The sequence below is a fragment of the Pavona decussata genome, unplaced genomic scaffold (assembly GCF_977016875.1).
Source record: "Pavona decussata unplaced genomic scaffold, jaPavDecu1.1 SCAFFOLD_71, whole genome shotgun sequence".
Taxonomy (NCBI): Eukaryota; Metazoa; Cnidaria; class Anthozoa; order Scleractinia; family Agariciidae; genus Pavona; species Pavona decussata.
In genome coordinates, this window is record NW_028145490.1 from 452,678 (window position 1) to 524,766 (window position 72,089).

Genomic DNA, 72,089 nt, shown 5'->3' on the forward strand with positions numbered 1-72,089 from the left:
TTCAAAGTCGCTTCCAATTCTCCCCTATCCCATCCTTGATCTAGATAGTGTTAAAGGGTCTGCGAAATCTGCGAGCCAGCGAGCCATGCGAGCCACCGTGCAAGCCATGCGAGTCACGCGAGTCATGCGAGCCACAGTGCAAATGTTAAGAATTTGCGCGTGAGAAAATTTTGGACGAATTTTTGTCTTTGTTTTTTTTTTTTTTGTTTGTTTGTTTGTTTGTTTTTTTTTTTTTTTCGTGTTTGTTATAATTTTGGAGAGAATTTTGCCTATTCAAAATCGCCCAAGATAAGCAGAAAAAATAAAAACAATACGCAAAAATTTATTAAGGGTCAAGACTTCAGAAAAAAAATCCGAGAAAAACATACGGCTGCACCGCTACTCGAATAGGTATCTATTGATACATGTCATTCATTGATATCCACGTGGAACTTCATTCAAGAAAAAAAAAACCAAAAGAACAGCACTTCGATCTCCGTGTGTTGGCGTCAAGAATGGTGAGTAAATCGCGCCATTTTAACAGGTTTGGTCTTTAGTCGAGAATCAGAGTTATCAGCACTCTGTCGGTTGGCTGACTGCTGCATGGGGTTGTCCTTTCCCTTAGACAAGTCTTTCTTCAAAACTCGCCACTAGAGTGGCAGAGGCTGGTTTCGAGATAGCATTCGACCCACCAGCAAATGCTTCTGTTACGCTGCTTCTTTTCAAATTTAATTTAGTGCGACAATATTGACTTCGCTCATCTTTGAGTACTCATTTATCATACCTTACAAGTTTGGAATTACACTGACAATCAGCCCTGACGTGTCAATTACAGTCAACCCACGTCACGTGTGAACAGTATTTCCAAGAATGAAATAAACATTAGAATTTCTCTTTCTAATGTCCGACGTGTGAATGTGAATGGAATGTTGGACATTTCTCTGGAAATCGTTCCGAAAAAGACGCATTAACTGAAAAAAACAAAAAAAAAAAAGATTCAAAATACTTGGGAAACAATTGTTATTCTTGAAATATTCAATTTTGCAGTGTAAAGAAAAATTCATATCTTTATACCGTCAATAAGCTAGGGAAATTTATACGGGAACTCTGAAATCTCGTTGGCGACTTTCAAAACTAAGATGTAAATTTCAAAACTCCGTTCAAATTTCAAAAATATCGTTCACGCGTGACCTGGGTTGACTGTAACAAAAAGTATCATGGTTTGCGTTGTCCCACTGTAAGAATTAAATATTGCGATGTTATTCATCTTGTTCCGATGCTCCTGTTCTTGTTCTTATGTGAATGTAAATACAACAAATAAAAATTCTTAACATTTATACTGTGGCTCGCATGACTCGCGTGACTCGCATGGCTCGCACGGCTCGCATGGCTCGCATGCCTCGCATAGCTCACACCTTGGCTCGCATGGCTCGCTGACTCGCAGATTTTTATCACTCAGTGTTAAAGTTATGTGAAAACACAATTTTTCCATTTTTTTTTTTTTTTTTTTTACATTGAACGCCTTTCCCTCGAATTTAGCTCCTGGACAGTCCCCCAATATTGTACAAGTAGCTACGAGTTGGAATCATTGCCAAGAAGCTCAAACGATATCTAATAAGAGTAGATTCTTGCAAATTTCTATCTTCCAACCGTTTTTGCTTAATGTATAAACTCATTGCTGGCCCGCTCAGTTTCCATGGGATAAAAAAAAAAAATTCTTTATAATACAATATAATTTATGAATTTGTATGACACTTTTTTATGGCGAAATGATCAAATGCGCTTCACAATCTAACAGTGTATTACCATCTCCTATATGTCACAGGGGATGGTAGGATGAGTACCAGAAGTTAAAAAAAGCAATCGCACTAGTTTATAAAAAGCTAACATTAAACAAGAGTTAAACCCCGGATCTTAGCAAAGAGAAGTGCCTCAAGTCGTTTTATGATGATCTTGCTTAAACAAGCATGACAATAATCTTTATTTATCTATTTTTTTCACAATTAAAACAGGCAAACGCAATGTCTTCTTGTCCTCTGGTTCATCAGTTCCCTCGGGTTTTACAGTTCCTTCGGGTTCTTCAGTTACTTCGGGTTTATCAGTTCCTTCGGGTTCTTCAGTCTCAGGTTCCCCGCTTCCCTCAGGCTCGTCAGGCTCTTCTGTTCCCTCAACTTCAAATAACGGAAAAGACAAAAGGAATAAAAAGATTGGCGTAATAATTACAAAAAAGTCAGTGTTACCATTATTCACGAATACCCTGGTGTTTGGGTTTGAAGACATAAGTTTATAATGTTTCATGCCCAGTTTTCACATTTTTAGGGAGCGTGATATATACTTTGATTTATTGGTCTACCTCAAAGGACAATTCAAAACACACGTCCGCATGTAAAACGCAGCATGCAGGTCAAAACACTTGAAATTATAATAAGTATCGGAACCCTGATAGAATTTATTTAATATATTAAATTGGGCACAAATTCACATTTCCATTAAGTCGTTAAATTTCTTTGTCAATGTGGATTTGGCAAATGCAACCTCATTTTTTTCCAAAGCTATGAAAAATCAAGAATATAATCCATAGCTTGGAGTTTGATTTGATTACTCTTGTTATTAAATATGGCTACGACTAGTTGAAAACACGAATATAGTTGAAAAACTCTGGATAGCCCTTATGTGCAGCCAAGGATCCGAACCATCATTTTTCGATATATATATATATATAGGTTACCATTTTTTTTAGGTCTTTAAATGAAAGTGAATCGATTCTGTCTCCAACTGTTCCCGATGTTCGATCGATAACTGAAGAGCAAAACTACATATGATTGTGTGAAAGTCATGAGTCTTAAACAAAAGTTCCAGTTGCGTTTGCTTAAGAGGACAGAATATGGCAAAGGGGAGATGTTTGACTGAAAGAAAAAACAACAAAAACAGCAACAGAACAGAACTTGAGTTTTTATATCACCTCGAAATACTTTTTTTAATACAATAGTTAAACAAAATTTGTGTTGGGAATGTTGCGTAGGACAGACTTGAGTAGAATAGTCTACGTTTTAACACCGTTCATAGTATACAAACCACATGCCAAGCTAATTTAAAGTTTTTAAATTCAGCTATGTGCTCTTTTGGTCAAAGAAGAAAAGAAATAAGTAGACTATGATATATACCACTTTAAGGATGATACTTATAAATCGAAATAAAGGTGATAGCAAGTTAAAGTAGTTATTTAGAACTTTTATTTTGTTTTCTAGCTTACCTTTCTGGAGGAGAGGAACACCTGAAATCTGCCCAAATAAGGCCACAAGACCCAAAAGAAGCAGAGCTTTGGAAATCATCCTCTTTAGCAGTCAGACCTTCTAACCAGTTAGAATTCTTTAAGCACAATTTTTTTTTGGGCATTCATTGACCAATTTATAGGCAGAGGTGATTAATTAGGAATGGAAACCAAGATGCAATATTAAAATTACAATATCACTTTAACGATGCCACTTCAGAAAATATAAGTTAAAGCATGTTAATATTAGAATATTACGTTTATAGGGTGTTAATGACGGCAGTATGACAGCAATATGTACTTCTTAGTTCTTGATATAAGTGGTTGATTTAGGTACCTATTTTTAACAAAAATATGACACTTTTCCCAAACAAATGTTTTCCTCTAATTAAATACGTTTTCATTTCATAATTGTGTAAGTGTGCTCTCAATAACTCCATAGATGAGGCTGGGGCCTATTCAGCTGTGGAGTGGCCGGCACCATTGTTCTTTTCTTTCTTTTTTTTTTTTTTTTTTTTTTTTTTTTTCTTGGAGCGAAACTACTGTCACGTAAATCACTAGATTTCGACTTTTTTTATTTGCCTTACTCGACACGATATTTACAATACGGAACACTACTAACAGGTACTTTCCAATACTTACAATATAAGAAAAAAGTTATAATGCACAACGAAAAAACCTATATCAAGCCCCTCCCTTTCAACCACACACACGCACACACACACACGCAGGCCAAACAGCATACTAACATAAAATGAGTGCAAAACTTTCATATTGACGAACAAAAAAGTTTGTGATGGCAGTGTACATTTAGTTCTACGTAACTCTGATTGTTTGATTTCTTGGCCAGCTCGTTGAAAAACAAAAGAAAAAGGTATTTATTAAAAAAGTGAGTCAAAGGTTTCCCATTTACTATAATGCTTTAAAACAAAATTATTTTTTCTAGCAATAAATAACTCTAAAACACGTGACTTTTAATTTCGCCTTGAAAACTTCAAATGACGGAAAGATTTTGTTGACGTTACACCAATAAATAGAGGTTCGTGAGCGTGATAATGGAGAATGGTCACGCTTATAAGAGCTTCTAGAATAGAGCTGGATTATTGGGCTCTCGAACAATGATGTTCCTCAGATCAGACGATACCTTCAAAAATCGGTCAACGCCTTTCCTTTTATGAAGAGAAAGAGAAAGAGAAAAGAGCAGAAAGATCCTTCTCTTATAGCCCACCGTCGACCGAACAAAGAAACCCAAGATGGCGGCAACGCCAACAAGCAAGGAACACGAGGTCGGAAATTAACATAGCATTCCCCTTGATGGTGTCTTGAGAAAAACCATTGCTTCAATCCAATCCTTGGGTGACAGATTGGAGAACAAAATAGAGCAACTCCAGACAGATATGGATTGCTTTCGCTGAGATCTATTATCAACATCATTGAAAAGTCTCTAGAGCAAGCTTGAGAGCATATTGAAGATCATACCGCCGAGCTGAAAACCAGCAAAGACGTCAAAGACTCTCATCAAACGGAAATTGGCGAGCTGAAGTCTGAATTACAGAAAACAGCGCTGCTTCTAAATGTGGAAAGAGAAAACAACATTGCCTTAGAGAACTACACCCTTCGCGAAAACTGGAAATTCATGAATCTACCAGAAGATCGTGGAGAAGATTGCAAAGGAATGATCATTAATCTAATACAAAACGACCTGAAAATAAATTTCACTAATGTCAGATTCCATGCCGTTAACAGCGTGGGAAAGCCTACAGTCGGAAAAACGCGGCCAATTATTGCGAGATTTGCCTGTCTCGAAGACAGGGAGTTGGTCAAGAAAGAAAGATCTAATTAAATTCCACAACCTATCAGGATGCTTACATGACGCAGGACTATGCTGAAGCCATTGAGCAGGAACGTTGCACTTTGATCAAAGCAATGAAAAAAGCCAGAGCACTCGGGTTTCATTCCAAAGTTATTAATCGACATCTTGTTGTAGGCGAAGAAAGATTTACCTGCGGAACCATTCCGGAGCACTTAAAAGAGAGCTCCATGGAGACTGAAATCACAACGCAAGTCAATTTCTGCCTCTTGGAACTATGCTTTTACCCTAAAGCTTTATTCCTCGTTTTTTCTCTTAAAATGTTCAATCTACGAATGTCTTTATCAACAAAAACAGCATTGTACAGTGTCATATATAACTCTAAACAACCTAAACAGAGTTTAGAATTTAATTTAGTCTGCATTTTACCCCTGGTCTGCAGTGTTCAGTCTGCATTTTACCCCGAGTCTCCATTTTACCCCCAGTCTGCATTTTACACTGACCGTTTCCTAATCACAGCTGATTTAGTTTATCAAACAAAAGAGACCAATATTATGCAATTATGCATACTCCTTTCTCAGATCACTCTGCTATTATGCTGAATATACAATCGGTCGACCAGCGACAGTTTTTCCAAAAAAACTCTGAATCAATGAGTCTCTTGCTTGACCTCCTGGAAAAGTTTGAAAGATGCTCGGGATATAAAAAAATAACCACACGAAATCAGAAGAAATGTCGCTGGGAAAATGGAAAAACAGAGAATACACTCCGTTCAATGTTAAGAAATAGTTTAGGAATATACTTCTCAAACTCGGAAAAGGTTAAGTAATAAACATCATTTCTATGAAAAACTGAGAGAGCCGACTAGATTATTTCCTAATCACATCTGATTTAGTTTATCTAACAAAAGAGAGTAATATTATGCATACTCCTTTCTCAGATCACTCTTCTATTATGTTGAATATACAATTGGTCGACCAAATTTAATATGTAGAAAAAATGCGTGTAAACATTCCGGCTCTCACAAAAAAGTACAAGGATGTCAAAGATCTTTGCCTGAAATTGGATTTAAACAATATGGAAATCAGAGGCTTCACAGTGCAGTGCTGAAAGAGAAATGCTAGATCAGAAAAAAAAATTAAGATCACTCTGCTATTATGTTGAATATACAATCGGTCGACCAAATTTAATAGAAATTTAACGCAAGCTTGTCAGAAGATAAAGAATATGTAGAAAAAATGTGTGTAAACATTCCGGTTGTCATAGAAAAGTACAAGGATGTCAAAGATTTTGGCCTGAAACGGGATATAAACAAGATGGAGATCAGAGGCTTCACGGTGCAGTACTCAAAGGGAAGAGCTAGATCAGAAAAAAAAAAAATGAGAAAAGCAACTTCAAAAAAAAAATTAAAGAAAAATAAAAATTAAATTATCTAGAATAAAAACTATGTTCCTCGAGAAATTCCCTTAATGTGCTTAACGAGTGTTATACACTAAAAGCAAATTTAGATAAAAAAAGTATTCAGGAACAGAAAAATTAAAGGAGATTTATTCACCCTACCCGGGAGATAACTAATTTTATGCTGCTTGTTAGTGGCAGTCTCCTGGCAAATGGTTGGGGGTCATCTGGGTATTAGAGAATCCAATACTTAAGCAGATTAGGCCAGGTTACTGTCCTCTTTCTTCCAGAACTCGAGTTCTCCACGCAGTTCGCAATTTTGCAGGAATTGTCCGCTTCACTTCTGGAAAAGAGACTCTCAAAATTACATAATTCTAAATTCTAAACATTGTTTTTCAAGGGGACGAATTTTTATCGCGCAGTAACGCGTTCGAGGTTACTCGATGGCTTGCATGCCGCCGCCATGTGCTTTGTTCGTTGGCCATTCCTTTATACGAAGAATGATCGAATTCATAGAGCATAACCAAGACGGTGGTGTTTAGTCCGCACATTTGGTGTAGATAGCACGTGTACCGTAAAAACGATCGGAATTGGGGGAGAACAGCGGATAAAGTGAAAAAGTTTGATTTGTAAGCCATTCTGGGTACCGCCCTCAATGTTGTAATTCACGATCGCATTGTCTATCCTCGTGTTAGTTGAGGATCTTTTATAGGATTTACAGCGGGAAAAACCAGCCATTTTCGGAATACAACGAAAGGGTTCGGTGCTTAAATGGTTTACTAAAGGAAGCTATTAAAGGCATTCACGGGGCAAAGTTCTGGTTACATCGCGGCTTATGTAATCCTTTGCGTAACATTTTTATACGGGATTTATTAGCTACACCGTAGCAAACAACCTCCCCGGTTTTGCTGTTTTCCTCGAGTTTGAAAAGGCAGTCGATTCTATAGAACGGAATTGTGTCACAAATTATGGTGATTGATTTTACGTCAATAAACAAAGCCCTAAAGTCCATTTTGAGAAAAGCGACTTCACCTAAGCGAAAATTGGACATGGACGGTTATTCCAATTGAAGCCTCTTCACACTTGGGAGGCTTGACATTCCTCTCAACCTGTAACTGTAATAGTAAAGATCTTAACATCAAAGGACTACCACTCTTTTATGAGAGAATGTTGCAATACTGGTTTGAGTTTAAAGATGTACAGAATAATAAAATACCATGCACACAGAAAACAATTACATGTGAATATAAAAAATAAATAAAGAATGAAATAATTTTGCTAATACGATTAAATGGTTAATTACCATGAAATCAATATCTCTATCAAATTTACCAAAAGGACATCAGCAATTGAAAGATCAACGACTTCACCTCTGCAACGAGCCAGCCAAGATAAAATCTCTTTCTAAAATAGCTGTGTTAGCTAGCAGAAAAAAAAGTAAATACTCAAGACATTCCTTATCAACTGTGCAGAAAGTGCACAAAGGGGATTCGCCAATATTGAAACGAAACAATTTATTGTTTGTGAAAACAATTCTTTTTAACAACTTTTATTGAAAATGTCTTAGTTTTGTGTCTAAAGTAACACAAATGGCTAAGGAATAGATTTCGAACTAGATTTTTGACTGATAAAGTGTTAAATTTTGGCACACAAGATGTGCAAAGCTGAAGGTGGGCGTTTAAGATGTGGTTAACCAGTGATTGATTCCCACACAATATTTAACAGTGTTTTCAAACCCGATTGACGTTTTTAACATGATTGCATATTCTGAAGAAGCGTGGTATTTATACTAAGATAAGCCAACATTTTCACCGCAAATGAACTGGAGATAAAAATAGTTGATATATCTGTCTTTGTTTACTTTTTTTTTCTTTCTGGTTGCTCTTGAAACTCTCCTTTCAACTGCTAACCAGATAAAATCAGAACCAATGGCAGTGCTCCTCACAGCAAAGGTATCGTCTTCTTTTTTCCAGTCAGGTGCAGCGAGCTTCCAAAGTGATTGATTATTGGATAGTGTTTTGAAAATAGAACGTTGTAACCTTGTATTGAAGTTCTTGAGAGGAGCGCTATCGTATTAATAAAAGCTTCTATACCTATAAAGACCTTGCTCTTTCCTTACAAGCATATACAAGGTTTTTTTTTTTTTTTTTATAAACGAGATATCGATCTGAACACACTGGAATGTAATAAATATAAATTTCATCTATCTTTCCACTGTGTGTTTTTCGCTTACAATAGCCGACAGCAATCAGAAGAATAACATTTAACATTCAGCGCCTAAAATAATCGCTTAAGAGCTCAGCTGATACGACTGTTAAAACCATGAGCTCTTATTCGAATTTTTCAAAGGCAATAGACGACAATGAAATCCACCTTTTGTATACAATAATATTCGTTTAATTCACCGATTGGTTTAAGTGACCAACCTCTGACTTTAGATGTTTGATTACACCCCCAGTTAATATTAAAGGAGAAAACAATGGGTCACTTGATAGTGACCTAAATTTGTTGCTGGTTTATAGACTTACAAAATTGGTCGTGTATCCTGTTAAAACTAATCAAGTAAACAAACTAAAAATACATTTTAGTCACTGGTAATTAATATTCAGCTGAGCTGCAAATAATTTACGACAGAAAATTATGACTTGAAGTCGGTCAAAAACACTAACCAGGTTAAAGCACGAAAAAGAAATAGCGTCATGAGTACTTTTCTAGTTCTGTTGCCTTAAACTCGAACCTCTCTCAATCTATATTTTTTCTCCATGACGACCCCAGAGGATTTCTTTTAACAGCTATATTGACGATATTTCTGTTGCCTTGCTGCTTTGACAATACAATGGCTATTTGGATTTAACGAAAGCAAACGATGTGGGCGTTAATAATTTGACTAGTTCCCAGAAACTATCAACTATCTAAAACATATAAATGGTGTAAATTCCCAGAGTAATATGCAACAGAAACATTTTGTCAATTACTGCATTACGTACTATTGAGTACACAATACAATGATTCGTTCCTGCTTGGTAATACTAAATAAACAATTTCAGTGGACTTTAAAAAATCATCCACGCTCTCTGCGTTAATCGTACCTTTAAGGTATTATGGCGCGAGAATAATTATATTGAAATTGCCCTAAGGTGAGTTGGCGCTGGATATCCTTTACGATTAAATTTTTTTACCTTATTTTGTAAAACTTCTACCAATACCTTAATTGAAGAAAGTAAAATGGATTCATAGGTTCATACAATTTTCTATACCACTACCAGATCTCATTTCAGATGTGCTTCGAAGAGGTAAATTGCAACTAGATTCAAAGAAACGGAATTTGGGTGCGTTTTAGTGGGACAGCGTTAAAGCGTTAAGACTTCTCCCGATTTTGCATCTAGTCCATTTTGGATATTTTTCGGAACTTGGCAATGGGAAAGCACGCATATGGGCCCAAAGCTGCACCCTTATTACTTGGGCCGCACAGTCAAATATATATATGGCCCGAGTATAAGATGGAAACAACTTCTTGTATTATTATATAAGTCAAGCATCTGCAACAGTCATGCAGATTCATTATAAACCGTATAAAAAAGTGGCTGTCGCTTATGCTTATCACTAAAGAATAATTTTAAAACATTGTTGTTTGGTAACATGGTACAGAGATTAATCAACTGTTATGAAAAAGAGAGTTGGGTGCAGAATCATAAAACTACATTTGTATAAGTCATGCAAATTGTTACGAAGTGGAATTTCATAGTTTAATAACTTTATGAGTTGAGTTATTTCAGTTGCATGACTGAAGAACTTGTGACAGTCATGCTGAAATTATGATTAAAGGTCTAGGTTATCCTACATAAACGTTTGTAGTTTATTCATGTTGTCGTCTTGTCAACAGACTTCCTTGGCAATTCTTGCTCACCTTGGCCACCACCGTCAAATTCCAGTTCTAAGTTTGTTGTCTTTAAACTGTCGTTTTTTCCAAGTTTTCTGTTGGATTCCCGCTGTTATTTGAATGCGTGGTCGTGTGGGTTTATTTGAGTTTTGTTAGTTGAGTAGTAAACGGTATTCCGAAGTTGCCACGTTCAGTTAACCCAAACATGTCTATAAATAAGAATATTTAATTACAAAAATTCGAGCTTGTAGTCACTGAGTCAGTTGTTGGAGGAGTTGTTGGATTTTAGTCGAATTGCTAGTTGAGTATTGATATAGTTTGTTAAGTGATGCAATAGTAGAAGAGCAGTTGTAACTAAGTACAAAGAAGTTTGTCAAGTCAAGTAAAGAAATTTAATTCAGAGTAAGCTAAGCGAGTTTCTAACAAAATATGCTATTTTGTGTGATCCATAACCCCTTAGGTTTAGCCACCAAAATAACCAAACTTCATATAATATAATATTTTGCAGTGTTTCCACTTGATATTCAGTCTCAACTTGAAATTACTTTTTTTTTTAAAGACTGAGGTCGTGTTTTTCGACCAAACAACGGAAGGTGTAAAAGAGGAACCATAAAAATTGTCACAGGAGAAAGAAACCTTTCTCCTCGTTCTTCGTGGGATTTTTATAGCTGCGTAAAGTTGCCTAATTTCGACGATCTCAAGTTTTGCCTCTATTTTGAGAGACTCGTCAAAATGAAACGTTGCCGCATCCTAACTAGCAGACAGATCTAAAACCATCAGAAATAAAGGAAAATACAATTTAAAGGCATCACAGTCCAATTGAAAGTGAATAAATGGTAAGCAAATAATTTACCTTGTATTCATTTCTACCGAACACACGCTTTTTTAGTGTTTGAATCATTTCGATTGATGATTATTTAAGAAGAAACAGTCTCCACAACTAAAGCTTTCGCTCAAAAAAAGCGTACTTGTCAGGTTAAGAAATTTCTGCAATGTTTTACTTTCCAAAATATTGAGGCGTGGATGCTTTTCCACGATGAAAGGATGAACATCAACTGGTAAAGAACCAACCGCTAAGTCATCTTAATTATAATTCAATGATACATCATAATTTTTTTTTTCTTCACTGTACATTACTTTTTACTCTTTTGACAAATAATGTATTCAAAACTGACTTTTTTAACGCCTTCAAATAGTAATTCGTTTATGTATGTCCTTAACACCGCCTGCCTAGCTTAGCCCGCTATTTGCAGGCGGTGTTCATTTGTAAGTAACGTTTGAAAAAACTTAATAAAACTTGAACTTTATTTCTAGAAGGCCACCGCTGAGTAATATTGGTTTAGAGCTGGTTCACGTCAGGAGTCACAGCAATTCCGACTTCCCTTGCTTTCAATTTCTAGTAGTGCAATCAGTCTTCAAGGTATGGACATAAAAGACAATAAAAACTGGAAAGAAAAAATTAATTTGCGTTAAGTAGTCCCCTAGGAAGCCGTTGTTGGGATGTCTCGCAATTCTCGGGGAGCAGCTTTCCGTGACACCCAAAATAACGGCTGAACTGGAGACTATTCTATGCGATCTCGTTTTCTCGGAAAATGGTACGATAAAGCAGGAGACGAATTAGAATAAACTGCCAGTGCCTTTATTTATTTATTTATTTTTGTTGGTTCAAAATTTACACCTATTGATGCCAATAATTGGTTTCATTTTGCTTTTACCACTCAAAAATAAAATTCATATCTTTGCATAGTAATGTCCTCTATATATGTTTGCTTTTTGTTGTTAACTCACTTTCAAAACTTGCTGCCCAATTGCCCACCTCAGTACTGACTATAATATAATTTAGTCAAGCCTGAAATAGACAGGGGAGCTCAAAAATTCATCTCTCAATAGCAATTATATAAGTCTGCTTGTCGTATGAACGTAATAGCCTTAAAAATTCCTCACCATTTCTGGGGTTACATATGTTTTTAGTGCATATGCAGGAAAATGCTTACCAACAATAACAATTGCAATGTTAACTATTTCACAGGGGAGAAAGATATCCTCTTATCTTCTTAAAAAAAATAGCTATGGGTCTAAAAAATATATAGGATTATGTACACTATAGCTAAATATTCAGGACGGGATCAGCTAGTTATCAAGTTACGATAGTTTTCTTCATGCTCAAACATACATTTCCCGGGGTATCCAATCGATGGAATCGATAATCGATGACAATCTATATCAATCGCTACCAATTGATATTTATAATCAATGACCAATCGATGGCGAATATTTGTGTGGCTATCCATTGGTATCGATTATCAATACCAATAGATAGATAAATTGGTATCGATTTGTTGCAGATCGACGGAACCGGAATCGACCAAAAAAAACACAACTTTGTACGCAGTAATTGTAAACACATTTCATTTTAATTTTAACAGGAGAACAATACTCACTACTTTCTCTTTAACGTCCGACCCCGTCCACATTATGAGAACAGTACGCCGAAATAACAATGTATGTGTTTCGAATTATTTCATATTTGTTTGCGCGGATTGCCTGTTACAGTTTTAAATAAAATAATAATGATAATAATAATAATAATAATAATAATAATAATAATAATAATAATAATAATTCACTAACACAGAGGCCAAAGAGGATCCACAAGCTCAGACTGTAGGTAGCCGAGCTGTCCACGATGGTTTGCAACTTTAAACGCGCTTCCGCGTTCTCCCCTCTTCTTGTCTGCAGTGAACAGTTCATCGACATTCACCTCAGAACGGCAAAGATGATAGCCTTTGACGCTGCACCTTATATTCAGTAAAGCCTCTACCCGCACGTCTTGCGTAGACATTATGACACGGAAAGGCAATGACGGGCAAGTGGGTAATTCGGGTACACGTGCAACGGGGTATATTCTCTGCGTTGAGAAGACTAGGTCGGAACTTGTTTTACCAATTGCGTTCACAGCGTTTCTTTAAAATGGCGGATGATCGGACAGGTAGTGTGCGTAACGTCTGTCCGAGGTTGCTGAGCCAATCGATAGCAATCAATGAATGGTTTTTGTGTGGTTATTAATTGGTCATCGATTGGCCGATACCAATCGATACCAATTAACTAATTTTATCGATTGATATCGATTGATCGATTGAATTTACGATCGTCGGTTTCCATCGATTGGATACCCCGGGATATTTGCAATGAATGTTTTTGCTGCTGGATTCCAACTGATCAACCACTGCTTAATCAATGCTATGAGCCTAAAGCTCTTTATTAAAGCGAAATTTTCTTGTGCTCTATCGTTTCGTTTATCCTGCAGGCCCATCACTATAATTTAGTCTTTTTTTTTCGTGCCTTTTTTTTTCCTCTGTTGGTCACTATAATTGAGGCTGTTTTCTCGTGCTCTATCTTGCTTTTCCTTCAGCTGCTCTTCGGTATAGTTTAGTCTCTTTCCCCCTGCTCTGTCTTGCTGTTTCTCCCTTTCTCCCGTTGTTTGTCACTGATATTTCGCCTGTTTGCTTCTTTTGTTTTTTTTGACATTTATCTTTGCTTATTCGGGTAATTTTGTTACAATTCTTTGCTGTCACCAATAGAATAACAACGCCAAACAATAACATTCTCACTATCTAAGCTTTTTTTTTTTGTCTTTTTTTTTTTGTATCCGCCATCTTTGATTTCTGGATTTTCCGAGAACTTCAGGAAAGCAGCGAAATTGAACAAATTAACTAAAGCTCATAAATAAACCTTAAGATGAGCTAAGTGATTTGTCTTCAATTTAAATAGCGATTTTCTATTCTCTCAAAACTGAATGTCAAAAGATTGGTTGCTATGTTAACAACAAAGTCAATCAACGCTAACCAACCTCATCAATTTTTACCCCCAGGTAAATGTTTCATAAGATCCTAACGCTTTTGGGGATTTGATGAAATATTAAAGTTATCCAGGTTCAAAGTCGCTTCCAATTCTCCCCTACCCCATCCTTGATCTAGATAGTGTTAAAGTTATGTGAAAACACAATTTTTCCATTTTCTTTTTTTACATTGAACGCCTTACCCTCGAATTTAGCTCCTGGACAGTCCCCCAATATTGTACAAGTAGCTACGAGTTGGAATCATTGCCAAGAAGCTCAAACGATATCTAATAAGAGTAGATTCTTGCAAATTTCTATCTTCCAACGGTTTTTCCTTAATGTATAAACTCATTGCTGGCCCGCTCAGTTTCCATGGGATAAAAAAATATTCTTTATAATACAATATAATTTATGAATTTGTATGACACTTTTTTATGGCGAAATGATCAAATGCGCTTCACAATCTAACAGTGTATTACAATCTCCTATCTGTCACAGGGGATGGTAGGATGAGTACCAGATGTTAAAAAAAGCAATCGCACTAGTTTATAAAAAGCTAACATTAAACAAGAGTTAAACCCCGGATCTTAGCAAAGAGAAGTGCCTCAAGTCGTTTTATGATGATCTTGCTTAAACAAGCATGACAATAATCTTTATTCATTTATTTTTTTCACAATTAAAACAGGCAAACGCAATGTCTTCTTGTCCTCTGGTTCATCAGTTCCCTCGGGTTTTACAGTTCCTTCGGGTTCTTCAGTTACTTCGGGTTTTTCAGTTCCTTCGGGTTCTTCAGTTTCAGGTTCCCCGCTTCCCTCAGGCTCGTCAGGCTCTTCTGTTCCCTCAACTTCAAATAACGGAAAAGACAAAAGGAATAAAAAGATTGGCGTAATAATTACAAAAAAGTCAGTGTTACCATTATTCACGAATACCCTGGTGTTTGGGTTTGAAGACATAAGTTTATAATGTTTCATGCCCAGTTTTCACATTTTTAGGGAGCGTGATATATACTTTGATTTATTGGTCTACCTCAAAGGACAATTCAAAACACACGTCCGCATGTAAAACGCAGCATGCAGGTCAAAACACTTGAAATTACAATAATTCACGGTATTCACACGAGAAGTATCGGAACCCTGATAGAATTTATTTAATATATTAAATTGGGCACAAATTCACATTTCCATTAAGTCGTTAAATTTCTTTGTCAATGTGGATTTGGCAAATGCAAGCTCATTTTTTTCCAAAGCTATGAAAAATCAAGAATATAATCCATAGCTTGGAGTTTGATTTGATTACTCTTGTTATTAAATATGGCTACGACTAGTTGAAAACACGAATATAGTTGAAAAACTCTGGATAGCCCTTATGTGCAGCCAAGGATCCGAACCATCATTTTTCGATATATATATATAGGTTACCATTTTTTTTAGGTCTTTAAATGAAAGTGAATCGATTCTGTCTCCAACTGTTCCCGATGTTCGATCGATAACTGAAGAGCAAAACTACATATGATTGTGTGAAAGTCATGAGTCTTAAACAAAAGTTCCAGTTGCGTTTGCTTAAGAGGACAGAATATGGCAAAGGGGAGATGTTTGACTGAAAGAAAAAACAACAAAAACAGCAACAGAACAGAACTTGAGTTTTTATATCACCTCGAAATACTTTTTTTAATACAATAGTTAAACAAAATTTGTGTTGGGAATGTTGCGTAGGACAGACTTGAGTAGAATAGTCTACGTTTTAACACCGTTCATAGTATACAAACCACATGCCAAGCTAAATTAAAGTTTTTAAATTCAGGTATGTGCTCTTTTGGTCAAAGAAGAAAAGAAATAAGTAGACTATGATATATACCACTTTAAGGATGATACTTATAAATCGAAATAAAGGTGATAGCAAGTTAAAGTAGTTATTTAGAACTTTTATTTTGTTTTCTAGCTTACCATCCTGGAGGAGAGGAACACCTGAAATCTGCCCAAATAAGGCCACAAGACCCAAAAGAAGCAGAGCTTTGGAAATCATCCTCTTTAGCAGTCAGACCTTCTAACCAGTTAGAATTCTTTAAGCACAATTTTTTTTTGGGCATTCATTGACCAATTTATAGGCAGAGGTGATTAATTAGGAATGGAAACCAAGATGCAATATTAAAATTACAATATCACTTTAACGATGCCACTTCAGAAAATATAAGTTAAAGCATGTTAATATTAGAATATTACGTTTACAGGGTGTTAATGACGGTAGGATGACAGCAATATGTACTTTTTAGTTTTGGATATAAGTGGTTTATTTAGGTACCTATTTTTAACAAAAATATGACACTTTTCCCAAACAAATGTTTTCCTCTAATTAAATACGTTTTCATTTCATAATTGTGTAAGTGTGCTCTCAATAACTCCATAGATGAGGCTGGGGCCTATTCAGCTGTGGAGTGGCCGGCACCATTGTTCTTTTCTTTCTTTCTTTTTTTTTTTTTTTTTTCTTGGAGCGAAACTACTGTCACGTAAATCACTAGATTTCGACTTTTTTTATTTGCCTTACTCGACACGATATTTACAATACGGAACACTACTAACAGGTACTTTCCAATACTTACAATATAAGAAAAAAGTTATAATGCACAACGAAAAAACCTATATCAAGCCCCTCCCTTTCACCCACACACACGCACACACACACACGCAGGCCAAACAGCATACTAACATAAAATGAGTGCAAAACTTTCATATTGACGAACAAAAAAGTTTGTGATGGCAGTTTACATTTAGTTCTACGTAACTCTGATTGTTTGATTTCTTGGCCAGCTCGTTGAAAAACAAAAGAAAAAGGTATTTATTAAAAAAGTGAGTCAAAGGTTTCCCATTTACTATAATGCTTTAAAACAGAATTATTTTTTCTAGCAATCAATAACTCTAAAACACATGTGACTTTTAATTTCGCCTTGAAAACTTCAAATGACGGAAAGATTTTGTTGACGTTACACCAATAAATAAAGGCCTGTGAGCGTGATAATGGGGGATGGTCACGCTTATAAGAGCTTCTAGAATAGAGCTGGATTATTCGGCTCCCAAACAATGATGTTCCTCAGATCAGACGATACCTTCAAAAATCGGTCAACGCCTTTCCTTTTATGAAGAGAAAAAGAAGGAGAAAAGAGTAGAAAGATCCTTCTCTTATTGCCCACCGTCGACCGAACAAAGAAACCCAAGATAGCGGCAACGCCAACAAGCAAGGAACACGAGGTCGGAAATTAACATAGCATTCCCCTTGATGGTGTCTTGAGAAAAACCGTTGCTTCAATCCAATCCTTGGGTGACAGATTGGAGAACAAAATAGGGCAACTCCAGACAGATATGGATTGCTTTCGCTGAGATCTATTATCAACATCATTGAAAAGTCTCTAGAGCAAGCTTGAGAGCATATTGAAGATCATACCGCCGAGCTGAAAACCAGCAAAGACGTCAAAGACTCTCATCAAAAGGAAATTGGCGAGCTGAAGTCTGAATTACAGAAAACAGCGCTGCTTCTAAATGTGGAAAGAGAAAACAACATTGCCTTAGAGAACTACACCCTTCGCGAAAACTGGAAATTCATGAATCTACCAGAAGATTTTTTAGATAGATAGAAGTAAAAAAATCCTTAGTGGGGAAGATTGCAAAGGAATTATTATTAATCTAATACAAAACGACCTGAAAATAAATTTCACTAATGTCAGATTCCATGCCGTTAACAGAGTGGGAAAGCCTACAGTCGGAAAAACGCGGCCAATTATTGCGAGATTTGCCTGTCTCGAAGACAGGGAGTTGGTCAAGAAAGAAAGATCTAATTAAATTCCACAACCTATCAGGATGCTTACATGACGCAGGACTATGCTAAAGCCATTCAGCAGGAACGTTGCACTTTGATCAGAGCAATGAAAAAAGCCAGAGCACTCGGATTTGATTCCAAAGTTATTAATCGACATCTTGTTGTAGGCGAAGAAATATTTATCTGCGGAACCATTCCGGAGCACATAAAAGAGAGCTCCATGGAGACTGAAATCACAACGCAAGTCAATTTCTGCCTCTTGGAACTATGCTTTTACCCTAAAGCTTTATTCCTCGTTTTTTCTCTTAAAATGTTCAATCTACGAATGTCTTTATCAACAAAAACAGCATTGTACAGTGTCATATATAACTCTAAACAACCTAAACAGAGCCGAATTTACATATACCGGTTAACTTCAACACTCTCACATGAGAGTTTTGCATAATAGGTGTCATCTTTTTGTTATTGTTTCGTACGTGCTTTCCTTTTATGTACAGAAGTAAAAAAAAAAAAAAAAACACTTTCTTTGGCAATTGCATATACATTCCGTATTTACATTTTCCGTATTTACTCTTTTTAGATTGGCATATGGTTTACAGCAAGCTACTCAAATACGACAGGCTAGATTTAAGATAAGTCTAAACAAATTCAAGTCAATTCTTAACTGCTTTAATGCATTATTCATGATGGATGACAAAATTTCATCAACTAACTTCAAACTTGTTTCGCTAAAGGTAAGAGATTTAAATAATTCTATCAAACGTAGGTAAATCTTTAACTGGCTTCATAGGCAGACCGCTCACTGCTATTTTCTGCAAGAAACGTTTAGTACCAAACAATCTATAAACATATGGCGATCGGAATGGGGTGGAAATATCTTGCCCTCACTAATGTATATGCTCCGAATGACATTTCACAAAAAAATCAAGTTTTATCAAGATTTCAAGATTTAAATCAAGCTCTGAGTAGATATTCTGATTGCAACTTGATAACCGGAGGGGACTTTAACTGCACGCTAACGCCAAAAGCCAGAAAAAGTGGGAAACAACGTTCGAACAAACATACTGTCATAAACGAAATTGAAAATCTATGCTCTAGCGTCGCTCTCACAGATATTTGGCGTGAATTGAATCTCCAACCTCTGTCGTTTACGTGGCATGAACAAGCATTCAAGTCTCAGAGCCGACTAGATTATTTCGTAATCGGTCAGTGTAAAATGCAGACTGCAGACTGGGGGTAAAATGCAAACTCGGGGTAAAATACAGACTAAACACTACAGACCAGGAGTAAAATGCAGACTAAATTATAAAGATTTTCTTTTTAAAGTTAAAACACTCGAGGACTCTACTCATGTTCAATTCGATCATGGCTTTGTACAATGAACTCCTGAATCCAATTTAACCATTTTTTGCTTTCCCTTTTGTTATAAAACTGTCATAAATATCCTTTCGATCGGCCCCCACGTTCGTTCGCCGTGTTGTTTTTTTACTTCACAAACCGCAATTACCGGCTCCCGGGCGCAACTTCCCAGCCCACAGTAATTTGGCCGGTGGTAAATATTTTGTGTAACGCAATCGTAACGCAATATAAACTCAGCGGTCTACGATCGAATTGAACTTGAATTGAACTCTTCACGAAAGTTTTCTCAAAGGGCTTCTTTTGTTTGGTCCACCGATGTGGCTGGCTCTTCCTTGTCCAACGAATCTGTGGAATCTGCAGGTAAATTGGATACAATTTCCACAAATTTCAACATTGAAGTAAAAGGCTGACCAAAATGAAAACAGTTCTCACGGTTTAAAATGAATGAATACCTTCCGGGATACAACTTGCCCAACCAAACAAAATTTAATTTAATTTAATTTAGTCTGCATTTTACCCCCAGTCTGCAGTCTGCATTTTAAAGTGACCGTTTCCTAATCACAGCTGATTTAGTTTATCTAACAAAAGAGAGCAATATTATGCAATTATGCATACTCCTTTCTCAGATCACTCTGCTATTATGCTGAATATACAATCGGTCGACCAGCGACAGTTTTTCCAAAAAAAACTCTGAATCAATGAGTCTTTTGCTTGACCTCCTGGAAAAGTTTGAAAGATGCTCGGGATATAAAAAAAATAACCACACGAAATCAGAAGAAATGTCGCTGGGAAAGTGGAAAAACAGAGAATACACTCCGTTCAATGTTAAGAAATAGTTTAGGAATATACTTCTCAAACTCGGAAAAGGTTAAGTACTAAACATCATTTCTATGAAAAACTGGATGTTTTGGAAAAGACCTTACACAATTGGAAGAGATGGAAACTAACTCTGTTAGGCACTATCACCACTGTTAAATATTTGGGCCTTTCAAAGCTTATTTACAATTTATCCGAACTGCCAGTCCATAAAGACTATTGTGAGGAAGTAAAAAAATTACCTTTAATTCATCTCGGACAACAAAATAGCCAAAATAAAAAAATAACATAAAAATAAAAAACATTTATTGGCAAACGCAAAAAAGGGGGTATGAATATGATTGATTTTACCTTAATGAACAAAGCCCTATAGTCCATTTGGATAAAGCGACTTCACCTGAGCGAAAATTCGGCATGGACGGTTATTCCAAATGAAGCCACTTCACCTTAAGAGGATTAACCTTCCTCTCAACCTGCAACTGTAACCGTAAAAATTTTAACGTGAAAGAGCTACCACTCTTTTATGGGAGAATGTTATAATACTGGTTTGAATTTAAGGATGTGAAGAATAATAAAATACCACGCACAAAGAAAATGATCATATGGAATAACCAAGATATTAAAATTGATAACAACACGACCTTTTTCCGTACTTGGTTTGATAAAAGAGTTTACACCTTCTCGACCCAACTGTAGATTTCCTTACTTATGAAGAGTTTAAACTCCGTTATCAGTTACATACAATTTTTTTTGGACCTATTTTGGACTAATAAACGCTATTCTACAAGAATATAAAATGGAGATAAAGCAAACGGGGGTACATCAAGAGCATCCTACACAACCGTGGGAAAATTTGAATGCGCTAACAACCAAAGCCACACATAAAAGTTTCGTGAAGCATATATTTGAAGAACCCATCACAAAACAACACCTTATTGCCAATGGTTTAAAACCGGACCAAATAAGCAAATACTTCAACTTAGCTTTCTCCATCACTATAGAAATGAAGTTAACTATGTTCCAGTACAAAACCTTATATGATATAGTTTTTACTAAAAGCAAATTATTGAAAGCTAAACTGGTGAGCATTGGACTCTGCTATTTATGCTCAAAAAGAAAGCTAGATCTAAAACATATGCTTGTTTCATGTCCGGTGGTATCAGAGTTCTGGAAAATCTTTTTGGAATGGTATGAGACTCATGCAACCATAAAACTAGAATTGTCAACCATGGTATCATAGATATAATGACCACCTTTGCAATTCAACTAATCACTTTCTAGTAATTGCGAAATACTATATATATTTGTTGCAGTATTAATGAAGAACCTTTGTGTTTTAGTGATAAGCAAGGCCGAAATCGAAAAACAAATACCAACAAGGACTAGTCAAAGCGAAACTCTGAAGGCTCTAAACATGCGTCGCAACCACAAAACCACAAAAGGGGAGTCAGTGCAGGCCTGTCACATCCTTTTAACCTTAAGCATAAGGCTCGTGAGAAAATCCTACTGTTCGTAACTGCATACCACCCAGCAGTTGCCGAACTTAAAAAGATACTGATGCACGAATGGAGTTTTATTCAAAATCAGCCTTTGCTGAAAACTATATATAAAACGCCTCCTATCATATCCTACAAAAGAGGGAAATCGCTTAACGACATACTAGTCAAAGCGAAACTATGAAGGCTCTAAACATGCGTCGCAACCACAAAACCAGAAAAGGGGAGTCAGTGCAGGCCTGTCACATCATTTTAACCTTTGACATTTTTCAGACAGGCCCCGTCCCCTATATGATATCACACTGAGATATTGTAGACCTTGCACAACTATTATAATGAGAGCACAAAATCACGACATTAGCGCATAAGATCTATACACTATACCATTTTTATACTTTTAAATGGTGCAACACAAAACGCATGTCGGTCTCATTATTCACCATAATGAACGGAGAAAGGAAAGTTCCTTGCAGATGCGTGACACTTGAAAATGTTTTCGGATTGGATTGATATAAAAATAATTATCAAAAAGTGTCAAAAATGGTTTGAAAGAAACACAGACGTTTCGGGTATATAACCCTTCTTCAGTGTGGAGAAAACCGTTGAAATACGCTACTGGAAACACGCGCGCATATGAATAGTAGCGCGCGTTTCCAGTAGCGTATTTCAACGGTTTTCTCCACACTGAAGAAGGGTTATATACCCGAAACGTCTGTGTTTCATTATTCGCCATTGCGATTTGAACGTCCCTCGGACGAAAAATGCTACAAAAAAGCCTTCTCAACAAACACACCGCTGAGCTACGAATTAAAACGGATCGAAAATACCGGCACACAATTGGCTACTTTCGTTTCCAGAAAACGAGCCAATGACAAGAGTGCACAGCCGATCCTAGCTGAAAATATACCGAGTATAAAAGGGTTAAAAAATCACTTTTTCACGGAATCGGAATTGAGAATTTCTCTACCTATCCCTGAAACACTGTACGTTGTCGCTACACAGCAGCTGAAGAGATTCAATAATAATCGAAACCGCCGGTCCTGCTTAGACCATACATCTTCAGATTTATTCTGAAAACCATGTCAGACAACCCTCTAAAGGAGAAATACTTCTCTCCAAGCGAGGAAAATGCCCTTCTTGAAGATACAACAATGGTATCTCCACCAAGGACACCAACATACCGTCGTGAACGCGAGGTAGACGATGATGATCTCAACCATTTTCAGCTGATCCGTTCTCAGATACAGAAAAGGCGAGCCCTCCATCATCGCAACTTGAAGAAAGAAACAAAATTACAGAACGAGTTAACCAAAGGCGAACAGAGCCTCCTAAATACAAGAGAAGCCCTTTTAAACCTCCCCTCGATCCACCACAATCGAGAAAAAGGAACTATAAAAATATGAGCAGCGGAAACCAGACACTGGATTACAAGATCAGCAAGAGTCAAGAATCTATCCAGAAACTGGATAAACACTTTAAACTAAAGACTTGTCCTAAGTCACTGCACTACACCGCGCGGGCGAACATCGCGCCCGACGAAATTTTCACAAAGGAAATTAAAGCTATCAAACAAAGGGCTGAACAAGATCATGTCAGCGCTCTTAAGCGCTTTCACCAGCGTAGACTAGACAGTCACGCCACAAAACTTAAAAAGGCAAAAGCCACAAAAGCTCGTTCCAACAATATTGTATTTTCTCAGAAAGAGTCCAATTCGCCTTCGGCGACCAGTGAAAACATTGTAAACAACAACAATGTAAAGATAGAGCACCTTCAAAAAGAAATCGCAGATCTAAAGGATCTGCTTTGTACACACTTGCTGAAAGACAATAAAAATGTTGAAAGCTATTACAGTGTGTTTACTGAAAAACCAGCCTCAATATCCATCCCTACAAAACGGCAAAGGCTCAACAAAAATATCGGGCGCAAACAACGCAGAAACAGCATGACACAAAGGCGAATAGCCAAACAAAGGGAATCAAATGAGAAATATATCAAAAACCTCTCAGACGCAACTTTAACTGACAATCAAGTTAGCGTCATTTCTAAAGGGCTCAAATTCATACCAACACTCGTGACGAATGAAAACAACATCAGGCGTCAACTCTTGCGCGACTTTGAACACTTTGCATGACGTATGCGCCTCCAGTTCATATTCCACGGTCAAGATAAGGAACCACATCCGTTCCATGTAAAATCGAACTGGATACCCCCGGTTCAATCATCCGTTGCCCTTGAAAGCTACTTAGAAAATGTCAAATTAGCACTTGCAGAGGTCAAAATAACAACGCCAAAATACAATCTGTCATACCATGAACACAAAGCAGTTCAAGAACTAAAAAACAATACTGCTATTAACATTAAGGGTACTTCCTGGGTTCGATAGGGTGAAAAAGTAAAAAAAACATTTTTTTCGACCAAATAGAATTAGGGGATTTTATCTAATATTTGCTGAAAAAAAAAATTGAAAAATATTTAAAAAAGGCGCGAGATATTTAGGAAAACGTATTTCCATGTGGAAGTAAATAAATAAAAAAGGTGTCATAATCTTCTTGGTGCGAGACGCCCCAGAGGAAAACGCTTCATCTGGTAGCTCTTATGTCAGAAATAAGCATATTTTGTTTATACATCTCGCCTGCAGAAAATTTCTCACTTCGAATTTTATATTCTTCGCGTTTCCCACATGGAAAAGTCATCAAACAACGAAAAGAGCCTGTGGATAGAATCTCGGAAGAGGCCAGGGAAGGGAAAGATACGTTTCAGCGAAGATCGAAAACGTGATCTTTCAGAGAGCGACAAAGGCTCTTGGTTCGACCAAGAAACTCTAGTCGACGTTGAAGGTTCTGTCGAAGGTGATCACGAAGAAATGGAGCAGCGGCCTTCAAATTTATCCACTGTTATTGGATCAAGTACACAGAGGTCGATTGCCGTGCAAAAGTCCTGCAGGGGAACTTTGCAAGCGTCCTGTAAAAATATAAAAAAAAAAAAAAAATACAGGAAAGTGTATTATTTTGATACCAGCATAACTCCAACATCAAGATCTATTTTATTTGATAAAAAGACCAGAATAAAGATAAGGAAATTTTGGGTTGTCGTGTTAGACAAACCTCTCTGATCTCCCCCTCACATCTCCAGGAACGACTTTTCTAATAAAATTGAGCACAACCTCCGGAAATGCATATTCTGGATTATCTGGGCCGATTTCTTTCTTCTGCAGCGAGATAAAACCAAATAAAGTTTTACTGCGCGTTTGTAATGAAACATTGGAATAAAATCAGCAAGAATTAGACCGATGAAATAGAACTCACAAGAAGCCCATGAGCCCGTCATAAGCTCCTGCCCACTTGTAATACTGGAGATAGCGCGTTCTGCGTGGCCCTTTCTCTCGCTTTTTGCTCCGCTCCACGCTATCTTGAATATTTCTTACGAAGAAATCACCATCGTACCTAAATAACAATAAAAATGCGATTTTCTTTCATTATACATTTCCCTTGATACGAAATGAATAATCGCTTTAGCTTGAAGCGTAAATTACATTACACGCAATCAAAACCAACAACCTACCCAATAGATTTCATCTCGGATAGCAGTGAACTCCTCAAACTCTCCGCTGACGCGCTTTCGGTTTCGTTAGCCTTGGGTTTTCCCCGTTTTCCTGGTTGATTTTTACGTTTTCCTTTCGCCACTTTCCCCATCTCGCTCGATCAAAACAGCGGAGTCTAAAACGTGTCTGCAACGCGATACTTTTTCCGCGAAATTCTGTGCTATTGTTGTTGACGCCATGGGGTCCTGTTGCTCGATTGGCTCGCCACGTAATGAAGTGTCATAATCTCCTGTGGAGGTTTGTTTTTCTTGCAAACCTTTATCGAGCAAAAACTCGCACTTGAATTTTGGCAGAGTATGTCGACTTTGAACGAATTAATAGGGTATGTAATTTGGACGGATTGTCGTGAAATTTGGCCAGAAGATTTGAAGGATAATGACAAACAAAAAGGTGTCAGGGAATTTTGATTTTCAAAATATTTTTTCCGTGGCGACTGTTTACGCAACACGCCTCAAATATTTTTTGCTACTCAAACTTTAGACCGGGATATCTAAATAACCAATCAGAATTTCGAAAAAGCCTGGCACCTTTTTGTTGATTGATGCCTTGTGAATAACTCTGTGCAGCAATTTCGTTCTTCGCGCGGCGTTCGATAACCGATTAATTCAGTGAAACGACCATCGGTCGATTCGAGGTTCTACTGGCTCCTGGCACTTAAAAAAGGAAAAGATCGCTAAATTATATATTTTTTAGGAAACTACATTTATTAAGCTTTATAATGATATATAGTTTGTTAGAGGTTTATTAAAACTTGCGCGCGTACGAATTTTTTTCCAAAGGACACCCGCGAACCCAGGAAGTATCCTTAAACGAGCGGATAAAGGCAGTACGACAGTACTCGTCAATCTTTTTGAAAAAATACAAGAGGCTCAGGTCCAACTAAACAACCGAGACCATTATAAACCTCTTGCTAAGCCCATGGTTGAGGACACTCTTCTCAGGGTCAATGAGATCGTAACTCAACTACACCAAGGCAAACACATTGATGACATGACGAAAAAATGGCTTTCTCAAACCCCACACCCACCAAGAATACCGATATTCTACACTCTCACAAAAATCCACAAACCGAAACCGGTCGGGAGACCTATAATAAGCGGTTGCAGTGGTCCAACAGAGAGAATCTCATCCTTCGTTGATCGTTTGCTGCAGCCTATTGCCATTAAACAGAAATCGTATCTCAAAGATACAACTGATTTCATAAACTTCATAGAAAAATCTAAAGTATCGCACGATACAATTTTAGTATCAATGAATGTCACAAGCTTGTACACTAATATACCACAAGAGGAGGGTACCAATACAGTATGCAAAGCATACAACCGTTTCTACAATGATAGCCCTCCCATTCCATCACACTATCTCAAAGAAATGCTTGGCCTAATTCTGAAAGAAAACTCGTTCCAGTTTAACGGAGTAAACTATCTCCAAATTCATGGAACAGCCATGGGAACTAAAATGGCAGTTTCAATTTGCCAACATTTTCATGGCGGAAATTGAATCAGAGTTACTAGGCCAGAGCAGAATTAAACCGTTGTCATGGAAACGTTTCATTGATGACATATTCTCTCTATGGGACACCAATAAAAAAGAGATAGAATTATTTATAGAACAAGCCAACAACTTCCATCCTACGATCAAATTCACGGCTGATATTTCAGACAAGGAAATCACATTCCTAGACACAGTGGTGTACAAGGGTGAAAGATTCTCCAAAGAATCTATCCTTGATATCAAAACACATTACAAGCCGACTGAAACCTTTCAATATACCCATTTTACCTCTTGTCACCCACCAGGTGTTAAAAGAGGTTTCATCAAAGGTGAAGCTATCACGTCGCGCAGAATGCCTGGACATCATTAATTATTCATAGTCATCGAAGCGGCAAATTTGAATCAGCAACGAGTATTCTGGCTTCCGCGCTCAATTTTGCTCACCTCGCAGCGAGTTTATTTACGACATAATCGAGATCTCGCATGCGCTAAAATAAATGGAAAATTTCATCTTTCTTTCTGTGGTTTAACTTGTGAACAAAATTCCCGCAAAATAAAGCAAAGTGTTTGTATTCTCTAGATTTGAACGTTCACTGTGAAATATGCGCATATTCGCGATTTTGCGAAACAAAAGAGCTAAAAGGAGAAAACATTAGCGTGCTGCATTCATTGTTTAGTTTGCCAACTACAACATATTAATGAGCTTCGTCTTGCATTCTTGGCAACCAATGGCTGAAGCGCTTTCATAGAGTCACCACGTTTTATGACAGATCTACGAACTTTGTTGAACTGGAAGTAAATGTCCCGAGAACAATAGGCATTCTGCGCGATGAGACTTCTCCGAACTAACTCCTCAGAAACAGCTTTCAAGGAGTCTCTCTCTAAATACAAAACACGTCTTACAGCACGTGGATACCCTACACATCTGATAGAGAGCACACTATCTGAAATCACCTTCGCCGGAAGGCAGTCGGCACTACAACAAAAGCATAAGGCTCGTGAGAAAATCCTACCGTTCGTAACTACATACCACCATAGTTAGTAGAGGGGACTGGTTATGAAACCCGGCAAACTTCAAAGGGCGAAACAATAGAGCGGTCTCTGATGTTGAGTTGGTCCGTCACGTGACCCTGACCGTGCACACTCTCAAACAAAATGGCGGACGATACAAACGATCTCTTCATTTTTGGAGACGATTTTGAGGCAATTCTAGAGATTTTAGAAAGCGATGGAGGCCTGGAGGAACAATTTATGTCAGCAGTGAGTGAAGTAAGTGTGAAGTGTTTTATTTCTTACTTCAGTAAACTGATATCGAGCCCTGAAACGTGCATATAAAGTTGTAAACAAACAGAATACGATCAGTTGCAATTGCTCTGCGCCATATAAAATACAGACTACTGGAAGCCGTGGTTATTCGTATAAGGTCTGAAAAGATCCCCAAAGAATGTAAAGATATTAGACTGATATTCACTTTAAGTGTGGAGTCTTTCTTCACGCAGTCATAATTAATTCCGATTTATAAGCTTAAACAACTTGAAGGTCAGCAATGCAGGTCAACATCAACAGTTCTCATGTCTCTTTACGTTGCATATCATATTTATATAGTATGCCTTACGTTGAACAGGTTCAATCTGATGAGCTTGTTTGCCAACTTTGCGGGAAAAAATACAAGACTAAAGGTGGTCTTCAAAGACATGCTAAAGCCAAGCACGGTCAAAACCAAGATGAAGATCAACAAAGATTACTTTTTCCAAGCATCCTTGCTGAAATAGTCAGCAGTGCCCTACTTAAAGTGACAAACACGAAGGTTTTCTCTGCCAGCATCAGGAACGAGTTAAGTCTGTATACATTTCAACAGCCTGAGGAACAGGACTTTACTAAGCTTAAGAAGATTTATGATGGATTGGTAAAGAACAGTGATGCTGAGAAATTTTATGGCAAATTTTATGGAACGATTCCTTTAGTTTCCACAAGATTTTTTAAGGGTCTGTCACAGACTTCTGCAACATTGCTGTCAACCAAAGTGGCCGACTGCATGCTAGCATTCTGTAAAGAGGAGAAGTCAGCTGCCTACAACAACAAAGAATCTACTGTTGCACTTTCAGAGAGGGAGAAAGCTGGCCTGCAGTATATTGGCGGACATGTGTTGCACAACCTTCACAACAAACACAGTGGGAGGAAAACCACTGAGAGTCAACAGGCGATAGCAATCCTAAAAGCGGGAAAACTTGAGACCGGTACTGAATCACAAAAGCTCGTCTCAACTTTAAATCGTGGTGGGCTGTGGTCCATAACTGAGCCTGCACAGAACATTTTCTTCAAGACTGAACATTATTTTAGACTGTATACTTCTGAATCTGGCTTGCAAAAAATTGACCTTGCCAGATTGTGATGTATTATCCAACTACCATTTACTCCTGTCTGCAGTTGAATTGCCATCAGAGATTCATGTCAGCAAGGACATCTTACAGAGCATTGTTAACATGTATGTAAGGGTGCGTTCATTCTCTTTTGCTAAGGACATCATTCAGCGCCATAAGATAAAAGCGAAACAAACAAAGAGCAAGTCTCTCCAGAAAGAAATCAACAGAAGTTGTCAGGTGGAACAAGTCCAAAGGCAGGAATAAGGACAATAATTCAAATGTTTATGGACCAAAAATAGACTGTTAACTTTTTTATGCACCTGGTAGTTGGTTTTGTTTGGAAACAGTACAAAATGCACTGTGAAATAATTTCAGCGTAGAGTTCTTTGAGGGCTGGTGAAATTTCAATCGAGTCCGGCAATCGAACATAATCAAACTTGCAAAACTATTGGCACTCTAGGTTGTAATTGAACCAAAATAATCAAGTTTGAAAATAGAGCACACATGTTATCCCATACTGTGTGTAAACTCAATCCACCAGAAGGGGTTTGATTGTGTTCACTTCAATTGCCTATACCAAGGGAGGGCCACTGCAGGACACAAAGCATTGTGGATGAATGTTTACATTAGGTCCCAAATTAGTTTAATAATTGTTGTACATGTACCCTCAAGAATGTTATTCAGTCATTAGGTACCAAATTAGTGTGTAAATTAGTGTTACAAATTACTGTGTGTAAACTCAATCCACCAGAAGGGGTTTGATTGTGTTCACTTCAATTGCCTATACCAAGGGAGGGCCACTGCAGGACACAAAGCATTGTGGATGAATGTTTACATTAGGTCCCAAATTAGTTTAATAATTGTTGTGCATGTACCCTCAAGAATGTTATTACAGTCATGTTGTTATAGTTTAAGTTATGATAATTATTAATTTTTTATTAAAACTATAAAAGCTATAATTTGTTTTAAAGGAACTTTTTCTTAATTGACTAGCCATACCATAAAATTCTGATAATAACCCCTGTTATGAGGAGGGGTTTTAATGAATGAGATTTGGGTGGCATAGTTGTCAGAACTTTACAGTATTAATTTTTCTTGACCGAAACTGCCATGCAGATTACCCCTTTGGTCCTTTTCTACACTCAAGACCCCTAAAACAAATTCAGATCAAATGGTCAAATTCCCCTGACTACTACAGTGATAAGAATATGTATGTACAGTACCAGGGGGATACTCGGGTACATAAGTGATGGGGAGGTGCTAGAACCAAAAGAGTCCAATGGCTCAGAACGTAACCCCCAAAAGTCCTAATTTCTATGCGATGAACAATTTCCATCTGAAAAAAGTCCAACAGTAAATTTCAACCTCCAAAATAGTCCAAAATCAAAAAAAGGTCTGCACCTTCCTGATACTAATGACCCTTGGTAGCTCCACTGGATGTACAGGCAAACTGCTCTTTTGGCTATTACACACAGTTCACTTGGACTAAAAGAGACCCAGTCTACATAATATACCTCTAAAATACAGTCACCTATATAATATGGACACTTGTACGAAATTATGGTCTCTTCTGCATTAATGAATGTATTTAAAGATGGCAGGCTTTTAAATTTTCTTGGTAGTTCCCCTTGGAAGAACAATATTCTGAACATTAACTTTACAATAATTATCCATAAATCATATTAATACTGTTCCATTGTCCCTAAATAATTAAGTGAGGCCTCATGTGCCACACGGCATAACGAGGATAAGTGAGCGAGTGTGAGTCCTTAATAGGCCATTTTCATGAAGGCGTTATTTGACTACAAATACCAGAATTCATTTCGTTTTCCTTTTCAAATTCAAATTTTGTAATCCCAGTGGAGAGCAAAGAACAATGGCTCTAATTAGCATGAGAAAACAAAAAACTGAAGGATTCTGGTAGTTGTAGTCAAATGATGCCATAGTGAAAATGTCCTATTAAGTCAGTTTTCGTTTCTTGCGACATTGCAGCGGATCGTCAGTGACTTGTTCCCATGATCTGCATTTATCCTTTCGCCCTCTTGTGTTCCCACTTTGGCATGACACAGTTCTCTGAATTCTAATGGTGTTGCTGTTGTAGCCGAATGAACGAATGTCAGGATTGTCACTTCTCCTACCCAGTTTGCGTTGGTTACCAAAGTACTCCTCGATTGTATCCTGGCAGAAGCGCTCTGTTAGCACAAATTCCATGCCTTCCTGAAGCAGAAATTTGGTTGCTTCTATGGCAGAGTTCACTGTGATCTTGAACCCCTCATAAGTCTGCCATGAAACAAACATGCAGCCCCTGGCATTTTGAGTGAAATTCCCTGGCCGGTTGTCGATACTTTCTTTCCACATCCTTAAATATTCAAGAAACTCCAACATCCACTGAAACCTTTCATCCTCAACAGATGTATAAGGAGCAAGAAATGGCTTTCTTTTTGCCTTGTGCTCTGCTGAACTCCTCACATTTAGGCAATCAAAGAAGTTGTCGACCCTCTCGCAGAACGTCGCGGTCGCTGCTGCTTCTGGTGGACCAAATGACTTGAGCACAGCAGCCACTGATGCACTTAGGACTTGTGCGGCTAGACTAACGCGCATGACTGAATATGAGTTGAGATTGATGTGCTCATAAGTCAGCCTTGGGAGCAATTTGAGGCCATTCTCCATGTCTTGGTAAAACATCTGTGTAATGTGCTGCCATAGAATATACATTCCATCGTTCCACATGTACCTTGTACAGGTTCCTGAGCCTGAATGAAGAAGGCAATTTCTGGTGGTTTTGACTAGGTGAGGAGCATCCGAAAAGAAATACACAAACCGATGTGGTGCGTAGAGGTTCACAGTACGGTAACAGACATCCTTCTCTGCATCTCCATCAAGTGGCTTGTGGATGCGGTAAAATCTCCTATTTGGAGAAGCTCCATCTGATGTGGCAGCAACAATCCACAAGTTGCAACTGCTTTCTAGGATGCAAACGGCTTCTCAAAACAGGGGCAACAACTGGGCAGCAGTAACACCGGTTGTAGCAAGGTGTGCTAGGCAAAACTTCAGCTCGGTGCAAACACCACGTACAAGAAAGGCAAGTGCATGAGTGGCAATTTCATCCACTTTCTCGAGAGCTCCAAAATTCAGTTCCACATCTCCAAGATCAGTAAAACCAATTAGTTCTCCTGTGACTTTGTCCAAAACAAGGTTTGACATCACTTTCATCTCATCGAACAAGAGAACGACATACCTTTGTACATCAAAGTATGGGTCAGTTAGCGCCTTCAACTCTTCCACTACTTCCTCTTGAAATCCCCTTTGAGGTCGAATAGCATTTCGGTAATCCTTTAGGCGGCGCTGACTTGGAAGAACCAGGACTTTGCTATTCCGGAGCTCTTCATAACATGAAGGTGACTTTGCAGCAAGTGAAAGGCAGAACCTGATTATCATGGGGTGATATCTCACGCCGGTGCGACTACTTGAGAATAATTTTTTCTGTTGTTGCCAGACCAGGTTCATGAAGGGAGTAATTTCACTATCAGACTCATCAAGGATGCTGGTGAAGTCATCACTGAGTTGATGGTCCACCTCTATGTTTGTCTTCATGATTTCTGCTCGCATTTCATGAAGCTCTCGTTCAAGTTCAGTACACTTTAATCTTTGTCCTTGCAATGTAAGTTTTATCCTTACTGGATCAGTTTTGGAAACTGGTGCTTTCACATGCGCAGGCTTAGATAGCCGCCTCTCCTTTGCTTTTATGTTTGTTGTGACACAAGACAGGTAATCCATGCATGATAGGCATGTATCGTCCTCCTGTCCTCCATGCAGTAGACAACAATCCTTTGATCTCCAATAGCCTTTGTTTGGAAACAGCCCACTCTGCTCACCTTCCATTAGTGGGTCTTCATCTATTGGGATGACATGATGGAATAGCTGGCTTGTCAGTTCAACAGCGTCCACTCCACAGCAGAGTTTACAGCTCTCCAGTTCTTTCACAAGCCTACATATTGTGATATTCCTAACTGAACGCCGGTGATCAATGTACACAGGATGATCCTCTGGGAGAAAACAACCAAAAGATTTCACTGTGTATCCCAGACTGTCATCAATCATGATTTCTATCTCTGGGAGAAGAAAGGGTTGCACAATCTTTTTCAGAACAAGCCTATCTGAAAATATTTTAAATTTCCACTCCTTCAGACTTTTCAGGCCCGTAACTCTCTGGCACAATTCACCAAAAGACCTGTAACAACTCTCTGGTAGTTGCTCGCAGTCTTTCACCACCGATCGAGCAGGCCTTGGCGTGGGCTTTACAGACTCGTGACGTCTCTTTGGCAGGTTCAACGTGGGCAGGGCACCAAATCGTGGCTTCCTTTTCGTCATTTTTTCGGAGATAACTGTCAATCAAAATAAGAAACAAGGATCAAGAATTAAAGAGAATTTTTGTGAAATAAGAAAGAATGAGAAAGGGTAATCTGAACGAAATAAAGCCAGCTAGGAGACGATAGAAACTATGACATCGTGATCGATCGATCTGTGTTTGTAAACACAACTTTAACTTTGGGTACGACAAAACTACTTACATATTTCGATGTCTTCAGGATCAAAATGTTTTTCACACGTAAAGACCTTGCCGTTTTCGATTCTTCTTGGAAAGTCCTGATCTATCTCTCGTGTCCTTGTAATGACGCTCAACCAAACTTCCCGCCAGTTCTTGCTTGCCTCGTCCTTCGCTACAGGCAACTTCCATATTCCGATTCCTTTTGTCCTTCTACAGCTCCCACAGTCAAACACAGCGCAGTTGTCGCCAGGCATTGTGATTAATAAACACTTTTACGTAAACACTTGTCGAATCGAAGCAGTCGAAGCGCAAAATCTTCAAAATAAACTACAACTTCACTCTCAGTCACGATACTCCGGACGCCATCTTGGATTTTGTGTGCACGGTCTATATCACGTGCCCACGCGAAAATCATAACAAAGAGATGGTCCTTTGAAGTTTGCCGGGTTTCATAACCAGTCCCCTCTACTAACTATGATACCACCCAGCAGTTACCGAACTTAAAAAGATACTGATGCACGAATGGAGTTTTATTCAAAATCAGCCTTTGCTGAAAACTATATATAAAACGCCTCCTATCATATCCTACAAAAGAGGGAAATCGCTTAACGACATACTAGTCAAAGCGAAACTATGAAGGCTCTAAACATGCGTCGCAACCACAAAACCACAAAAGGGGAGTCAGTGCAGGCCTGTCACATCCTTTTAACCTCACATCCTTTTAACCTCAAAACTAATCCTTGCAGTTACCCGAGAGGATTAAAAGGCAGTCTCAACTTGAAATTACGCTTTTGTTTTGTTTTTTTGTTTTTTTGTTTTTTTGTTTTTTTTTTTTTTTTGTTTGTTTTTACGTGAGGCCGTGGTCTTCGACCAAACAACGGAAGCTGTAACAGAGGAATCATGGAAATTGTCACTGGAGAAAGAAACCTTGCTCAGCAGCTTGTTCTTCATGGGTTTTTTATAGCTGCGCCTCATTTTTACGTTCCTCAAGTTTTGCCTCCATTTTGAGAGACTGGTTTATATGAAACGTTGCCGCATTCTAACTTGCAGACAAATCTAAAACCATCAGAGATAAAGGGCAAAACAATTTAAATGCATCATAGTCTAATTGAAAGCGATTGAATGGTAAGCATCTTGTATTTATTTCTACCGAGCACACGCTTTTTTGGGTGTTTGAATTTCGATTGATGATTGTTTAAAAAGAAACAGTCTTTGCAACTAAAGCTTTTGCTCAAGGAGGCGCACCAGCAGGTTTAGAAATGATAAACTCAATGCTGGCCTGCTCATTTTCCATGGGATCAAGGCTTCCATTACAATACAATATAAATTATAAATTTGTGTAACACTTTTTTGTGGCGAAATGATCAAATGCGCTTTACAATCCAACAGTGTATTACTTAGTCTATCAATCTAACAGTTTTATTACAATCTACTATCTATCAAAGGGGATGGTAGGATGAATACCACACGTTAAAAAAAGCAATCGCAATAGTTTATGAAAAGCTAACGAGAAACAAGAGTTAAACCCCGGATATTAACAAAGAGAAGTGCTTCACTGCTAATTGCACAACTGCAGACTCGAAAATAGTGAGGGCATTAACTGAAACGTCCGACTATTGTGCTAGACGATGCACCAAGAGAATAAAACTTATCGAATATCATTTCACATTATTACAGAGACGAGCTACAACTAAATTGGAAACCAGAGATTAGAAATTTGCACCTTTTGCCAAGCCACGTCCGAATCAAAAATTATACAAAGCAAAATTCAATCTCCAGTTTTATGGATTATTTGCATTCATTAAATTCAAAATGCAACCGTAACGGCAAAAAATGTCACTCCACTGTCATTCTAGTTTTTCCACTCCCCGACATTACAAGTTAAGATAATTTCTAATACTAGTGATACTGCTTCCCATTGTTGAAATACTGCTCCAAGCCTCTTTTGTTTGTATTACTGTGATTACTGTTCTTAGGTATATCTACTTAGGTTAATTTTATACGTGTGGACGAGTTAGCAACGTTTTTACTGTGTGATCGGGAAACGTTCTCTTTACGTTCTTCATTTTCTAACGATTTTTTTTTGGTACCTTTTAAATGCAATCGACTCAGTATTTTACAACACAGTAAGCGTCAATATTAACACAACAACTGGTTTTTGCGTCCCACGGTGGATAGGTTTCTAGTATTTATTACTTTTAAAATTTGAAATAATAACGTGTAAAGGAACTGAAATATTAAATACCTGCCTTCGAAATGTGTCGTTGACAACAAAAAAACGTTAATTTAAGATGAGTGGATGGTTTTTGTTATGTGATTTGTGTCACGGTAATCATGACAGCGAGCCATCGAACTAGTCAAAATACCCTGCACACTTTTTATTCTGGATGCTTCGCTTTTAGCGGGCCAAAAAAGGCACTTTGAGAGCGTGAAAAGGAAGAATTAAGGTTAGACTTCACCTATAGTTTTGCTCCAGAAAACATATGTCGTGAAAGATATACACCTCTGAAATTGGACCTAATTTCAATTCGAAATCCAACTCTCTAAGGTCGCTGTCTTCAAATAGTCAATTAGCACATTAAAAATATGACTTGCAACTTCATTTTTAAACTAAACGAGAGATAATAGAAAGATTTACTTGCAGCCGAGATAGAAAAACGGGAGTAGTAACCGTTGCTGTGTGCGAGGCTGCTAAAGATGCACGATTTTCCCGTTTTTCCGGGGGGCTGAATCCGGCGTGAAACCGTAAATTCAACTTTTCTAAGTATTAGAAAAAACGAAAGAGCGGTGGAACTTTTATTTGGGATTTTTAAAAATAGTTCACCAAAGGGGACATTTAGGTGAAATAAAATGAAATCTTAAATTTCCTGGTTGTCGTTGGATTTTTGATATTTGGAGGCAGTAGCTCTTAAACCGCAGATATTTTTTATTTCATCGTCATTTATGGAGAAATTAAGTGGCTCAGACTATTTATTTTCAAAAAGTCATTGAAAAAAATAGCACACACCTGGTATTTGATGAGGATCATTCTAAGAAATGTGAAGGCTTGCTAACCGAACAAGAGCATTAAAACAAAGCTCTAAAACAAATAGACAATGGAAAAATCTCGGGCTCAGACGGCTTCACATGCGAGTTTTAAAAATTCTTGTGGGTCTACGTTACACAAAACGTTATTGCATGTTTAAATTATGCAATGGCTTCGAAAAACGCCAATTATCAATATGTCAAAGAAGAGGTATCATAACACTAGTACCGGAAAACCGACTAAACCCATTGGCAATCTAAGGCCTATCTCACTTTCAAACACAGGTTACAAAATTGCCATAAAAAGCAATCGCAAAAAGACTGGAAGCCGTCCTGCGGCTTGTAATAAGCGCTGATCAAACTGACTATATCAAATATTTTAGAGGAACTTAGAAAAATGCGAATGAAGAAATTGAAGTTCAGTTTAAAGAGCATCTGTTCATGCTTAAAAAAACCCCTTCCCGACTAACCCCACATCCCTTAAAATTCTGTAAATTGGCGTTCTTATATTTCATACACACGTCTTTTTATTTGTTTTATTTTTTTTTTCTTTTCTTTCAGATGATACTGCGAGATGCACTGCAGTTTGCAAAATCAAAGTAATATCGCAGATCTTCCTTCTCTCAAGAGGTTTTCCAAACTAATGCGCTACCTACATGAAATGGAAATTTTAAAATTGAGATTTTCATACCAATCCATTGCAACAATTCAGCGCCAAAACGGTGCGTAACAAAATAAAAGGCCTGAAAAATCCTTCAGGAACAACTCTTAATCTGTGGTTGTGTGAGCTCTCTTAAAATAAAGTTAACAAAAAACTAAAGTAAGACGATTAGCGAGATTTCTGACTCGTCACTAAACACTAATGATTAAAAAAATCTCACTCATCGTCTTACTTTAGTTGTTTTAGTAACTTTATTTTTCCATCCTGATTATATCGAAAGACTAACATAATTCGCAGGTAATATAAGCTATATGGCTGTGTTTTATTGGGACCATCTGGGTAACTCTTATGTTGTCATGGATACAGTTCCAGTCATTCCACAAGTCGTTTTATGATAATCTTGCTTAAAAAAATGACAATTATCTTTATTTATTTATTATATTTCGCTATTAATTATAATTATATTATTTATTTATTTGTTTATTTATTTATTTATTTTGTTTCACAATTTTATAACTCAATTAAAATGTCTCCTGGTGTTTTAGTTTTTTTCAGCACATCAGTTCCCTCGGGTGCTTCAGTTCCTTTGGTGTCTCCAGATCCCTCGGGTTCTCCAGATCCCTCGGGTGCTTCAATTTCTTTGGGTTGTTCAGTTCCCGTGGGTTCTTCAGTCCTTTCAGGTTCTTAAGTTCCCTCTGGTTCTTTAGTTTTAGGTTCCTCGGCTCCATCAGGCTCGTCAGTTGTCTCCGTTTCTTCTGTTTCGTCAACTTAAAATAACGCAAAAGACAAAAGGAATAAATAGATTTGAGTTATAATTACAAACGTCAGTGTTACCATTATTAACAAATTTCCCGGAGTTTGGGCTTGAAGACAAGATTATAATGTTTCATGCTCAGTTTTCACCATTTTTAGAAAGCGCAGTATATACTTTGATTTATTGGTCTACCCCATAGGACAATTCAAAACACACGTCCGCATGTAAAACGCAAATAAAATCACTTGAAATAACAACAACTCACGATATTCACACGGGAAGTATTGAAACCCTGATAGAAATTATTTAATATATAACATTGGGAACAAATTCACTTTACAACATTTCCATTAAAAGGTTAAATTTCTTAGTCAATTTGGATTCGGCAAATGCCACATTATTTGTTTTCCAAAGCCACGAAAAATCAAGAATAGGGTCCATAGCTAGGATTTTCATTTGACTACTCTAGTTTTTCATCATGGGCTAAAAGTGTTTGACAACAAGAATTTAGTTGAGGAACTCTGAATAGCCCTTATGTCCAGCCAAGGATCCGACCCACCAGTTTTTATCAGGTTACCATTTTTTTTTTGGTCTTTAAATGAAAGTGAATCGATTCTGTCTCCAACTGTCTGCGATGTTCGATTGATAACTGAAGAGCAAAATTACATATGATTGAGTGATTGAAAATTCAAAGCCATAAGTCTTAAACGAAAACTCCAATGGTGTTTTTTTAACAGGACAGAATATGGAAAACGGTAATGTTTAACTGAAAGAAAAAAAATAAAACAAACAAACAAGAACAACAAAAGAAGAGAACTTAAGTTTCTATATCACCTCGAAATACCTCTTTTTAATTACAATAGTTGACCAAAATTGTGTTGAAAAGGTTGCGTAGGACAGTCTTGCGTACAATACTCCACGTTTTAACACCGTTCATAGTATACCAACCACATGCAAACTAATTTCAAATTTGTAAATTCAGGTATGTGCTCTGTTCGTCAAAGAAGAAAAGAAATGAGTAGACCATGATATGTACCACTTCAAGGATGATACTTATAAATTGAAATAAAGGAGATGGCAAGTTAAAGTAGTTATTTAAAACTCTAATTTATTATTATTATTTTTTTTATCTTACCTTCCTGTGGGAGAGGAACACCTGAAATCTGCCCAAATTAATATTAGAATATTACGTTTACAGGGTGTTAATGACGGCAGGATGACAGCAATACGTAATTCTTAGTTCTTGATATAATTAGTTTATTTAAGTACCTATTTTTAACAAATTCATGACACTTTTCCCGCAACAAATATTTTCCTTTAAATACGGCTTCACTTCCAAATTTTGTGTATTTTGCTCTTAAAGTTGCCACAGGACTACCTCCATTGAGGGGGCTGAGACTTATCCAGCTGTGGAGTACCCCCTCCCTCTATTTGTTTTTTCAGCGAAACTACTGTCACTTAAATCACTAGAATTCGGCTGTTTTTTATTTGCCTTACACGACTCGATATTTACAATACTGAACACTACTAACAATTCTTTTGCAATACTTACAATATAAAATAAAAGTTATAATGTTCAACGGAAAAACCTATATCAAGCCCCTCCCTTTTACCCACACACACGCACACACACACTGGACAACCAGAATACTAACAAATATAGAATATAAAAATTTCGTAAAAAAGAACTTAAACATTTGTGATGGCAGTTTACATTTATTTTAACGTTACTCTGAATTTTTTTTGTATTCTTTTGGCCAGCTCCTTGAGAGAAAAGGTATTTGTTAAAAAAGTTAGACAAAGGGGTTCCCATTTACTATAATGCTTTAAAACAGAATTTTTTTTCAAGCAGTAAATAGCTCTAAATCACATGTGGCTTTTAATTTCGCTTTGAAAACTTCAAATAATGGACAGGTTTTGTTAAGTTTAGAGCAATACATAAAGGTTCGTGAGCGCGATAATGGGAGACGATCACGCTTATAAGGGTTTCTAGAATATAGCTGGATTGTTCGGCTCTCAAACAATGATGTCGCTCAGATCAGACTTAACCGTCAAAATCGGTCAATGCCTTTTCTTTTATGAAAAAAGAAAACAAGAAAAGGGCAGAGAGATCCTTTTCTTATAGCCCACAGTCACCCGAACCAAGGAAAACCCAAGATGGAGGCAACGCCAACAAGCAAGGAACACGAGGTTGGAAATGAACATAACATTCCCTTGATGGTGTCTTGAGACAAATCGTCGATTCAATCCAATCCTTGGGTGACAGATCGGAGAACAAAATAGAGCAACTCCAGATAGATATGGATTGCTTTCGCCACGAAATAAAAGAGAACTTGGATGGTCTAAGAGCTACCATCAACAGCATTCAAAAGTCTCGAGAGCAAGCTTGGGAGGATACTGAAGATCATACCGCCGAGTTGAAAAACCCACGTCAAAGACTCTCAACGAAAGGAAATTGACTAGCTGAAGTCTGAATTACAGAAAACAGCGTTGCTTCTAGAAAGCCTCTGCTACTTTTACCACCACACACATTTTATAATTTGTACTGTATTTATTTTTATCTTGTAATCATCTGTTAATGTTGTGTAATAGTATAACATAATGGAACCATTGAACCATTGGAAATTTGAAATTAATGAATCTACCGGAAGATCGTGGAGAAGATTGCAAAGGAATGATTATTAATCTAATACAAAACGACCTGAAAATAGATGTCACTAATGTCAGATTCCATGCCGTTCACAGAGTGGGAAAGCCTACAGTCGGAAAATCGCGGCCAATTATTGCGAGATTTATGTGTCGCGAAGTCAAAGACGTGGTCAAGAAAAAAAGATGTGAAAAATTCCACACCCTATCAGAATGCTTACATTACGCAGGACTATGCGAAAGCCATTCAGTCGGGAACGTCGCATTACAACTTCATGCCGATTTAAGCGTGTCATTGAGAGATGGGTGACTCCGCTGGATTTTGTTGCCTGAAGGCTCTCTTTATTCCTTTGGGCATTCACTTCGGCAGCCGCGAAGAATGATGAAAGTTAGCTCGTTTTTACTCGGTTTAGAAAAAGGTAGGAACTTTGCAGGAAGACCCTGAATCGAATTCAAAAGACAGGAACAATAGCCTAATTAAGCAGCCTTGAGCCACGAAGTTGCGAGAGTATTCCTTTGTTCTTGATATTTTTAGGAACTCTGTGGAATCACTGCGGGCATTTGATGGTTTTGAGTTCTTCGCAAAATATTTTAAGCTGTTATTTATATCAATGAACGAAGAGTCTTTTGAGAGCTTCAAAAAGAGATCTCAAACGTGGTGTTTTGATCACTGTTAGCCGAGTTTTGATATTCTTTGTCAAGCGTTGCGTAGAGCAGCGAAGTTATTATGTTTAGTTAAATTTGTGCATGGCATGATCATCTTCCCGACGCGTGTTCTGTGTGGAAATCAAATACCATCTGTTTAATGAAACTTTATTTCACGATAAAGCTAAAACATTGATTTGTATTCCCTAAAGAAAGCGCGAAAAGGAGGAGCTGTGAAAAGAGTTGTAATTCACTGTAAGCAAACCGGCATTTGATGTTGGGCGCTTTGTTTATTACGAGTGAAGACGCGGTCGATTATAATTAAGTTTATGTTTCTAAAATACTTGCTCCTAGCAAAGAAATTCCAAAATATCAAACCAAAAAGGGAATAAAAAAAAGAAAACAGGGAAACTCAGCGTGGAAGACGCATTCTGATCATATTTAATGACGCATTGACAAACAATAACATTGGCTCTTTGGCCGATGTACCACGCGCTCTTTTCGACCTTATTTTTATATACAGTGATTCTCTAAGTAATTTGTTTGCTGAAAAGCGAGAATCTTTTATAGGACGCTGTAAACAAATCGCAAATCCATGTATCCATTTAGCGAAAGGAATTTGTTTATTGATTGTTCGTTAGTTTGCAGGACAGGAATTGTTTTTAAAAATCTTGATCCTGAAGCGGCATGTTGCAAGTGGATGTGATCCTCTAGCTTCCCCAAGGAAAGATAAAATATCTCACCTACTTCAAACATTTTGCGATCTTCGGAAACATGCCTTATTGTCGGAAATTGTTCGACAAAAGAGAGAACAATAGTTTGAATATATGAATACTTAACGACCCCAAATTTTGGGGTATACACTTAAATCGGCGTGAAGTTGTAATTGCACTTTCATCAAAGCAATAAAAAAAGCCAGAGCACTCGGTTTTGATTCCAAAGTAAGAGATCGACATCTTGTTGTAGTTGAAGAAAGAATTACAGAGAAAAGAGAGCCCCATGGCGACTGAAATAACAACGTAAGTCAATTTCTGCCTCTTGGCTCTATTCTTCTGCCCTGAAGCTTTATTCCTCGTTTTTTTTCCTTTAAGATGTTCAATCTACAATTATCTTTATCAACGAAGTGAGCATTGCACAGTTTCATATATAACTCTGAACAACCTAAACAGAGCCGAATTTACATTTACCGGCTAACTTTAACACTCTCTCGGGAACGTTTTACATAATAGGTGTTATCTTTTTGTTATTGCTTCGAACGTGCTTTCTTTTTATCTATAGAAGTCACAAAAACACTTTGTTTGGCAATTGCATATATTCCGTGTTTACATTCTACTTTTTTCGATTCAGGTATGTTTTACAGCAAGCGAGTCAAATACGACAGGCTAGATTTAAGATAAGTAGGTCCAAACAAATTCAGGTCAATTAGTAACTGCTCTAAAGTATTAATGCATGATGGATGACAAAATTTCATCAGTTAATTTTAAAGCTTTTTCGCTAAACGTAAGAGGTTTAAATAATTCAACTAAAAGTAGGAAAATCTTTAAGTGGCTTCGTAGGCAGACCGCTCACTGCTATTTTATCTGAGAAAGCTTTAGTACCGAACAATCTATAAACATCTAGCGATCGGAATGGGGTGGAAATATTTTCTACAGCCATGGATCAAATCGTGGCAAAGGTGTGATGATTTTTGTTAACCCCACATACCAATTAGGATGATAAGAGTGTCAAAGACAAAAAAGGGAGATCAATAATTTTGGAAATAAAGCTAGATAATCAAAACCTTAACCTTGCCAATGTATACGCTGCGAATGAAATTTCACAAAATATCAAGTTTTATCAAGATTCAAAACAAGCGCTAAGTGGATTTTCAGATTGAAACTTGATTATTGGAGGGGCCTTTAACTGCGCGCTCACGCCAAAAGACAGAAAAAGTGTGAAACAACGTTCGAACAAACATATCGTCATAAACGAAATTAAAAATCTATGCTCTAACTTCGCTCTCACAGATATTTGGCGTGAATTAAATCTCCAAACTTTGTCGTTTACCTGGCATTTAAGCCTCAGAGCCGACTAGATTATTTCCTAATCACATCTGATTTAGTTTATCTAATAAAAGAGAGCAATATTATGCATACTCCTTTCTCAGATCACTCTGCTATTATGTTGAATATACAATTGGTCGACCAAATTTAATATGTAGAAAAAATGTGTGTAAACATTCCGGCTCTCACAAAAAAGTACAAGGATGTCAAAGATCTTTGCCTGAAATTGGATTTAGACAATATGGAAATCAGAGGCTTCACAGTGCAGTGCTAAAAGAGAAATGCTACATCAGAAAAAAAAAAAAAAGTTAAGATCACTCTGCTATTATGTTGAATATACAATCGGTCGACCAAATTAAATGGAAATTTGACGCAAGCTTGTCATAAGATAACGAATATGTAGAAAAAATGTGTGTAAACATTCCGGCTGTCATAGAAAAGTACAAGGATGTCAAAAATTTTGGCCTGAAACGGGATATAAACAAGATGGAGATCAGAGGCTTCACGGTGCAGTACTTAAGGGAAGAGCTAGATCAGAAAAAAAAAAAAAATGAGAAAAGCAACTAAAAAAAAATAAAAATAAAAAAAAATTAAATCATCTAGAATAAAAACTATGTTCCTTGAGAAATTACCTTAATGTGCTTAACAAGTATCATACACTGAAAGCAAAAATAGATAAAAAGTATTCAGCAACAGAAAAATTAAAGGAGATTTATTCACCCTACCCGGAAAATAAATAATTTTATGTTGCTTGTTAGTGGCTTGTATGGTTGGGGGTCATCCGGGTATTAGAGAATCCAATAGTTAAGTAGATTAGGCCAGGTTACTGTCCTCTTTTTCCAGAACTCGAGCTCTCCACGCAGTTCGCAATTTTGCAGGAATTGTCCGCTTCACTTCTGGAAAAGAGACTCCTAACATTCAGTGAGCGGACGCCAAACAAGTTAAGTCTAAACATTTTTTTTTAAGGAGACGAATTTTTATCGCGCAGTAACGCGTTCGGGGTGACTCGGTGTCTTGCATGCCGCCGCCATGTGCTTTGTTGGTTGGCCATTCCTTTGTACGAAGAATGATCGAATTCATAGAACATAACCAAGACGGTGGTGTTTAGTCGCACACATTTGGTGTAGATAGCACGTGAACCGTGTAAACGATCGGAATTGTGGGGAGAACAGTGGATAAAGTGAAAAAGTTTTATTTGGGAGCCATTCGGGGTACCGCCCCCAATGTTGTAATTGACGGTCGCATTGTCTATCTTCGCGTTAGCTGAGGATCTTTTAAAGGAGTCACAGCTACAATGTTTAGTCTTTTGCCAAGTTTTGCCCGGGAAAAACCACCCATTTTCGGAATACAACGAAAGGGTTTGGCGCTTAAATGGTTTAATAAAGGGAACTATTAAAGGCATTAACGGGGCAAAGTTCTGGTTACATCGCGGCTTATGTAATCCTGTGCGTAACATTTTTATACGGGATTTATTATCTACCCCGCAGCAAAAAACCTCCCCGTTTATGCTGTTTTCCTCGACTTTGGAAAGGCATTCGATTCTATAGAATAAATAATGGTGATTGATTTTACCTTAATAAACAAAGCCCTAAAATCCATTTTGAAAAAGCGCTTCTACCAAAGCGAAAATTGGACATGGACGGTTATTTCAATTGAAGCCTCTTCACACTTCACAAAGGGATACCACCCTTTTAAGAGAGAATGTTGCAATACTGGTTTGAGTTTAAATATGTACAGAGTAATGAAATACCATGCACAAGGAAAACAATTATATGGAATAACCAAGATATTTAAATTGATAAGAATTAGAAGACGATTTTTTTCGGTACTTGGCTAGATAAGAGGTTAACACCTTACAACACCTTCTCGACACGAATCTAGATTTCCTTACTCATGAAGAGTTTAAACCCGTTATCAGTTACATACAATTTTTTTTTTACCTATTTTGATTTGACTAATAAACTCTATTCCACAAGAATATAAAATGGCAAAAAAGCGGACGGGGGTTCAGCAAGAGCATCCTACACACCCGTGGGATAACTTGAATGCACTAACAACCAAAGCCATACATAAAAGTTTCGGGAAGCATAGATTTGGTGAGCCCATCACAAAACAACGCCTTATTGCCAATGGGTTAAAACCGGATCAAATAAGCAAATACTTCAACTTAGCTTTCTCCATCACTATAGAAATGAAGTTGGAACTATGTTCCAGTACAAAACCTTACATGATATAGTTTTTACTAAAAGCAAATTATTTAAATCTAAACTGATGAGCAGTGGACTTTGCTATTTATGCTCAAAAAATAAAACTAGATCTAAAACATATGCTTGTTTTATGTCCGGTGGTATCAGAGGTCTGTAAAATCTTTTTTGAAATGGTATGAGACCCATACAACCATAAAACTAGAATTGTCAACCGCAAAAATCTTATATGGTATCATAGATAACGACCACCTTTGTAATTCAACTAATCACCTCCTACTAATTCCGAAATACTATATATATATATATATATATATATATTGTTGCAGTATTAATGAAGAACCTTTGTTTTTTAGCACTTATCAATCAATAGTGATAAGCAAGGCCGAAATAGAAAACCAAATATCAACAAGTACTAATTCAAATGAACATTTTTACAATAAATGGAAACCTTTAATTGACAAGAAATTTGTAACTTAGGGCTGTACATATATTACTTTTCTCTGTACTTTGTAAGATATAATGGATATAAGCAAGCCAGAGTAGTGAATGTAACTGTTTTTTTTTTTCTTTTGTTAAAATATATATTGCTAATAACAATAAAATCATGTGAATATAATAAAAAAATAAATAAATAATTAATTTTGCTAATAGGAATAAATTGTTAATTACCATGAAATCAATATCTCTATCAAATTTACCAAAAAGGACATCAGCAATTGAAAGATCAACGACTTGACCTCTGCAACGAGCCAGCCAGGATAAAATCTCTTTCCAAAATAGCTCTGTTACTTCGCAGAAAAAAAAGTAAATACTCAAGAGATTCTTCATCAACTGTGCAGAAAGTGCACAAAGGGGATTCGCCAATATTGAAACGAAACAATTTATGTTTTTTTTTTAAACAATTCTATTTAACAACTTTTTTTGAAAGTGTCTTAGTTTTGTGTCTAAAGTAACACAAATGGCTAAGGAATAGATTTCGAACTAGATCCTGATAAAGTGTTAAATTTTCGCACACAAGATGTGCAAAGTTGAAGGTGGGCGTTTAAGATGTGGTTAGCCAGTGATTGATTCCCACACAATATTTAACAGTGTTTTCAAACCCGATTGACGTTTTTAACATGATTGCATATTCTGAAGAAGCGTGGTATTTATACTAAGATAAGCCAATATTTTTATACTGCAAAGGAACTGGAGATAAAAATAATTGATATATCTGTCGTTGTTTTCTGTTTTTTTTTTTTTTCTTTTTTTTTTTTTTCTGGTTGCTCATGAAACTCTCCTTTCAACCGCTAAACAGTTAAATCAGAACCAATGGCAGTAACCCTGACAGCAAAGATATCGTCTTCTTTTTTCTAGTCAGCTGCAATGAACCCCCAAAGTGATTGATTTTTTAATATTATTTTGAAAATAGAACGTTGTAATCTTGTATTGTAGTTTTTTAAATGAGGAGCGCTATCGTATTAATAAAACCTCTATACGTATAAAGACCTTGCCCTTCTCCTATAACCATATACCTTTTTTCTTATAAACGAGATATCGATCTGAAAAAGTAAAGCCCTAATAAACAAATCAAAATTTCACGGAGAAATCAAAGGCACGTCTTGTTAACAGCAATGAGACCTGTATCGTGGAGTCAGAACTGAGAATGACATTGAACCTATAGTGCCTAAAACAATTACTTAAAAGCTTAGCTGATACGACTGCTAAAACCATGAGCTCTCTTTCTCGAATTTTTCAATCGAAAGAAAATGAAAGGCAATCGCCTAAAACGTAAACCCATCTTTTTATATGCAATAGTAATCGTTTTATTCACCGATTGGTTTAATTGAACAACCTTTGGCTTTATAGGTTTGATTACATCCCCAGTGAATATTAAACAAAAAAAAAAAAAACAAAAACAATGGGACACTTCATAGGAACCTAAATTTGTTGTTGGTTTATAGACTCACTAAAATTAAAAATTAAAACTAATGAAGTAAACAAACTAAAAAGAACTTTTAGTCACTAGTAATTGATGTTCAGATGAGCCGCAAATAATTTACGACCGACAAAAGTATCACTTTAAAGTCGGCCAGAAACACTAACTATGTTAAAGTAGGAAAAAGAAATAGCGTCATGAGGACGTTTCTAGTTCTGTTGCCTTAAACTCGAATCTCTAAAATTATCATCCTAAAATTAGATTAAAGGTCTAGGTTATCCTATATAAACGTTTTGTAGTTTATTCATGTTGTCGTCTTCTCAACAGACTTCTATGGCAATTCTTGCCCATCTTGGCCACCACCGTCAAATTCCAGTACTAAGTTTGTTGTCTTTGAACTGTCGTTTTTTCCAAGTTTTCAATCGGATACCTGTTATTTGAGCGCGTGGTCGTGTAGGATTATTTGAGTTTTGTTAGTTGAGTAGTAAACGGTACTCTTAAGTTCCCACGTTTATTTAACCCAAAGATGTCTTTTTAATCAGAATATTTAATTGCAAAAATTTGAGGTTATAGTCACTGGGTCAGTTGTCAGACGAGTTGTTCGATGTCAGTCGAATTGCTAGTTGAGTATTGCTATAGTTTTTTTTAGTGATGCAATAGTAGAAGAGCAGTTGCAACTCAGTACGTAGAAGTTTGTAAAGTCAAGTAAAGCAAACTCGAAAATGTAATTCATAGTAAGGTAGGCGAGTGCTTAACAAAATATACTATTTTGTGCGATCTAGAACTCCTTAGGATTAGTCACCAAATTAACCAACTTAATATAATATAATATTTTGCAGTGTTTCCACTTAATATTGCATCTTTTCATTAACCAGGCGTCAGAACTAATCCTTGCAGTCACCCAAGAGGATTAAAAGGCAGTCTCAACTTGAAATTACTTGGTTTTTTTTTTTCTTTTAAGTGAGGCCGTGGTTTTCGACCAAACAACGGAAGCTGTAACAGAGGAATCATGGAAATTGTCACTGGAGAAAGAAACCTTGCCCAGCTGCTTGTTCTTGATTGGGATTTTTATAGCTGCGCCTCATTTTTACGTTCCTGAAGTTTTGCCTCCATTTTGAGAGACTGGGTTGTATGAAACGTTGCCACATTCTAACTCGCAGACAAATCTGTAACCATCAGAGATAAAGGGCAAAACAATTTAATTGCATCATAGTCTAATTGAAAGCGATTGAATGGTAAGCACATAATTTATCTTGTATTTATTTCTACCGAACACACGCTTTTTTGGGTGTTTGAATTTCGATTGATGATTGTTTAAAAAAAAAAGTCTTTGCAACTAATGCTTTTGCTCAAGGAAGCGCACTAGTCAGGTTAAGAAATAATAAACTCAATGCTGGCCTGCTCATTTTCCATGGGATCAAGGCTTCCATTACAATACAATATAAATTATGAATTTGTATCACACTTTTTTGTGGCGAAATGATCAAATGCGCTTTACAATCGAACAGTGTATTACAATCAATCTAACAGTTTATTACAATCTTCTATCTATCACAGGGGATGGTAGGATGAATACCACACCTTAAAAAATGCAATCGCAATAGTTTAAGAAAAGCTAACAAGAAACAAGAGTTAAACCCCGGATATTAGCAAAGAGAAATGCTTCACTGCTAATTGCACAATTGCAGACTCACAAATAGTGAGAGCATTAACTGAAACGTCCGACTATTGTACTAGACGATGCACCAAGAGAATAAAACTTATCGAATATCATTTCACATTATTACAGAGACGAGCTGGAACTAAATTGGAAACCAGAGATTAGAAATTTGCACCTTTTGCCAAGCCACGTCCGGAATCCAAAATTATACAAAGAAAAATCCAATTATCCAGTTTTATGGATTGTTTGCATTCATTAAATTCAAAATGTAAGGGTAGTGGCAAAAAATGTCACTCCGGTGTCATTCTAGTTTTTTCACTCCCAGACATTACAAGTTAAGATAATTCCCAATACTAGTGATATTGTTTCCCATTGCTGAAATACTGCTCCAAGCCTCTTTTGTTTGTACTACTGTGATTACTGTTTTTGTGTATATCTACTTAGGTTAATTTTGCACGTGTGGACGAGTTACCAACGTTTTTACTGTGTGATCGGGAAACGTTCTCTTTACGTTGTTCATTTTCTAACGAATTTTTTTTGGTACCTTTTGAATGCAATAGACTCAGTATTTTACAACATAGTAAGCGCCAATATTAACACAACAATTGGTTTTTAAGTCCCACGGTGGATCGGTTTCTAGTATTTATTACTTTCAAAATTTGAAATAATGACGTGGTATTGTAAAGGAACTGAAATATTACATACCTGCCTTGGAAATTTGTCGTTGAGAACAAAAAAAAAAGGTTAATTTTAGATGAGTGGATGGTTTTTATTATGTGATTTCCGTGACGGTAATCGTGACAGCGAGCCATCGAACTAGTCAAAATACCCTGCATACATTTTATTCTGGATGCTTCGCTTTTAGCGGGCCAAAAAGTCACTTCGAGAGCGTGAAAAGGAAGGATTAAGGTTAGACTTCATCTATAGTTTTGCTCCTGAAAACATATGCCGGGACAGATATACACCACTGAAATCAGACCTAATTTCAATTCGAAATCTAACTCTCGAAGGTCGCTGTCTTCAACTAGTGAATTAGCACATTAAAAATATGACTTGCGACTTCATTTTTACACTAAAAGAGAGATAATAGAAATATTTACTTGCAGCCGAGATAAAAAAAAAAAAAAACGGGAGTAGTTATCGTTGCTGTGTGCGAGGCTGCTAAAGATGCACGATTTTCCCGTTTTTCCGGGGGGCTTAACCGTAAATTCAACTTTTCTAAGTTTTAGAAAAACGAAAAAGCGATGGAACTTTTAAGTAGGATTTTTAAAAATAGTTCACCAAAGAGAACATTTAGGTGAATTAAAATGAAATCTGAAATTTCCTCTTTATCGTGGGATTTTTGATATTTGCAGTCAGTAGCTCTTAAGACTGCAGATATTTTTATTTCATTGTCATTTATGGAGAAATTAAGTGGCTCAGACTATTTATTACCAAAAAGTCATTGAAAAAAATAGCACACACCTGGTATTTGACTGGGGTTAACAGCACTTAATGAGGATCATTGTAAGAAATGCGAAGGCTTGCTAACCGAACAAGAGCTTTAAAACAAAGCTCTAAAACAAATAGACAATGGAAAAAGCCCGGGCTCAGACGGCTTCACATGCGAGTTTTACAAATTCTTGTGGGACTAAGTTACACAAAACGTTATTGCAAGTTTAAATTATGCAATGGCTTCGAAAAACGCCAATTATCAATATGTCAAAGAAGAGGTATCATAACACTAGTACCGAAAAAAAAAACCGACTAAAACCATTGGCAATCTAAGGCCTATCTCACTTTTAAACACAGGTTACAAAATTGCCATAAAAAGCAATCGCAAAAGGACTGGAAGCCATCCTACGGCTTGTAATAAGTGCTGATCAAACTGACTATATCAAATACTTTAGAGGAACTTAGAAAAATGCGAATGAAGAAATTGAAGTTCAGTTTAAAGAGCCTCTGTTCATGCTAAAAAAAATCCCTTCCCGACTAGCCCCCACTTATCTTAAAATTCTGTAAATTGGCGTTCTTATATTTCATACACACGTCTTTTTATTTGTTTTATTTTTTTTTCTATTCTTTCAGTAACCGGAAGTTGCCAACGTCAAATGATACTGCGAGATGCACTGCGGTTGCAAAATCAAAGTAATATCGCAGATCTTCCTTCTCTCAAGAGGTTTTCCAAACTAATGCGCTACCTACATGAAATGGAAATTTTAAAATTGAGATTTTCATACCAATTCATTGCAACAATCCAGCAGCCAAAACGGTGCGTAACAAAATAAAAGGCCTGAAAAATCCTTCAGGAACAACTCTTAATCTGTGGTTGTGTGAGCTCTCTTAAAAAAAAGTTAAGAAAAAACTAAGGTAAGACGATTAGCGAGATTTCTGACTTGTCACTAAACACTTATGATTCAAAAAATCTCACTCATCGTCTTACTTTATTTTTTTGTTAACTTTATTTTTCCACCCTAATTATATCGAAAGACTAACAAAATTCGCAGGTAATGTAAGCTATATGGCTGTGTTTTATTGGGACCATCTGGGTAACTTGTTTGTTATCATGGATACAGTTCCAGTTATTGCACAAGTCGTTTTATGATGATCTTGCTTTAAAAAGAACGACAATTCTCTTTCTTTCTTTCTTTCTTTCTTTCTTTCTTTCTTTATTTTATTTCGCTATTAATTATAATTATGTTATTTATTTATTTATTTATTTATCTATTTATTTTTCACAATTTCATAACTCAATTAAAATGTCTCCTGGTGTTTTAGTGTCTTTCGGCACATCAGTTCCCTCGGGTGCTTCAGTTCCTTTGGTGTCTCCAGATCCCTCGGGTTCTCCAGATCCCTCAGGTTCTTCAATTTCTTCGGGTTCTTCAGTTCTTTCAGGTTCTTTAGTTCCCTCTGGTTGTTTAGTTTTAGGTTCCTCGGCTCCCTCAGGCTCGTCAGTTGTCTCCGTTTCTTCAGTTTCGTCAACTAAAAATAACGCAAAAGACAAAACGAATAAATAGATTTGAGTTATAATTACAAACGTCAGTGTTACCATTATTAACAAGTTCCCCGGAGTTTGGGCTTGAAGACAAGATAATAATGTTTCATGCTCATTTTTCACCATTTTTAGGAAGCGCAGTATATACTTTGATTTATTGGTCTACCTCATAGGACAATTCAAAACACACGTCCGCATGTAAAACGCAAATAAAATCACTTGAAATAACAACAATTCACGATGTTCACACGGGAAGTATTGAAACCCTGATAGAAATTATTAAATATATTACATTGGGAACAAATTCACTTTACAACATTTCCATTAAAAGGTTAAATTTCTTAGTCAATTTGGATTCGGCAAATGCCACATTATTTGTTTTCCAAAGCCACGAAAAATCAAGAATAGGGTCCATAGCTAGGATTTTCATTTGGCTACTCTAGTTATTCATCATGGGCTAAAAGTGTTTGACAACAAGAATTAAGTTGAGGAACTCTTAATAGCCCTTATGTCCAGCCAAGGATCCGACCCATCAGTTTTCATCAGGTTACCATTTTTTTTTTGGTCTTTTAATGAAAGTGAATCGATTCTGTCTCCAACTGTCTGCGATGTTCGATCGATAACTGAAGAACAAAATTACATATGATTGAGTGATTGAAAATTCAAAGCCATAAGTCTTAAACGAAAACTGCAATTGTGTTTTTTTAAGAGGACAGAATATGGCAAATGGTAATGTTTAACTTAGTAAAAAAAAAAACAAAAAAAAAAAACAAGAACAACAAAAAAACAGAACTTAAGTTTCTATATCACCTCGAAATACCTCTTTTTAATTACAATAGTTAACCAAAATTGTGTTGGGAATGTTGCGTAGGACAGTCTTGCGTACAATACTCTACGTTTTAACACCGTTCATAGTATACCAACCACATGCAAACTAATTTCAAATTTGTAAATTTAGGTATGTGCTCTTTTGGTCAAAGAGGAAAAGAAATGAGTAGACTATGATATATACCACTTCAAGGATGATACTTATAAATTGAAATAAAGGAGATGGCAAGTTAAAGTAGTTATTTAAAACTCTAATTTATTATTTTTTTTTCTATCTTACCTTCCTGTTGGAGAGGAATACCTGAAATCTGCCCAAATAAGGCCACAAGACCCAAAAGAAGCAGAGCTTTGGAAATCATCTTCTGTAGCAGTCAGACCGTCTTGCCAGTTAGAATTCTTTCAGCACAAATTAATTTGAGCATTCATTGAACAATTTATAGGCAGAGGTAGTTCATTAGGAACAGGGGCGTAGCCAGGGGAGGTTTCCAGGGGTTCCGGAACCCCCCCCCCCCCTCTCGCGTCAAGGACCCCACCCCCATTTCAAGTTTTTCTTCTATAATCACCTTTTTGACGGCAATGAAATGCCTTTCCGTCCTGAAACCCCTGAGTGTAAAACTTCAGAGGAGAGATCTAGATGGCTACGAGGCGTACACTAACAGTAATAATGTCACGGACGATCTACAGGACATCCGAGACAACATCGAAGACACTGGACCGAGTGGTGCAGGTTGTAATGCCTGTTACATCGGGGAAACACCCGACACCTCTCGGTACGCGTGCACAAGCGTTTGAAAAGGGATAGGACCTCGCATTTCTTCCAGTATTTGACCCAATCCGAGGAATGTCGTAGACATTGTTCCGAGACTCGCTGTTCAGTGCTGGATACGGCAGCCAATCGCTATCCGTTATTATTAAAAAAACCCTGCTTATATGCGCTGGGAAAATTCTAGTCTAAAAAAGCAGTTAAAACACGCTGAACTGACACTAATATTTTAGTTTCATTTTTATTTTTTTAATTTCTTTTTGTATTTTTCTTTCTTAGTGTTATTCTTGGTTTTACTTATTAGGTGTTTGTTTATGCTGCGGGCGCGCATGCTTACCCAGTATTCGAAATGTAACGATCAAATTTACTCTTACCTACAATCAACAACCTCTACAATTAGTTTTTTAAATTCTACCTCCCTTTATTTTTGTAACTACACAGAGTTAGTGGCCAACACGAAAGCCTTGCTCCTTTGGCCACAACGCACTTCTTCCCTAGAAGGTAAAACCACTCTTCAAAAACATGTTTTACAATAACTTTCCAAATTTCTGCGCGCTGATTGGCTCGTAGCTATTGTCTATAAGAGTACAGACAATAAAAATGACGTCAGATGTAACGCGCGCGCTTTCTCAAGGAAAAAAATAGCCAATTCCGCTCGTACTTTTTCCACGTTATTGTAAAAAACAAATCAACGGCAGTTCTCTATGGTCTATATCCTTATAGACCACAAAATGACGCCATAAAATGTCCAAAACTTGGCAGTGAAACCAGCCGCCTGCGGCTCGTGGTTCCACTTGAGTTTTGAACATTTTTTGACGTCATCTTATGGTCTATAAGAGTATAGACCATAGAAAACTGCCGTCGATTTGTTAATTAATCAATTTTGAAAGAGAATATGTCTTCCCCTTCTGATAATGGTATATAACTTTCATTTTAACTTTTAACAAACCTTTACACAGAGAAATTCTAAACTTTGTTAAGACCAGTGTACCGACGAACTTCAAAGGTTTAATTCAATCATCTGAGAGCTTCGGCGGACAAAACAGAGAGCATAACATTACGTCCGTTTCTTTCTCATCTTAACGTTCGGTCTTATTTCCTCCAGTTTTCATCGCGAGGTTGAAAAGTTTCCTCATGCATTTTGCTGAGCTTAAATGTTGAGCAAAAACGTTCCGTAAAAGGTGGCAATTTCTGTCGTGATGAAACGATCCGTGATCCTTGGCCTTTACATCACCCATTTTTTCAATCAACATACCAATGTAGACATCTTCCATTTTGAAAGGCTCCTTGCAGACATCAAACATTTCCACTAACTTGTGGACTAGGTCTGATGATAACAGATATGCTCCGAGGCAGTAGTCTGGATACCTTGTTCTGTTGTATTCTTCCCGGGATACTTTATACTTCCCTTTGCGAAGAGGAATCGCGTCATGCTGACACCTTCCCGTGTAAAGTTTTGTTTTAGGAGTGACAGGCTTTCGTAGATAGTCCGTCAATAAATACGGATTAACAAACACATCATCATCTGCCTTGAGTAGGTACTGAAAATCGCAGTATTTTGACGCCCATTCCAGACCCATCTGCGTCTTCAAGGTAAGATTATAATAATGCTCTTTTTGAGCTCCTCGTATTAGATCTCTGTGCATCATTCCCTCAGCTTCCAAGCGTTCATCATTCTGGACGATGTTAGTTGCGACTTGACCGAGAAGAAACACTGTCTTCCATCTTGTCTTCATTGATGGATCAGTTCCCCATGTTTTGCGAATCGCTGATCTTCTATCAAATGAAGCAGGGTGTGTTGGTACCATAATCAAAAGAAATACCTTTGGGGTGCATCGTTCTCGAGATATTAAATATGTTTTATGTGGAATGGCTTGTTCTTTGCTTGGTGACGCTGTCAAAGCTTCCATTTTTAAAGCTAGGGAATTGTTGTTTTTGTTGAGTAATCCCTTGTGTGAGGCTTTCTGGTCTTGCAGATCCTTAACAGTTGTCAGATACGGATCCTTGCTCACCAATGCTTTGAAAATGAAGGTAAACAAAACCCCGTTTAGCAGCAAAAGACTGATAATGAGCTTACTCCGCTTTAAAGCTTTCATTGGTGTGCGGATAAGTTGTGTCAGACTCCTTAAGGACATCTTTGAGGGAGGCTTTGATAGGTTGACTTTCAGAAGAGCTGGAAAGAGAGTCACAAAAGAATAAGTTGATTTCATTGTATTTCATTCCTGTTGGTAGATATTAAAGTATAGTTAGTTTTAAATAGCCAAAATATTGTTTACTTCTCAGAGTAATCACCTCCCGAAAATTAAACAACGACAGTCATAAAGTAATGATAGTATTTAATGGTGGAGGATCTAAAAAGAGCTCGACCTGACTATTAACTGTTTGCATTTCTACTTGTGGTTAAAATAGCAAGCTGTCAGCTTTTAAGAGACGCCTAAAAACACAATAACAACAACTAAAAACAACCAAACTTTTAATAAAAGACCACAATAATTCTGAAGTAAACGGGAACTAAAGCTGTGATTAGGAATATTTGAAAGTCGTTGTTATAGGTTTTGTCTTATATGCACAAACTTCATTGTAACAACAACTCCACAAGACACTCTCATTCTGCCTTTATGCGGTTTGTCTAGAGCTTGCCTTTGTCATGTGTTTGATGCTAAAACGTCGCGAAATGTATCTGAATCTTTTAATAAAACAGTCGGATTGAATTGCATAGTTGAACTTTCCAACAAACACACACAGTTGCATTTCCTTGATTCTAAAGCCAGTGTTAAGCGGGCACCCTTTGTTAGGTGGACACTATAGCATCCCCCAGACGTCTGCAAGCCGTGTTATATGAGAGGGCTTGGCATTGCCATCAAGCTCTGGAAGGACATCTCAGATGACCGTAGCATATGGTCAAGTATTTTTCAGCGCCAGCTCAAGGCGGAGGAGGACAGGATCCCCAGCCTATAGCTAGCTGAACAGGGCAGACACCGTACGTCAAAGAAAGTGAAATCCCGTCAGCCAGATTTAGATGTGGCTACTGCAGGAGGGACTACTGTTCCAACATTGGCCTCATCAGCCACAGAGGACGCTGCCCCAGCTGCAGTGTGACTGACCACAAGGTACACTACCCATGGTCGACCCCGAACGACGGAGGCCTACTATGCAGAGTATTCCCCACCGAGGAAGTCGCTTTAGCCATATCACTCTCCTTAGGAGAATTATCAGTGTATGTTGTAGTGCAAAGTGAACGCATGGTTATCCTTCTGAGTGTTAGCCCCAGTAAAGAAATGGGAAATCGCACAAGGCAAAGAAAAAATGATTTCGGCGGGAATTACGCCCTCGACGTCCGGATTTGATTGTCCGTTGCTCGACCGAGTGAGCTACGAGAACAGACGGGAACAAATCGTGGGTAATTATGGTAATAAAATGATGCGGCAATGGAAATGTAAAAGTCAGTCTGAAATCAGCAAAACATAAAAGAAAAAGTTTTGCTATTGCTCTTAATGCTGTTTTAAAATAGTGAAATAAATTCTGCCGTACAGTTCAGGAATATTATTGTATTCTTACACATGATTGTAAATTTAAACGTATGATTATAAAGTAGTTCCCTCATAACCTGAGGAAATTTTTGATACGGAATTTTGAATCAGATTTCAGTTTGATTTATTGACCCGTTTGAGTCATAATGACTCTTAAAGGCGCAAAATCTAGTAAAGAAAAACGTCACGTAGTCAATGTAAAATGTAGCACCACATAATACAATAATATTCTAAGAGATATGTTTTCTTTACAATGTTCCAATTGTTTTTAAAATAGTTCAGGTTACAATTTTGCAGACAGCCTAAGAGTTAGAGAAAATAATTTGTAAATTGACTCAGCCACGTAGCATTTTTTGTTATTTTGACTCATTTCTATTACAAGCTATTTATTTGCACCAGCGTAGTTTGAACGCTGGTGGTTTTTTTTATGTAAATCAAGTCCCCTGGGTTTGTTTCACGGTGAACATTTCCAAACAGATTTCTCTTTACAAATTAATTCCAAGACTATGGTTATCAGATTGCTGCCGCTTATGTATTATGTAATCGAAAGAAAAAATATATCTTGCCTGGCTCTGAAATAGTCCCGGTTAGTAACATCTGTCATAAAATCACAGTCTATATTTTCTGCGGTTCTTTTCTGTGAATCATGCTGCACTGTATTTCCTTTTTTTTCTCCTTTTTAATTATAGTAACTGTCTAAAAGTTAAATGCAAGTACTTTTGAGGCGTCAAAAGTTATTACAATTTGCGTTATTACACTTTGTGTGAGTTATTGCGTTTCAGTGATGTAGAATAGGCTGCCGTCGTTACACTGGTGACACCGGAACACATACCGTTATGGCATTGGCTCAGCAGACTGAGAAAAGAAACTACTACGCTTGTCTTGTGTTTATGCTTATTCTTATGTTACGTTTCGTCTCAGCGAGGATGTCATTAGAAGATTAATCATTCTTGCCTCTTTTTTTAGTGTTTATCCTTATACTTATGTCATCACTGTTTTTAAACCAGCCAAATGTCCTTGCTGGTCTACTGGGGAATCACTTCGATGAGAGAGTCTCCTGGTTGAAATATTATTATTAAGCGCTACTAAATTCTAAATTCATAACGCCAAATATTTAAAATTGTTAACCATTTAATTTTCTTTGGGGCCCCTAATGGAGATTTCTTTTGATTTCAGGCGTGCGTTTCTCAAATGTCCACCGTTCTTAAATTTTCAAGCATAATAATTGGCTCTGAATGATTATTTAAGACGATTTACGAAAGGCCACAGTGGATAGAGATAAAACTACATAAGAGTATCAATAACTGTGTGGTTTCTCTTCTTGAACTGTTACCTGACTGTTTTATTGTTAGAATATTCAAATGAGGGGCTTCAAAGCATCCTGCCATTGTATTACAATTTGCGTTATTACACTTTGTGTCAGTTATTGCGTTTCAGTGATGTAGAATAGGTTGCCGTCGTTATACACTGCTGACAGTAACAAAAATTTGTACTTCGTTACGCTCGTCTTGTGTTATGCTTATTCTTGTGTGCATTTCGTCTTAGCGAGGATCTGAATGTCATTAAAAGAGTCATTATTGTCTCTTTTTTTTAAACTGAAACTGAAACCGAATCACTGTTTTTAAACCAGCCTAATGTGCTTGCTGGTCTACGGGGAAATCACTTCGGTGAGAGAGTCTCCTGGTTAAAATATTATTATTATTATTATTATTATTATTATTATTATTATTATTATTACAATTATTATTATTATTATTATTATTATTACTAGTCTAACTACTTGCTGGCGAAAGCGCCTCTTAATTTATAACGCCAAATGTTTAAAATTGTCAGCCATTTAATTTTCTTTGAGCTCCCTGATGGTGATTTATTTTCAGTTCAGGCGTGCGTTTCCCGATTCAATTCAATTCAATTTTATTCACACTTATTCGACTGAAATACAATATATTTTTATGGTAAGAAAATAAATATGCAGAACATTATATTTAAGTGATGTTACCTTCTAAGAAGTGGAAGAAGTGCGTAGTGGCCAAAGGAGCAAAGCTTTCATGTTGGCTATTACCCGGCTGTGCAGTTACAAAAATGAGGGGAAGTAAAATTTATAAAACTTATTGTAGAGCTCTGCTAATTAAATTAGGCTTGGGAGAGGAAAATACATCAGTAAGGGAAAAAATGTTTACAGCAAATGTCCACTGTCCTTAATTTTCAAGCGTAATAATTGGCTCTGAATGATGATTTTAAAACATTAATGTGTAATTTAGGGAATCTAGGGACAACATGAAGGAAATTCACATTTTAAACAAACCACCACCGAGTCCTAAAACAATAGGAGTTACGTAGTACTCATGGCATAGAATTATCTGTCCAAATTACCAAAGTCTGGATAGTCGAGAGGACGCGCGAAATAACCCAGTGAAAAAGCCGAAAACTGGAGTGAACGAGCGCAATGCCGGCGTCGCTCTTCTTGCTCCAGTCTCGCCGCGCTGTGGGCTTTCGGCTTTTTCGGTCGACTATTTCGCGCGCTTTCTCGAGTATCCAGTAAAGGACTGGGACTGCTAGCAGTCTACTCTACTGTAATAGGGGGCCATGCCGTGATGCTGTTTTTTTTTTTTTTTTTTTTTCTATCTTTTCTCTTTCTTTCTTTTTGTTTTTGTGGGATCTATTGTAAAGCTGTGTACTTATTTCTATTGTAAGAATTTATATTTTGGTTTACTAATATGTCTAATGTAACTGATACTTGCATAAAAAAAACGCTTGTTTCAGGATGACAAACCTACCTTGAATACATGTATTGATGCATTTTGCAGTTAAAAAGTTACTAAGATTCAAATGAAGTCGCACTCTGGGCCGTCACTGATTCCGTCCATCAAGACAAGTGTGTTACAATAGCCGGTTGAGTTGTATTCATCCTGAACTTTCAAGTTATCCGTTGCAAGGTTTCAGATTAATGTTTTCGTATTTCCGTTTTTATGATTGTGTACTTTTTCTTGTGCATCCCAATAAACAGTTGATTTGATTGTTAGTAAACAACACGTCAAGCATGGTGGCAGCGGCCGGATCTTCTAGCTAATTTTTTAAACGTGGTTGAATGTGTCGAAAAGGACAAAGGACATGCTCTGAAGAATTCCACAATGACAAATGTGAGCAACTCAGTGAGTGCAGGTGCGACTCAAGCGATGACCGCCCCCAGCACCGAACTGATGTTGCAGTAAAACCTTATACATACAAACTTTATTGAAACTTGGTAAAAAAAAATCTTCAGTAATTTGAAAAAAAGTTACATTAAATCATAAAAAAGATAAAAACTATTCAATTACTGTTTTACAAGATTGACGAGTGAGAAGCCGATAGTTGCTGGATTTCCTTCTTGTGATTGCCCAGTTGATACCAATTAATTAACAGAGGAGTTCCACAGGGTACAGTCCTTGGGCCATTTTCATTTTCTCTGATGGTGAACGATATAAAGCTAGTTGACTCAAACAACGGGCTCTCGAAATGTGCTGATGACATCACTATTAGTGTACAGTCGAACCTCTTTATTACGGACACCAAGGGGACAGGGATACGTGTCCGCATTATAGAAGTAGGCGTTATACGGATTTCGGTCTCTCAGGGACCAAGTGAACTGTCCGTAATAGAGAGGTGTCCGTACTAAAGAAGTTTCCGTAAGGAGAGGTTCCACTGTACCTGTTAAGAGGAACCCTGACACAACGCTCGCAGAAGTTAAGAACCTTGAGAGCTGGGCAGCCAACAATGGGATGTCTTTGAATCTGTCAAAAACGTGGGAAATGCTACTGCGTAGCAGAACTATTAAGCCTGCTCCTCCTCTAGTGCCTGGAATTGAGCGGAAACAGTGGCTGAAACTTTTGGGAATTTCCTTCCATGAGGATCCTTGTAATTGGGATAGTCATATTGACAGTTTACTTTCTAGAGCTGCTAGTCGACTGTATATTCTTAGAGTATGCAAGTATTATGGGTATGCTAAAGATCAGCTTAGTAAACTCTTCGATTCTTCAATAATGTCATTATTTCTGTATGGATTAGAAGTGTGGGGCTCTGCCTATCAACGCAAATATTTAGATCGGATTGACAAGTTTTTTCGGCGAGCCTATCGTTTTGGCTATTCAAAAAAATCATTTTGATATGCGATGTAATTACGAATAGGGACAGTTATCTTTTCAATAGAATCACAAATGACACTGGTCATGTATTATATTACTTGCTCCCTCCCAAACGTGCTAGGGTTCTTAGAGAAATGGGACATGACTTTATACTCCCCAAAGTAAAAACCGAACGACTTAAAGAGGCCTTTGTAAATAGATGTCTTTTTTGAATTTAGTTTAATCTCTTTCAGTTTTGTAATGCATATGATTGGTTACTGATTGTGTAGACACACGTAAGTTGTAACTGATTTCTTAATAAGGACTTCTACTAAAGAGTTCCAAAGTAGGGCGCCGCTGTAGATGAAGCTACGTTTTTGATAGTTAGTGCGGGGCTTGGGCAATGTCAATTTACCAAACGAGTTACGCAAGTTGTAGTCCGTACTTCGTTTGTTGAAAAGGTCCTGCAATTACACTGAGGCTAGTTTGTTAAGAGACTTAAACACCATCAGTGCTTTTTACTTTTTGCGTCTTATTGACAGTGTGGCCCAATTTAGTGCGTGTTTCTTGGAGCATGCATGCTGGAGTTTGTTTCGTAATTGGCCCTCAAAATCACCCTAGCTGCATGATGTTGTAGTTTTTGTAGTTTTTCACTCAACTGGTTACTTAAGCCATTCAAACCCGGCTACTCAATGTAAAGGAAGACTGACAAGCAGCAATATATAGCAAAACCACGCGATTGTGGCAAATCTTACGGCACAGTCTAAAGAATATCAAGTAGCTCTATCCCTCCACTGTATGGGCGCTGACGCGTTGTGTGTTCACAATGGACTTTCAGCTGAATGTGAGAGCTCATTCAGTACACTAACAAGGTTAAAAACATACCTGAGGTCGACCCTGTCAAGCGAGCGAGAGTCTGGGCTGGCGTTGATGAACATCAATTACCACCCAGACATAAATATCGAGGAAGTGATAAACACGTTCGCTCAACGGCGTACGTAATGTAAGGATTTTAGACCAACCGTTTTCGATAGAACCATTTTGGAACCCCCCCTCCTAGAAATCCTGGCTACGCCACTGAGGAATCCAAACCAAGATGCAATATTGAAATTACAATATCCGTTTAACGATGCCACTTTAAAAATTAAAAGTTATATCATATTAATATTAGAATATTACGTTTACAGGGTGTTAATGACGGAAGGATGACAGCAGTACGTAATCCTTAGTTCTTGATATAAGCAGTTTATTTAGGTACCTATTTTTAACAAATTCATGACACTTTTCCCACAACAAATATTTTCCTTTAAATACGTCTTCACCTCTAAATTTTGTGTATTTTGCTCTCAAAGTTGCCACAGGACTAACTCCATTGAGGGGGCTGAGACCTATCCAGCTGTAGAGTACCCCCTTCCTCTATTTGTTTTTTCAGGGAAATTACTGTCACTTAAATCACTAGATTTCGACGGTTTTTTATTTGCCTTACACGACACCATATTTACAATACTGAAAACTACTAACAATTCCTTTACAATACTCACAATATAAAATAAAAGTTATAATGTACAACGGAAAAACCTATATCAAGCCCCTCCCTTTTACCCACACACACGCACACACACACTGGACAACCAGAATACTAACAAATATAGAATGTAAAAAATTCATAATAAAGAACTTAAACATTTGTGATGGCAGTTTACATTTATTTCAACGTTACTCTGAATTTTTTTGTATTTTTTTGGCCAGCTCCTTGAGAAAAAAAGGTATTTGTTAAAAAAGTTGGACAAAGGGGTTCCCATTTACTATAATGCTTTAAAAGAGAATTTTTTTTCAAGCAATAAATAGCCCTAAATCACATGTGGCTTTTAATTTCGCTTTGAAAACTTCAAGTAATGGAAAGTTTTGTTAAGTTTAGAGCAATACATAAAGGTTCGTGAGCGCGATAATGGCAGACGGTCACGCTTATAAGGGTTTCTAGAATATAGCTGGAATGTTCGGCTCTCAAACAATGATGTCGCTCAGATCAGACTTAACCTTCAAAAATCGGTCAATGCCTTTACTTTTATAAAAAAAAGAAAACAAGAAAAGGGCAGAGAGATCCTTCTCTTATAGCCCACAGTCGCCCGACCCAAGGAAAACCCAAGATGGCGGCAACGCCAACAAGCAAGGAACACGAGGTGTCTTGAGACAAATCGTCGATTCAATCCAATCCTTGGGTGACAGATCGGAGAACAAAATAGAGCAACTCCAGACAGATATGGATTGCTTTCGCCACGAAATAAAAGAGAACTTGTATGGTCTGAGAGCTACCATCAACAGCACTGAAAAGTCTCGGGAGCGAGCTTGGGAGCATACTGAAGATCATACCGCCGAGTTGAAAACCCACGTCAAAAACTCTCAACGAAAGGAAATTGACGAGCTGAAGTCTGAATTACAGAAAACAGGGTTGCTTCTAGAGAGCCTTTGCTACTTTGACCACCACACACATTTTATAATTTGTACTGTGAAATAATGGAACCATTGAACCATTACACACTTTGCAAAAAATTGGAATTAATGAATCTACCAGAAGACCGCGGAGAAGATTGCAAAGGAATGATTATTAATCTAATACAAAACGACCTGAAGATAGATGTCACTTATGTCAGATTCCATGCCATTCACAGAGTGGGAAAGCCTACAGTCGGAAAATCGCGGCCAATTATTGCGAGATTTATGTGTCGCGAAGACAAGGACGTGGTCAAGAAAAAAAGATGTGAAAAATTCCACAACCTATGAGAATGCTTAGATTACGCAGGACTATGCGAAAGCCATTCAGTCGGGAACGTCGCACATTCATCAAAGCAATGAAAAAGGCCAGAGCACTCGGTTTTGATTCCAAAGTAAGAGATTGACATCTTGTTGTAGGTGAAGAAAGAATTACAGAGAAAAGAGAGCCCCAAGGAGACTCAAATAACAACGTAAGTCAATTTCTGCCTCTTGGATCTATTCTTCTGCCCTGAAGCTTTCACGCTGGGTATTTTTTTAGTTAAATGTGGCCAAAATGTTTCTCCTCCTTAGGGTTTTGTGGTAGCAACCTCAAACTTTTGCAACCAGACAAAACAATATTTTCTCTACAATATTCGGATTTTTGACTTTCATTTTTCTAATGGTAAAATGACGTCATCGATTTGGCGGGAAATTTTTGTTTTGGAGCTACGACCCAGTTGTTCCTAAAATAAAAAACAACATGAAATGAGAATAACAAATCTGAAAAAAATTTGGAATACCTCATTGGAGTCAAGAGTTATGGGAAGTTATGCCTTCAATTTAATGCTATTTTTAGTAACAAAATGGCGGAAAATTCAAACTTCAGAAGCCCAAAACTTCTTATTCAGTTTAGATATTTCAAATCTTTTTTCAGTTTTGTAATGCTTAAGGTATGTTTATTTAAAAAAATGTGATTGACCATGTCAAAGCTCTAAAAAAAATTCTCGCGCCAAATTGATGACGTCATTTTACCGTTAAAAAAAATAAAATTCAAAAATCCGAATCGGCCAAGTTGTAGAGAAACCGTTGTTTTGTTCGCCTGCAAAAGTTGAGATTCGTACAATAAAACCCTAAGGAGAAGAAAGTTCTTGGCCGAATTTGAATAAAAAAAATCCCCAGCGTGTTATTCCTCGTTTGTTTTTTCATTTAAGATGTTCAAACTTCAATTATCTTTATCAACGAAGAGAGCATTGCACAGTTTCATATAAAACTCTAAACAACCTAAACAGAGCCGAATTTACATTTACCGGCTAACTTTAACACTCTCTCAAGAGCGTTTTACATAAAAGGAGTTATCTTTTTGTTATTGCTTCGTACGTGCTTTCTTTTTATCTATAGAAGTCACAAAAACACTTTGTTTGACAATTGCATATATTCCGTGTTTACATTCTACTTTTTTCGATTCAGGTATGTTTAACAGCAAGCGAGTCAAATACGACAGGCTAGATTTAAGATAAGTAGGTCCAAACAAATTCAGGTCAATTAGTAACTGCTCTAAAGTATTAATGCATGATGGATAACAAAATTTCATCAATTAACTTTAAAGCTTTTTCGCTAAACGTAAGAGGTTTAAATAATTCAATTAAAAGTAGGAAAATGTTTAAGTGGCTTCGTAGGCAGACCGCTCACTGCTATTTTATCTAAGAAAGCTTTAGTACCGAACAATCTATAAACATCTAGCGATCAGAATAGGGTGGAAATATTTTCTACAGCCATGGATCAAATCATGGCAAAGGTGTGATGATTTTTGTTATCCCCACATACCAATTAGAGATGATAAGAGTGTCAAAGACGAAAAAGGGAGATCAATTATTTTGGAAATCAAGCTAGATAATCAAAACCTTAACCTTGCCAATGTAAACGCTGCGAATGAAATTTCACAAAATATCAAGTTTTATCAAGATTTAAAACAAGCTCTAAGTGGATTTTCAGATTGAAACTTGATTATTGGAGGGGACTTTAACTGTGCGCTAACGCCAAAAGACAGAAAAAGTGTGAAACAACGTTCGAATGAACATACTGTCATAAACAAAATTAAAAATCTATGCTCTGGGAAATAAATAATTTTATGTTGTTTTTTAGTGGCTTGTATGGTTGGGGGTCATCCGGGTATTAGAGAATCCAATACTTAAGCAGATTAGGCCATTTTACCGTCCTCTTTTTTCCAGAACTCGAGCTCTCCACGCAGTTCGCAATTTTGCAGGAATTGTGCGCTTCACTTCTGGAAAAGAGACTCCTAAAATTCAGTGAGCGGACGCCGCTTTGTTGGTTGGTCATTCCTTGGTACGAAGAATGATCGAATTCATACAACATAACCAAGACGGTGGTGTTTAGTCGCGCACATTTGGTGTAGATAGCACGTGAACCGTGTAAACGATCGGAATTGTGGGGAGAACAGTGGATAAAGTGAAAAAGTTTTATTTGCGGGCCATTCGGGGTACCGCCCCCAATGTTGTAATTGACGGTCGCATTGTCTATCTTCGCGTTAGCTGAGGATCTTTTAAAGGATTTACAGCTAGAATGTTTAGTCTTGTGCCAAGTTTTGCCCTGGAAAAACCAGCCATTTTCAGAATACAACGAAAGGGTTTGGCGCTTAAATGGTTTACTTAAGGAAGCTATTAAAGGCATTCACGGGGCAAAGTTCTGGTTACATCGCGGCTTATGTAATCCTTTGCGTAAGATTTATACGGGATTTATTAGCTACACCGCAGCAAAAATCCTCCCCGGTAATGCTGTTTTCCTCAACTTTGGAAAGGCATTCGATTCTATAGAACGGAATTGTGTCAGAAATAATGGTGATTGATTTTACCTTAATAAACAAAGCCCTAAAGTCCATTTTGAAAATACGACTTCACCTAAGCGAAAATTGGACATGGACGGTTATTCCAATCGAAGCCTCTTCACACTTCACAAAGGGCTACCACTCTTTTATGAGAGAATGTTGCAATACTGGTTTGAGTTTAAATATGTACAGAGTAATAGAATACCATGCACAAGGAAAACAATTATATGGAATAACCAAGATATTTAAATTGATAAGAATTAGAAGACGATTTTTTTCGGTACTTGGCTAGATAAGAGGTTAACACCTTACAACACTTTCTCGACACGAATCTAGATTTCCTTACTCATGAAGAGTTTAAACCCGTTATCAGTTACATACAATTTTTTTTACCTATTTTGATTTGACTAATAAACTCTATTCCACAAGAATATAAAATGGCAAAAAAGCGGACGGGGGTAAAGCAAGAGCATCCTACACAACCGTGGGATAACTTGAATGCGCTAACAACCAAAGCCATACATAATGAGAATCTTTGAAGAACCTTAAAAAGATCCTTGTAAAGATCTTGCAAGGATCTTTGCCAGGATCCTTGAGGATTTAATGAGGATCTTTTAAGAATCTTAGAAAGATCCTTGTGAAGATCTTGCAAAGATCTTTGCCAGGATCCTTGAGGATTTAATGAGGATCTTTGAAGAATCTTGAAAAGATCCTTGTGAAGATCTTGCAAAAATGACCCTTCAACCATCAAGATCAGCTGTAACATCAAGGTTCTTTCAAGAGAATTCAGGCCTAATAGGTGTTATGGGATAGGGCCCTTAATGACAGCCCTGATTTCATCAATTATTACAGTTACCCTTCCCATGCATGGTACACATGCTAATTTAATCATGTTGGTAGTGCTGACCACCCTACAATTATTATCTTGGTAAGATCTTAGCATAAATTAAGAATGACAGTTCTAAAAACAGTTTTTATGAAGATCTTGAAAAACAAAAACAAAAACTTCTTCTTTGGATCGATTCTTTATTAATTAAGATCTCATAATATTATACAAGAATCTTAATAGGATCTAAGAATAAATGAACATGCCCGCAATACTCTTACACTGACTGTGATTATCTCCTTACTTGTATTGTTCTTAACAATAAAATTTCGTTGTTTGTTGTGACATCTTGTACATCTTAATACTGTTTCCTTCAGTGTTCTAAGTTGATAAACGCAATGTAGACATGTGTGTTTCTAAACAAAGGCTTAAAAAATTTGGCTGTTAAGACTTACATGTACAGTTTGCAGTTTACAGATTGTATTTGCATAAAAAAAAAAAAATAAATGCACAGTCCTACACTGAAACTCACTTGTGAAAACTAAATTACTTACAAACCTTCCTTGATGAATCTCAACTCCATTTAATGCCAAAAAGAACAAAAATGCTTTGAATCACACTCCCTTAGACTTTCATGCATAATGTTAGCTTTTAAAATGATCAAGAAAACGTGGAAAATCGTGGAATCACAGCAACACTGGCAGCCATCTTGGATTTCATTCAGACTGCGAAGACCGGGCACCATTTTGGTCAGCAGTTATGCCACTACAGGCTCGGGGAAACACCGTTTCATATTAGATTTCAGGCGGGATTCAAATATATACAGCACACATTTCCTCTGAATTTTGTCTCTGCTAAGCTAAAAAAAATGATGGCTTCAAGTAGCAAACTGTGGACAACCACTTTTTAGAGAGAGGTAAGTTGCGACACCAATTATTTTGTGAAAGACTGCATGAAAATGTGTGATCGTCCATGCGAATTATAGACAACGTGCATTCATATGTGCTTCTTGAACATTATTGAGGTGGTCATTCCCTATTTAGTTTTTATTTAAAGCCTTTGCAAACGTTTTTACGGAGTCATTTGTAGCCAGGTTAATATCATGACAGGGTTGGTATAAGCTGAAGACTTGAGTCATAGGTCTTGATTTGGCGTGAAGATTAGTTTATGATCTTCGTGCATGCATGGAGTGTACGACTGGAGATCAGCAACTAACAAGATTGTTACTGGTGAGAATCTCACTGCAACATTGTCTAAAAAGTTAAAGGCAGCTTAGTGGTCACTGTGATCACTCAGAAGAACTGATTAAAAGTGCACAATTTTCTGTTTGACGGTAGATTATCAACTCCTGTCTCCATTTTGTTGTCAAGTTTGAGACTCAAAACTGCAGCTTCAGAGTCAAGTCACCAAATCCTGCTCAATAAAGTCACTTGTATATATGATCGGTGGAGTCTATTTTGATTGATTTAATTTTGTTGTGAATCATGACTTCTGCTACTTCTACTCGGCAACAATAATACTAAATAAAAGTTTGTAACTTGCATAATGGCAGTATTTGATCAGTACTTGATTTCATAGTTGAAAACAGCAACCAATATAAAGGGAACACTAAGTAACAATCCTTTTTATCAATGCAATCATTTTTTTCTTATAATTGGCTTTAATGAACTTGTCAAAGCTGCATTAAGAATGGTAATATTTCACACATTGTAAATGGTTCAACCTACACTCTGGAATTTGTAATTGGCTCAGAGAAACTCTCAAAACATAAACTGAAAAGTGGCATTCATGTGTCACTTTATGTAAGAGACAGTGATCTTAATTTTCAGTTCACACAATGATGATGTAATCCTGCTCTTCAGTGGGTTGTGGCTTAATCCAGCTACATGTACATTCCATCTCCAACATTTGAAAAACAATTGTTTTTAGTTGCTTCACTCAGTATCTCTTGTATGTTGGTGCCATTCTTTTCACTGAAAAGTTGAAAGACTCTGCTCCCAAACAGTATAAATTACTGGCCCACTGCCCTGAGTGGAAAGGCTACCACAACTCTCAATGGCTGTTGAAACGCTACTCCTCTTTCCTTCGGGTTAATGTTGTTTGAGCAAATTGGCGTGCACATCGTCATTGCTTTCATTAGACTTTACTTAGGAAAAGGAGGAGGTAGGGAGACACTTCTAACATTTTGATGCCAATAGTAAGCTGCTGTCAGCATTTGCTCAGAGGCAAATAGTAGATGGTGACTTGACCAATGGGGGCATACACTAAACCTTAGTTAATAAATTATTATTGTTCTAATATTGATACATGTAGCTTTTTTTTTAGCAAGGGAAATAGCATAAAAAAATGATATCTTGGTTTTTATTTTTGGTTTTAACTTTTTTCCTTTTTTTTCTGCACAGGGGCCATACAGGATAATTTCAAGCTTTTATGTTTTCTTGCTTTTAACATGCAAATGGAAGGACTTATTGGCTTTTTTTTGTTATGTTTTCTTATGTTATTTTTTAATTTTTATTTATCTGATTATTTTACACCATCACGAAAGAACATTATTGTACCAGTGGAAACCAAGCTCATATTCATATGTACACTCTGTTAGGTTGTTTCTCTCTTGGGAAAATAATACTGGCAAATGATAAGTCCCAGGATTGTTTACAAAGGCTTATTAATAAAGGTTAATTAAGTCAAATAGATTATTATAAGTGCTTCATTAATTGATGCAAATGAAAGAAAAAGTTACATGTAGAACTTTGTCCTAGTCTAGGGAACATTTGTTGGTAAAGGTTTGTTTCTGACACTCTTTTGTGGATTACAATATTATTAGTGCTGTTGATCTTGTGAGCATGCATCGCAAGAACTTGAATACAATTTTATGCCTTGTAAAGAAGCCATAATGGCATTGTAGATGAAAGTTTCCATGTCAACTTTTGAAGATTGTTGTGATAAATTTATTTCACATGAATAGCTAAGATTTATCAATAAAAGGTTATCACACTTATAATTTTTCTTGTTGGTTATGGTTTGACAATGCCTCAGCTTTTGAATTGAAGTGCTTAAAGCATACATGTATGCTTTTATGTGTAGGTTTTGCATTTTAAGCAAGCTGTGATCAAACTCTCAGGAACACGTGATTCTAGGTTATTTGAATAAACCATTGTAAGCCATTGCCAGAAATGTCAGGGCAATCCAAAGAAAATAAAAAAACACATACACTCCAGGTTTTTTCCTACTGTATTTTGCAGCTTGCTTAGAAAACAAAATCAAATCTTGGCCCTTTTTGGTAAGATCGTGACAATTTCAAGATCTTGGTAAGAAACTTATAAGACCTTGCAAAATCTTGGTAAGAATCTTATATTAAAATCTTTTAAGATCTTGGTGGGAATCTTATAAGATCTTGTAAGATCTTTGTAAGAATCTTGTGAGATCTTGTAAGAGCTGAATAAGACTCTTACAATAAGAATAAGAATCTTTTAATCTTACAAGATATAAGAATCTTTCGACAAGATCTTGTAAGGTTCTTGTAAAATTCTTAGTTCTTATTAAGAATCTTGATAAGATTATTGAAGGATAAATAATGAGGATCTTTGCAAGATCTTGGGAGGATCCTTGAAGATTCTTGAGGATCTTTGCAAGATCTTGGAAGGATCCTCGAAGATCTTTGCAAGATCTTGCGAGGATTCTTGAGGATCTTTACGAGATCTTGGGAGGATCCTCGAAGATCCTTGAGGATCTTTGCAAGATCTTGGGATGATCCTTAAAGATCCTTGATGATCTTTGCACGATCTTGGGAGAATCCTTAAAGATTCTTGAGGATCTTTGCAAGATCTTTATGGATCTTTCAAGATCCTTAGAGGATCCTTAAAGATCCTTGAGGATGTTGGCAAGAAAATGAAGGATCCTTGAGGATCTTTTCAAAGATCCTTGAAGATCTTTATTAAGATCCTCATAAAGAGCCTCATGCAGATCTTTAAGGATCCTTTAAGATCCTTGGAAGATTTTCACCAGGGTAGAGCTGTATATTACTTTTCTTTGTACTTTGTAAGATACTTTGTAAGCAAGCCATAGTAGTAAATGTAACTGTAATCTTTTTTTCTTTTGTTAAAATATATATTGCTAATAACAATAAAATCATGTGAATATAAAAAATAAATAAATAATTAATTTTGCTAATAAGAATAAGTTGTTAATTACCATGAAATCAATATCTCTATCAAATTTACCAAAAAGGACATCAGCAATTGAAACATCAACAACTTCACCTCTGCAACGAGCCAGCCAGGATAAAATCTCTTTCCAAAATAGCTGTGTTACTTCGCAGAAAAAAAAAAAAGTAAATACTCAAGAGATTCCTTATCAACTGTGCAGAAAGTGCACAAAGTGGATTCACCAATATTGAAACGAAACAATTTATTGTTTGTGAAAACAATTCCATTTAACAACTTTTATTGAAAATGTCTTAGTTTTGTGTCTAAGGTAACACAAATGGCTAAGGAATAGATTTCGAACTAGATTTTTGACTGATACAGTGTTAAATTT

At 36.9% G+C, this 72,089-nt stretch overlaps 4 protein-coding genes, 2 long non-coding RNA genes and 1 pseudogene across 10 annotated transcripts; 2 read left to right on the forward strand and 5 right to left on the reverse strand.

Moving 5' to 3' along the window:
- Positions 1–1,959: 1,959 nt before the first annotated feature.
- On the reverse strand, positions 1,960–3,348 carry LOC146477172 (uncharacterized). Its single transcript, XR_014865398.1, has 2 exons — positions 3,233–3,348; positions 1,960–2,150 (listed from the first exon to the last, which is right to left on the reverse strand). It is a non-coding gene; the product is annotated as an uncharacterized LOC146477172 (long non-coding RNA).
- Positions 3,349–14,791: 11,443 nt separating this feature from the next.
- On the reverse strand, positions 14,792–53,429 carry LOC146477173 (uncharacterized). Of its 3 annotated transcripts, none has more exons than XR_014865396.1 (3): positions 53,322–53,429; positions 39,236–39,256; positions 14,792–15,020 (listed from the first exon to the last, which is right to left on the reverse strand). It is a non-coding gene; the product is annotated as an uncharacterized LOC146477173 (long non-coding RNA). The 3 variants fall into 3 exon arrangements; XR_014865397.1 differs by lacking the exon at positions 14,792–15,020 and adding an exon at positions 38,046–38,113; XR_014865395.1 differs by lacking the exons at positions 39,236–39,256; positions 53,322–53,429 and adding an exon at positions 16,120–16,239.
- LOC146477174 (uncharacterized) lies at positions 23,741–34,298 on the forward strand. 2 transcript variants are annotated; one of them, XM_085113566.1, is made up of 4 exons: positions 23,741–24,017; positions 26,052–27,091; positions 27,584–27,786; positions 34,150–34,298. In XM_085113566.1, the coding sequence occupies exons 2-4, from the start codon at positions 26,691–26,693 to the stop codon at positions 34,296–34,298; spliced, it is 753 nt and encodes a 250-aa protein (XP_084969692.1). In that variant the 5' UTR covers positions 23,741–24,017; positions 26,052–26,690. The 2 variants fall into 2 exon arrangements, with proteins under 2 accessions (XP_084969692.1, XP_084969691.1); XM_085113565.1 differs by having other exon boundaries at positions 23,789–24,017; positions 26,070–27,091.
- Positions 24,403–25,238, reverse strand: LOC146477175 (uncharacterized). Its single transcript, XM_085113648.1, has 4 exons — positions 25,216–25,238; positions 24,985–25,097; positions 24,755–24,870; positions 24,403–24,615 (listed from the first exon to the last, which is right to left on the reverse strand). The coding sequence occupies exons 1-4, from the start codon at positions 25,227–25,229 to the stop codon at positions 24,508–24,510; spliced, it is 351 nt and encodes a 116-aa protein (XP_084969774.1). The 5' UTR covers positions 25,230–25,238; the 3' UTR covers positions 24,403–24,507.
- On the forward strand, positions 27,787–29,810 carry LOC146477176 (uncharacterized; annotated as a pseudogene). The gene is made up of 2 exons (XR_014865391.1): positions 27,787–28,018; positions 28,374–29,810. The product of XR_014865391.1 is annotated as an uncharacterized LOC146477176 (transcript).
- Positions 32,076–34,033, reverse strand: LOC146477177 (uncharacterized). The gene is made up of 2 exons (XM_085113562.1): positions 33,684–34,033; positions 32,076–33,497 (listed from the first exon to the last, which is right to left on the reverse strand). The coding sequence occupies exons 1-2, from the start codon at positions 33,913–33,915 to the stop codon at positions 32,098–32,100; spliced, it is 1,632 nt and encodes a 543-aa protein (XP_084969688.1). The 5' UTR covers positions 33,916–34,033; the 3' UTR covers positions 32,076–32,097.
- A 646-nt stretch (positions 53,430–54,075) lies between the features above and the next one.
- On the reverse strand, positions 54,076–55,819 carry LOC146477178 (lactosylceramide 1,3-N-acetyl-beta-D-glucosaminyltransferase-like). The gene has a single exon (XM_085113637.1). The coding sequence runs from the start codon at positions 55,691–55,693 to the stop codon at positions 54,863–54,865; it is 831 nt and encodes a 276-aa protein (XP_084969763.1). The 5' UTR covers positions 55,694–55,819; the 3' UTR covers positions 54,076–54,862.
- Between the last annotated feature and the right edge of the window lie 16,270 nt (positions 55,820–72,089).

Bases quoted from the DNA above. Each gene is read 5' to 3' on its own strand.
- LOC146477175 (XM_085113648.1), bottom strand. The intron at 24,871-24,984 runs CTTATGACGGGC...TTGGTTTTATCT, and splicing joins GTATTACAAGTGGGCAGGAG to CGCTGCAGAAGAAAGAAATC. The intron at 24,616-24,754 runs GTCTAACACGAC...ATATTTTTACAG, and splicing joins GGGGGAGATCAGAGAGGTTT to GACGCTTGCAAAGTTCCCCT.
- LOC146477174 (XM_085113566.1), top strand. From the start codon at position 26,691: ATGGAACAGCCATGGGAACTAAAATGGCAGTTTCAATTTGCCAACATT. The intron at 27,092-27,583 runs GTCGCGCAGAAT...CTGCGCGATGAG, and splicing joins ATCAAAGGTGAAGCTATCAC to ACTTCTCCGAACTAACTCCT. The intron at 27,787-34,149 runs GTTAGTAGAGGG...GATACCACCCAG, and splicing joins CGTAACTACATACCACCATA to CAGTTACCGAACTTAAAAAG.
- LOC146477177 (XM_085113562.1), bottom strand. From the start codon at position 33,915: ATGCCTGGCGACAACTGCGCTGTGTTTGACTGTGGGAGCTGTAGAAGG. The intron at 33,498-33,683 runs GTAAGTAGTTTT...TTTGATTGACAG, and splicing joins TCCTGAAGACATCGAAATAT to TTATCTCCGAAAAAATGACG.
- LOC146477178 (XM_085113637.1), bottom strand. From the start codon at position 55,693: ATGGAAGCTTTGACAGCGTCACCAAGCAAAGAACAAGCCATTCCACAT.